This window comes from Podarcis bocagei, assembly GCF_964188305.1.
Source record: "Podarcis bocagei genome assembly, chromosome: 2".
NCBI lineage: Eukaryota > Metazoa > Chordata > Lepidosauria > Squamata > Lacertidae > Podarcis > Podarcis bocagei.
Window position 1 is genome coordinate 89,852,054 of NC_138126.1, and position 60,948 is coordinate 89,913,001.

Below are 60,948 nucleotides of genomic sequence, written 5' to 3' on the forward strand. Positions count from 1 at the left end.
AATCACCCCATCTATTCAGACCTCTTGACGGTACAGGGAAGAATCACAGCACCTTCCCTTCTGGTAGGTTCAATCATAACCCTGCATCCCTTCACATCAATGCTAACCTCTAGCTCTACATCTTTTAGGAACAAGTTAAAAAGCACAGGTCCCAAACTAATCCTTGGGGGACTTCACTATTGACATCTCTCCCTTCGGAGAACTATCCATTTATTACTGCTCTCTGCTTGCTGCTACAGTAGTACCTCGGGTTACAGACGCTTCAAGTTACAGACTCCACTAACCCAGAAATACTGTAGTGCTTCAGGTTAAGAACTTTGCTTCAGGATGAGAACAGAAATCGTGCTGTGGTGGCGCAGCGGCAGCGGGAGGCCCCATTAGCTAAAGTGGTACCTCAGGTTAAGAACAGTTTCAGGTTGAGAACGGACCTCCGGAACAAGTTAAGTTCTTAACCCGAGGTACCACTGTACTTAAGCAATTTCTGATCCACAGGAGGATCCTTATGATTTCTTTTAGCCAATTCGGGCCCTGTTGAAAACATGGAAATGTTAATATGACATCGTACTCATCAGGGTCTCCTTTCATACTAGCAAGAGGCACAGAGATTATAAACCCTGGTCCAAATAATCTGTAGCGAAGGCTTCTTGGCTTACTGATTATGGTTCAAACAAACCGTGGTTCCCAGTTTGAATGCTAATATTAAGTCAGGGAGCATGGCTTCTTTCTTCCATATGCTAGCAGAGAGCAGCAAAGTAGGTGCCATCAACACATTCATAGTAGGTTAGTAACAATGGCTTATATTGAGATCCAAATGTACCAATATGGGAAGGAGTCCTTAAGGAGGCTCATTGGGGCAGAGGCTAATAACCCCTGGAAAACAGCCAAGGAGATTGTTCCAGCTTCTCTTTGTGTGGTAGCACCCCTTAATGGCCACATCCTACTGCTATGGTCTTGAAAAGTGGTGTGAGCATTTCCCAAGTCAATTTCTTCTGTTACAATATGAAATTTTTAAAAATAATAATAGTTAGGATGGATTAGATTCAAGTAGTCCTCAACTTCTTCACAACTTCAGCTACCAGAAATTGGAATTTATCCCTCGGAAACACTGATTTCAGATTGTTAGCAAGTCTTGTACTCATGTACTGCCTCCTCCCTTTGACTGCTCCATTTCAATTAGTTACTACCTTTTCAGTTCAAACCTCAGTTTGTCATTACGCTTGAAGCTGAAAACTGGCTTGCACTTGCCTTCCAAGCTAATACTACCATGGTTTAGTGCTGAAATCCTATTGGGGGGTCTAAGCTCAAACTACAGCTCGCCAGTTCTAGCCCCAAAGTACCGGTAACTATACCCTAAGGTTATAGGCTCACGACAGCTAAACCTCAAGAACTGCTCTTCCCCATATGAACTGACCTGAATCCTGCAATCATCAACAGAGGCTCTTCTTTGTGTGCCTCTTCTGCAAGAAGTCCAGAGGGCAGTAGCATGAGAACAGGCCTTTTCTGTGGTGGCTCCCTGTTTGTGGAATGCTCTCCCCAAGGGAGGCTCGCTTGGCACCTTCATTACATATCTTTAGGCACCAATCAAAAACATTCCTCTTCTCCCAAGCCGATGGCTAATTAAACAAACCTATGGCCTTTTAAATTGGGGAGGGGTGTTGTTTGTTTCTGTGCTATATTTTTGTAAACTGCCCTGTGATCCTCAGAAGGGCAGCACAGAAATTTAATAAATAAATAAATAAATAAATAAATAAATAAATAAATAAATAATAACAATAATAATAATTCCTAGCAACCAGGATGCATCTTTCCTAAGATAAGTTGATCCGCTATCAAGTTCTCCCTAGAAGTTAATTTCTGCAAATACTACTACACAATAAACGTGACTTACTTCCAGCTAAGTGGATATAGGATTATTCTATAACTTATTAAAAGGCTGTTGGTTATCTTAGTAGTTTTGTCACTGGGGCAGAACATTGGAAAGGGAGAGCAGTTTTTATTTTTTTCACTGCTCAGTTAGGGAAAATAATGATGGTATGCTTTTCCTTACTATTTTACCTATTAAATGGGGTGTTTTTTTAAAGTCACTTGTAAAATGAAATATTACTTTGTTATCTTAGGCTACAGGCCTAAGATAACTCCTCTTAGGAATCAATCACTTATGCACACTAACCTGGGAGTAGACTCAGTGGAACTTAAGTGGAATTTATGCATCTAAAACACGCAATAATCAGGTCAAATGAAGATTGGTGGAAGCCTTGGAGCTGTGCTAATTTGCTGGGGAAATGCAGAAAAACATGGTCCTTTATACTACAAAGATGCTTTATTCTGGTTAAAGGAACCACGCTTTTATGCCTATGATACAAGCACTTAATCCCCTTTGGCAGCTATTGTATACTGCCTCCTATAGCCTCTGAACAGCCATGTGAGCTAGTTTAGGCTGAGAGTTGGTGACTGGAACAAAGTAGAAACTGAGCAAAAGCAAGGATGAATTAAGCAAGTTTATAATATGAAACTCCACATGCTCAGAGCATATTTATTTATTATTTATCAAAGCTGGCAAAATATATATATTTTTTGCAAACAAAAAAGTTATAAAACTACACATGCTCAAAACCTTTCTTGTGCCATAACAGATTGCTTTATTTAGTGGTATCTTATTTGATCCTTTTGAGGGGAAGGTGGTTCCAATTTTGGGAACTGCACCAGGGGTCCTCAACCACCTTAATCTGGCCTTGAGTACTGGGTGGAAAGAAAACCCATCTAGGCTGTTGATATCAGCTGACAAACAAGTATATGGCATCTTATGTAGCTGCACTGTCAAAAAGGGCATGCTATATACTGTGCTTTCTGCAACCCTGCCTGGTACCACAGCATTTCCTAGTTTCAGCAGCTACCATGTGCTCTGCTTCACACATTAAAAGTGACCAATGTCCTGGCCAATCATGGCTCTCTCGCAGCCATGGTACATGTATTTTACAACACTGTATAATTATAAAACAACTCATGTTTGTAACGTGCACAGACAAAACACTTAGTACAAGCAGCAGCCCCGTGTTAGAATAGTACTCACAGAAGATTTCAATAGCAAGTGTCACTTTGTATGAGCACTTGCAATCCTGAAATCTGTGCTGATGCTGGCAAGATAGATGGTATTATCCCCAGTTTGCCAGTGAATAGTACTGCAATAGACCATAAGAGGTAGCAAAGTCATTTCCCCCGAACTGGCACATTTTATAAACATTTCAGATGGCATATTACTTCCTGAAGTCACACCGTTCCAAGGCAGCGAGTTCCCAGTTCACCTGTGCCGATTTTCATCCTGGGCTTCTGCAGCTTGTTTCTGCGAGCCACAAGGATCTTCAGCAGCCCTTGCTGGCTTGGCTGCCTCCTTGGCTCCTTGGCTGCAGCTTCTTTTGTGGGATTCCATCTGGCTGTGCTCAGTGCCAAGTGCCCAGATGCATTCCCCTGCCTCCTCCCCAATGCAGGCATCCTGGGCATATGGCAGAAAGTAAGCAGAAGGAATCAGTTATCAAACCACAAGATGATAACATAATGTCAGCAAACCTTTGGCTGGCCCCACAGGAGAAAAGGGAGGGAGGGTAGGTGGGAGAGAAAAGATCATTACTGAACCACAAAAAAGGCTACTATTAAAAACATCACTGGAAACTAAGCAGAATGAATGAACAGAAATCCTGGCATCAGAACTGGCAATACAGTATTGGGAAAACCAGCAAGAGCACATTTCAGTCTCCCGGGACACTCCATAATTGACCTTAAGGTGGCTATACAGTGGTACCTCAGGTTAAGTACTTAATTCGTTCCGGAGGTCTGTTCTTAACCTGAAACTGTTCTTAACCTGAAGCACCACTTTAGCTAATGGGGCCTCCTGCTGCTGCCGCACCGCCAGAGCATGATTTCTGTTCTCATCCTGAAGCAAAGTTCTTAACCCGAGGTACTATTTCTGGGTTAGCAGAGTCTGTAACCTGAAGCGTATGTAACCTGAAGCATATGTAACCTGAGGAACCACTGTACTGTATTGGAACTTCAAAGGGAGAATGCTACATGAAACAGATAAATTATGCCTCATCAGTAAGTTCGGTGCTATCACTTGTGGATAGAATAGACACAATGGATTTTTATCACACAATACAGTGGTACCTCGGGTTACATACGCTTCAGGTTACATATGTTTCAGGTTACAGACTCCGCTAACCCATATATAGTGTTTCAGGTTAAGAACTTTGCTTCAGGATGAGAACAGAAATCATGCTCCGGTGGCCCGGCAGCAGCAGGAGGCCCCATTAGCTAAAGTGGTGCTTCAGGTTAAGAACAGTTTCAGGTTAAGTACGGACCTCCGGAACGAATTAAGTACTTAACCTGAGGTACCACTGTATATGCTAATTGATTTACCAACGCCAGAGCTTCTGTTAGCAACACAACTGTTAATAAGGTAATTATCACCATCTCTACTTTTCACATTTTATTTCCTTCTGACCTCACTGTTTACAACCCACACCAACTGTCTCTGCAACTAAGAGCAACACTGAGTACACCTGATTATGTGAACTGTAATCTACGAAAAGTTATGCCACAATAAATCTGTTAGTTTTCAAGGTGCCACAACAATTTGTTGTTTTTAGTAGAGATAGTAACCCAACAGAATCGGAGTTGATCCCATGAAGCATGAAGATTCTATGGCACAGGACAGGAGGGTTCTATGTGATTTCTGCTTCATGGTTTCTGAAACCTATTCACAAACAAGACATAAAAGGGGTCTTATTTCTGAATAATTCATAACCATAACATTAGCTCGTGTGGCTGACTGGTAGCTCTGGAACTCCTTCCACCTGGATGCTCAAAGTCCAAACCGGAAGCATTAAAAAACTTTACATGGGCTGGAAGTTCTGTTGACCAAGACTGAGCCAATAGAGACGAAGCTTTCTTTCTTTTTACCTATATATTATGGGTCGAATTTGCACAGCAAACTGTGAAAATACACTCATACACGGAGGTTTTCACAGTATATGCTGCCAAGAGCCATGGGCGTAGCCAGGATTTTTGTTAGGGGGGCAGGACCGACTGTCAGTTAAGTATTTCTATTGTTTTACTTGATCTGGGGAAGGCAGCTGCCCCTCTGCCCCCGCTAGGCCATCGCCCGTGCTAAGAGCCAGAGCAAAATAGGTATCCCAAACTCCTGCTATCTCACAGTTTGTTATTACGGGATATAGGCTTTCATCCGACACGCTTATTAAATTCTAGAGAAAGAGAGGTCCAAGATTAAAGCGAAGAAACACACACCTCGCAAATATAAGGGAAGCATAATCGAAGGCCACCAAAGCGCAAGCCTTCGGGGCGGAGCAAGACAAGCAGCCGCGTTTATACAGAGCATAGCGCCACCTGCAGGGTTCGTAAAGAGTGGGCGCAAAACAAGGCTCCGTTCTAACGACAACATGATCGAATTACGCTAAACTGCTGCTGGGAATGGAAAGGAAGGTGGCCTCTCTTCCTGTGCTGCATCATGCACGAACATCTCGCCTGTCAAAAAATTCATAGTGGTCAAGTCAAAAGCAGCCCTGGTGAGGGAACAGAGAAAACGGCAAATGCAGAAGGACTGGGGGTTTATCCGGCATTACTTGCAAGTTTATCACCGTCCCTAAAATCCATTGGTCTCTCTCTCTCTCTGTGCAGACAACCGGTTGAGAGATGCGTGTCCGGAATCAACTCTCACCCTTTCTTCTGTTCATAGCAGCCAACTCCTAGGGGCTGAGGTCCCTTCGCCCCCCCTAAAATATTTGAGCCCCCCCCCCCCAAGTTAATAGGCAATGCCATTCAAATAGAGTGCGTGTGGTCGATTACGCAGGGCGGGGCTTACCTGCCCCCCAAAAATAATTATTCCAATTGGCACCCCTGCTTCTGTTATCCATTAAGCAAGAACGAGCGAGCCGGAGACACGAGTGTGTGAACGAGGGAGGGGACCCCTCCACTAACGACTCCGGTTGTGTGGAGCCACACGAGCGTGTCAGCTGCCCTCGTTCGCCAAAACAACAACAACAACAACAACGCCTGGCTGTTTATCTCCGCGGAGGCCCCGGCGGGGAGGCGGGCAGCAGCCTCCTTCGCTTGGGAAACTCCTGGCAGGGCCGTGCGGGGAGAGAGGGCGGGCCAGGCAGGCGGGCAGGCAGGCAGGCAGCAAGCGGGGCGGGGGGCAGAGCTGGGCGGCTTTCCAAGTGTCGCGAGCGAGGCAGGCGAGGAGCGAAGCAGGGCACTCGGGCAGTGGCCGCGGCGGAGCCGGGGGACGCGGAGCAGCCGAGGCCTTGCAGCGGAGGACGCGAGCGGCACGCCAGGCCAGGGGAAGCCCCACGAAGGGCCTGCAGAGCAGCCAGCATGCCCGCCTCCGGAGGGGAGTAAGTTCGCCTCGCGCGGCAGGACCCAACTTCGCCTCCGCCGAGAGGACGGCGCGCGGCGAAGGGGCGGCTCGGGCTCGGCACTCCTCCCAACTCGCCGCAGCCGGGGGGGGGAGGCTCCCACCTCTGGCCCGAGCGGGGCAGGGCTCGGGGGGAGGCAGGCGGGAGAAGCCTCTCCTTGGGCCTCGCACTTGGAGGAAACTTCCCCCCAAGTTCGGCGCTCGCTCCCTCGCTTGAGCAGGTGCTGAAGGCCTTGGGCGCGTTTGTTTTGGTGTTGCTAATGCCTGTCTCTGGCTACTCTCGTGTCGTGTGAATAGCGGCCCCCCCCCCCGTCCCCGAAGCCTGGCAGGAGGGGCCCTTCGCTCTTCTCGTATTTCCCAAGTTGGTTGTTTGGGAAGCCGGACTAGGGGGCAGCTGATGTTTATATCCGACAATGATCGCACCACATGGGCATGGCTGGACGGGGAGGGGAGCGTTGCTAGGGTATTTATAGGTTGTGGAATCCGACCGCGACGCGAGGCTGGAGGGGAAAACATGACCCCCCCTCCCCTCTCCTCCCCTCCCCTCTCCCTTCCTGGCCCTGCCTAGGTATTTGCGTTTCTGCTCTGTCGCTCAGCATCAGCTGTGCCAACAGAATGCAACAAAGAGTCTGGTGGCACCTTAGAGGCCTAGGGTTGCCATAGTTCAAAAAGTACAATTCCTGACACCAGCAGATTTGTTGTTGAGCTTTAGTTAGGAAGACCCCAAAATTGTTGAGCTTTTTGGGGGGAACCTCCCCTCAAAATAGTGATTTTTTAAAAAAGCTTTTGGAGCAGTTTCTGCCGCTTTTTCCGTTGCGTTGCCATACAACCGGGTTTTCCCAGACATTTTGCCAAAATTCCCCCTCACACCATTTTTACACCCGAAAACCAGGACAAGTCAGGAATTTTCTTGTCATATGGCAAACCTATAGAGGCCACAGTGTTTATTGTGGCATGAGTTTTTTGGGGGCGAGAGAGCTCACTTTGTCAGATTCATCGCTGAGAGGATTTTTGTCTGGATTCTCGTGATACAATAAATACAGGACACAAGATTTGGGTTGGTTTTGTTGCATCAGACTCAGTAACTGCTGTACCACCCCCACTACCCTGCATTTGCCACGGAAATGTTGTGTCTACTAGAGGACAATGGTGTAAGTTGACGAAGGCTGTTGTCCTGTACATGCTTATCTGGGAGTAAGTTCCACTGAAGTTGATAGGGCATGTTTCTGAGTAGGCAACTTGCAGGAATTGCAGTGTGTATGAAGGAAGTTGCTCCCCCTAAAAACAAAAGAAACATCCAACAAAAATGTGCAAAAAAAGTATTACTGTACTCATTTGTTGCAAAGGATTCAGATGTCTTTCCTCCAGATAGCTAATTTCTCCAGCCTTCAGGCCACCTATCCAAATACAGCTTCCAGTGCAATAAATAAGTGTTTCGTCTTGTGTCATGCCTACAATATCAGCAACAAGGATGTCATTTAGAGAGGGAAGCTCAGTTTTCTTCCTCAACAATTTCAGGGTGCCTTCATTGATGTAAAATAATTGCCAATTGTTATTCTTCAGGAAAAACTATATATTTATTATTATGAGATATAAAAAGTATCCACAATAAATGCTCTTAAAATAATATTGTTTTGATGTTTTTTGTATTTATTTTAATAATTCCATCTGGAATGTATCCAAGACCAGGCCTTTGAAGTTTGCTGTGACTCGTGACTTGAAAGAGCACACCTTCTTCCACCAGTTCCCATTTCATTTTAAACGAGGGATGGGGAATGTCTTCAGCTGTTGTGCAACTGCATCTCCCACCATCCCTGATTATTGGCCATACTGCTTGGGGTTGATGGCAGTCAAAGTCCCAACAACTTCTAGATCCATTTGAGTCTGACTGAAGGCCTGGTTTTCAGGGTGAAAACAACCTTGGTCACCCTGACTGATGACTTAACAGGAGAGAGGGAGAACTGCAACCCTGTTGCTAGAAAAAAAGCTAGTAGCACACAGCCTGGGTTTCTGGTAGAAATGGAAACCTGCAAATGGCCATGATTCTCAGTGGATGTGGAGCTGCATTCCTGAACCTGGTGCCCTGCACATGTTTTGGACTACAACTCCTATCAACCCAACAGGGCCTGATGGGAGCTGCATCCCAAAACATGGATTGCACCAAAGGCTGGTGTAAAGTGACATTACTGTATCTTCCTGCAATATCTACAATGAAACTCCTATACATTGTAGTCCTCCTCTCTTCTCTGACACTTACAGTGGTGCCTCGCAAGACGAAAATAATCCGTTCTGCGAGTCTCTTCGTCTAGCGGTTTTTTCGTCTTGCGAAGCAACCCTATTAGCGGATTAGCGGTTTAGCGGCTTAGAAAAAGGGGGGGAAAGCGAAAAAAATTGCAAGACTCGCAAGACGTTTTCGTTTTGCGAAGCAAGCCCATAGGGAAATTCGTCTTGCGAAGTGCATCGAAAAACTGGAAAACCCTTTCGTCTAGCGGGTTTTTCGTCTTGCGAGGCATTCGTCTTGCGGGGCACCACTGTATCTCTATGTGAGCATCCACGCACCTGAGAGACCTCTTTGATGTTCTGTCCTGTAGCCCCAAGGGAGAGGATTATTCCACAGCCATCCTGCGCCAGAAACATCGTCCCAACCGCCTCATTGTAGATGAAGCGGCCAATGAAGACAACAGCATTGTGAGCCTGTCTCAGGTAACTATAAATCTACTGCTCACCTTTCCTGCCCATAGTGTCCTTTGCCCCACATTCCACAGTCAATTTAGCCGTTGTCACTGCTGCTTCATTCTAGACCGTTGCCCTCTGCTCCTTAGCTAGTCTGGCCAGGCCAAATCAAATCCTGCATCCAGTGAATATAATGGCCCCATCTCACTGAAGGCCAAGAACCAGTGCAGTACAGCATGGGGAGGAAGATAGTTCTACCATATAGTGGTGGGGAGGGGAAGTGGAATCAAGGGGAGGAGGTTGGGGTCAAGGGGTGCCTGTCTCGTGGTGCACATCCCCTGGTCATAATCCTTTATTGAACATAATCTTAGCTGTTAGGGGCTCGAGCAGGTCAATCCCCCAGACCCTGCCACATTCCCCCTCCCCCCCTCGTGTCCCATGGCTCTTGGAAGGCAGTGAGCGCACTCAGTCTATGTTGGGCCATCCTTCCCCTTTCTTTTTAGCTTACAAACTAAATTTATGGGGAAACTTCTAAATATGTCAAGCCACTCTGTGTGTGTCTTAACTTTTTGGGAAGAAGGGCAAGATATAAAATTCCAAATAACCAGTGGTAGTTTGGGGTTGGGTCATGTGTGTGTATTTATTTTTTTGTTATAACTGTTAATTATTTGGTTGGGTTAACTGATTTTAACCTATAAGATAAAGAAATATTGCTTATGTCCATTAGACTCAAAAATGATTGCTCGTCTGCCTTTCCTAATCTATAGCTGAGAACTGCACGCATATATTTTGTGTCACAAACATGATGTGATGATGTGTTGAGAAATATACATAAGCAACCCATGTGTGCAGAATTTTGCCAAGGCTGATGTGAGCACATGATTTGAATTCAAACATATCTTAGATTTGCCAATATGCAACAGAGGTACCTAAACGATGTTTTATTCTGTTTGATGTTTTATTCTATTTTTTAATCTGTTGGGAGCTGCCCAGAGTGGCTGGGGAAACCCAGCCGGAAGGGCAGGGTATGTATGTATGTATAAATAAATAAATAAATAAATAAATAAATACTAAAAAAAAACACCCCATAGATTTGATTTTCTCCAGAAAGACAGGCAATAACACACACAATGGATATGCAAAAGTATACAATTTCCGTTCTCACAATGCCTTACAAAACACACATTGCAAATACATCACAGGCATCCCACCTGCACAAACAGATGCGCCACATTTGACCCCGCAAGAACCACATCATGAAAACACACAGACAGCTGCATGTCATCTCTTGGGAAGTGACCTTGCCTCAGTCCCATTCTTGGTCCATCGCAGGCCAAGATGGAAGAGCTGCACTTGTTCCGGGGGGACACGGTGCTGCTGAAGGGGAAGAAGCGCCGGGAGACAGTCTGCATCGTCCTCACGGATGACTCCTGCCAGAACGAGAAGATCCGCATGAACCGCGTTACCCGCAACAACCTCCGTGTGCGCCTCGGAGACGTGGTCAGGTGAGGCCTGTCCGAATGGAACTAGGGGCAGGAAGAAAGCATAGGAAAGGGAGTTGTGCTGTGAGTGTGCTAGGGTGAGTGTGCGCTGCTACAGGGAGCACCAGAGGGCAAACTGTGCCACACAGTCAGCAAAGGCTCATTGTGGAGCTATTTTAAGCTTTTGGAGGGAATCAGCCCTTGTTATTGGTACAGTGGTACCCCACAAGACGAATGCCTCGCAAGACGGAAAACCCGCAAGACGAAAGGGTTTTCTGTTTTGGAGGCGCTTCGCAAGACGAATTTCCCTATGGGCTTGCATCGCAAGACGAAAGCCCATAGGGAAATGCTGGCGGTCGGGAGCAAAGACTTTCGCCCACAGCCGGCCTTCAGAAGAGGACCTCTTCTGAAGGCCGGCAGGGGGCAAAAGTCTTTGCTCCCCCCCCCGCCTGCCTCCCCCCCGCCTGCCCCGGGTGATCTTAAAATGCTGGCGGGCGGGAGCGAAGCGTTCGCTGCCGACCCCCAGCATTTTAAAATCTCCCCGTGTCCTGGGAAGATTTTAAAATGCTGGGGGTCGGGAGCGAAGCGCTGCAGACCACCAGCATTTTAAAATCTCCCCGTGTCCTGGGAAGATTTTAAAATGCTGGGGGTCGGGAGCGAAGCGCTGCAGACCCCCAGCATTTTAAAATCTCCCCGTGTCCTGGGAAGATTTTAAAATGCTGGGGGTCGGGAGCGAAGCGCTGCAGACCCCCAGCATTTTAAAATCTCCCCGTGTCCTGGCCCCGCCGCCCCATTTCGGAAAGCTCTTCCGAAGTGGGGAGGGGGGGGCGGGAACACCTGGCCCCGCCGCCCCACTTCGGAAAGCTCTTCCGAAGTGGGGAGGGGGGGCGGGAACACCTGGCCCCGCTGCCCCACTTCGGAAAGCTCTTCCGAAGTGGGGCGGGGGGCGGGGACACCTGCCCCATCCGCCCCACTTCGGAAAGCTGTTCCGAAGTGGGGCGGGGGGCGGGAACACCTTCTGAAGGCGGGCAGGGGGCGAAAGTCTTTGTCCCCCCTGCCTGCCTTCCCAGGGGCTTTTAAATCGGCCCGGACAGCGGAGAAGTCCTCCGCTGTCCCAGGGTTTTTTAAAATGCTGGGGGTGGGAAGAAAAGCCCTTGTCCCCCCCCCCCAGCCTTCAGAAGAGGTCCGGGGACAGACTGTCCCCGGACCTGGTCTGAAGTCGGTTTCCCTAGGAACGCATTAATTGATTTTCAATGCATTCCTATGGGAAACCGTGCATCGCAAGACGAAAAAACCGCAAGACGAAGAGAATTGCGGAACGAATTAATTTCGTCTTGCGAGGCACCACTGTAATTTGCATGTGCACATCCATCTATATGTATACTTATTTGAAGTTGTCCAGCATGGAATCTGTTAAATTGGAATCTATTAAAATTGGGGACAATGCTAGAGCTTGGGAACGGCTGCTGTGTTGCACACCCAGTATGTTGCATACCCAGTAGATCCAGCTTGTTCCTGAAGAGTGTGTTTGTGCATGTGTGCTTGCACTCTGCTACATTACGGAAGCTAGCTGAGCCTTCCCTTGTCTAGTGTGCAGGCTTGTCCGGATGTGAAGTACGGAAAGCGGATCCACGTCCTGCCCATTGACGACACCATTGCAGGCTTGACTGGGAACCTCTTTGAAGTTTACCTCAAACCCTATTTCCTCGAGGCCTATCGACCTGTGCACAAAGGTGAGGAGGGGCAACACTAGGCCTGTCATAAGGAAAAAGGCTAAATGGGAGGGAGGCAGTGCTGGAAAGAGGGGCCTTCGACCTGGAGGTGAAGGGGGCTGCAGTGAAGACAGCATCAGCACCCAGCATGGTGGGGTAAATGCCAGGTTCCATGGGCCCCAGAGACCCCACCACAGCTGATGCCAACCTCTCTTTGTGCTCTTGCTCTCTCCCACAATTTCATTACAGTGGTACCTCGGGTTATATACGCTTCAGGTTACATACGCTTCAGGTTACAGACTCTGCTAACCCAGAAATATTACCTCAGGTTAAGAACTTTGCTTCAGGATGAGAACAGAAATCGTTCAGTGGCTGCACAGCGGCAGCAGGAGGCCCCATTACCTAAAGTGGTGCTTCAGATTAAGAACAGTTTCAGGTTAAGAACAGACCTCAGGAACGAATTAAGTTCTTAACCTGAGGTACCACTGTATTGCTGTAAGATAAAGCGCTGGGCTAAGTAGCCGAGGGGACGCGGGTGGCGCTGTGGGTTAAACCACAGAGCCTAGGATTTGCTGATCAGAAGGTCGGCGGTTCGAATCCCCATGACGGGGTGAGCTCCCGTTGCTCGGTCCCTGCTCCTGCCAACCTAGCAGTTCGAAAGCTCGTCATGTGCAAGTAGATAAATAGGGACCGCTCCGGCGGGAAGGTAAACGGCGTTTCCGTGTGCTGCTCTGGTTTGCTAGAAGCGGCTTAGTCATGTTGGCCACATGACCCGGAAGCTGTCTGCGGACAAACGCCGGCTCCCTCGGCCTATAGAGCGAGATGAGCGCGCAACCCCAGAGTCAGTCATGACTAGACCTAATGGTCAGGGTTCCCTTTACCTTTACCTTTAAGTAGCCGAAGCCACTGCTACCTTGGTGATTTGTGTTTTATTTATTACTATCCTTACATCCCACTTTTCCTCCATGCAGCTCTAGGTGGCACCCATGGTTTTCTCCCTCCTCATTTTATCCTCAAAACAACCCTATAGGCTGAGAGTGAGTGAGTAGCCCAGCGTCTCCCAGTAAGCTTTGTGGCTGAGTGGGAATCTGAACCCGTCTCCCAGGTCCTGGTCTAGGAGTTTAGCTGTTGCACCACACTCACCTCCTCCACACTTCTGGGCCCCACCTTTGGCATGTGCCACTATAGGAGTGGAGCCTAGAGGCATTAGAGATAATAAAGTTGGTGGCTGCTGCAGCTGCCTCACCCAAAGCTTATCTTTACAGCACCGAGCTGAGGGAGACCTGGCCAGCTGGACTAGTGCCACTGCCCATCCCTTCTGCCCCCGGAAAACTTTGGGGAGGGCTGACAGGAAGGTGCTGGGGAGAGGAGCTTCTGGAGGGCACCATGCCAAGGGACTAACTTGGCACTGGTTCTACTTCTAAGCACCGGGGAGATTGTTTTCTCAGTCTGAGCACAGTTTGGGGCTGGGTTTGGCAACCCCACTGGGATTTATATTCCCAGTTCTCTTGTTTACTTGCAGGTGTTGCCTTTTCCTATTTTGCCCCAGAACTGTCACTTTCCAGCCTTTGTTGTGGGTCCTCAGGTTAGCATACCAAATTCGAAACCTTTGGAGCTAGCAAGGTGCTTCCTCTTGTCTTCCCAGGTGACATTTTCCTTGTGCGAGGCGGGATGAGGGCTGTGGAGTTCAAGGTGGTTGAGGTTGACCCCAGCCCCCACTGCATCGTTGCTCCTGACACCATCATCCACTGCGAGGGGGAGCCCATCAAGCGAGAGGTATGTATGGTCTGAAGAGATGCACCTCAGGGATGGGAGAGCAGGCAGCTGGATTATGGTTGGGCGATTATTACTAGAAGCCATTCAAGCCGTTTGGATAGTGTAGAGGCACAGGATTTTGAGGGTGGGATATGCTGTACAAGATCAGCACTGTCCAGTTTGTTTGGTACATGCAAATAACTGTGGTCCTCAGTAAAATTTTATTTTTTAGAAAATAATTCTGTGGAAGATGCACCTCAACAAAATTGAAGAGAGGCGTAAGGGGAGCCTTCTGAGCTCTCAATGTTGTTGGACTGCTACCTCCTATCACCTCTAACCAGCATGGCCAGTGGTTGAGGTTGACAAGAGTTTGTAGTCCAGCAACATCTGGCAGGGCCCACAGAAGAGTTAAGACACGAATCCTGCCTCCTCAGTTTACTCAGCATGCTAACTATGTCATATAAGCTTTGTGGGACAGGGTGCTCTGTTGTTGAGATACTTTCCTGCTCACCCCTCCGCTCTGTCAGGATGAAGAGGAAAGCCTCAATGATGTCGGCTACGATGACATTGGGGGCTGCCGTAAACAGCTGGCTCAGATCAAGGAGATGGTGGAGCTGCCCCTGAGACACCCAGCGCTCTTCAAAGCTATTGGTGTGAAGGTACGGCAGGGGAAGTGGGAAGGCCAGGGCGTAATAGCTTCCAGAGGACCATTCTTCACTGTTGTTCATGAAACGTATTACAACAGGGGAAGCCGATGTTGTGCCCTCTAGGAACTGGAGACTTCAACTCCCTGAGCATTGCCCATGCTGGCTGGGACTGGTGGGAGTTGTAGTTCACAACACCATACTAGCTAACCCTGTGTTGCAACATTCTTCCATAGGTTGCGATACGATAATCGATAAAATACCGTATTTTTCGCCCCATAAGACGCACTGGCCCATAAGACGCACCTAGTTTTTTGGGGGGGAAATAAAGGGGAAAAAAATTTATTTCCCCCCCAGGTGCGCTGCGCTAATCCCGAAGCTTGGGGCGTGCGGAGCTCAGCACGCCCCAAGCTTCTGGGTGCCGGCAAGGTCTCCGCTAGCCGTGGGAGAGCCGGGCGCCTCTCCCAGGGCTAGCGGACAGCTGCGCTAATCCCGAAGCTTGGGGCGTGCGGAGCTCAGCGCGCCCCAAGCTTCTGGGTGCCGGCAAGCAGTCCACTAGCCCTGGGAGAGCCGCACGGCTCTCCCAGGGCTAGCGGACCGCTGCGCTAATACAGAAACTTGGGGCGTGCTGAGGTCAGCGCGCCCCAAGCTTCTGGGTGCCGGCAAGCAGTCCGCTAGCCCTGGGAGAGCTGGGTCTCCCACAGCTAGCGGATAGCTTCCTGAAGCCTGGAGAGCGAGAGGGGTCGGTGCGTACCGACCCCCCTCGCTCTCCAGGCTTCAGCGAAAGCCTGCATTCGCCCCATAAGACGCACACACATTTCCCCTTCATTTTTGGAGGGGAAAAAGTGCGTCTTATAGGGCGAAAAATACGGTAATCTTTATTGCCATTGTCCCATAGAGAACAACAAAATTGAAAAAACCTACATCAGACATTCAAAAACGTGGATGAGTATTCCTTCTGCTTTGTTCCCACCACCTTTCTCTCTAAGCAGAATTTTCTGTGTCATTCATACTTCCACTCCTAAAATAAGCAAGAACCCTTTTACTGTTTCCCACATCGTAGGCTCTCTTGGCTTCATTGACCAAAGCATCTTTTCTGGCCCATTGACCAGGGATGGCCCGAGACATTTTGGCACCATTGGGGTGGCTCATGAGGCTCTGCAAGGGCTCCCCTTCAAGGAATAGCCCTTGTGAAGCCTCACCACTGGGGGGGGGGCAGCGTGTAAACTCTGCAAGGGCTTAGCTGGGGTGCAACACTGTGCACTGGAATGCCTCCCTCTCGACAAGACTCTTGGCAAGTGAGGACTTCCACAAGGCTTTGCTGCTGGTCTGTTTCCACCCCTAGGGGCAGGGGAGACCAGCAAGCAACACACTGCCGCTCCCCTGCCGCAGAAGCCTCCTTTACATGGTTTGTTGTAGGAGCAGTGTGGCAAGGTACCACCCTCACCTCTTCCGTTGCCTGAGGCGACTGCTTCACCCCGCCTCATGGGTGGGCCAGCTCTGCCTCTGTCACTGTTGGAGGACCTAATTATTTTGCACGGACTCTCCTTATAGGACTCCTCTGCCTTCCCTCCTTTCTTTCCCTAGCCTCCACGAGGGATTCTTCTTTATGGTCCCCCTGGCACTGGGAAAACACTTGTTGCCCGTGCTGTTGCAAATGAAACCGGAGCCTTCTTCTTCCTTATCAATGGTGAGAAATACTGTGTGAAATGGAGGGAGGGAAGTTGTGTGGGTGATCTTAGCAAAACCTATCCATCCATTCTTCATCCATTGAGGACAACCACTCTAATCCTTCTTGCCACCCAGAAATAGATGGAGGTTAAGATTAAAGTGAAGCCGGTGTACAGGAGACGTATAAACTCCGGGCTGTGACCAAAGCAGGCACAGCAGGACTGGCAATAGTATTTTTGATGCCATGCCGTTTCATTCTCCAACCGTCCTCTAGAGCTTACTCTAAAGTACAGAAGAGGCTGTTTCATAATCTAAGACTTAAGTATTGTCTTCTGTTCTTCTACAGGCCCAGAGATCATGAGCAAACTGGCTGGGGAATCGGAGAGCAACTTGCGCAAAGCCTTTGAAGAGGCAGAGAAGAATGCTCCAGCCATTATCTTTATTGATGAGCTGGATGCCATTGCCCCTAAGAGGGAGAAGGTGAGAGATGGCATTACTGGGAGCAGATAGTAAAGTTATCCTACTTTGCCCAAAGACAGCTGCCTGTTCAAACTGGGATCCTTCTATGATGGGCTGCTCCCATCTCAGATGTGTTGGGAAGGTATCCTCAATGCAATAAATGCAATAAACTGCCTCCAGAAATGTCAAAAGCAACGATATCTCACCATTAGGTGAAATATTAGTTTAAACGAAGCCTGTGTGTTTTCCCTCAACACACACACATATGCACAGAGAGAGAGAGAGAGAGAGAGGCTGAATTTAGCCAGAGGTATGCTGGTCTTTCCCCAGTTGTATTCCTTGGGAAATGCTGGTGTGTGATATTCTTTGGGGCTGTTGATAGCACTGGCACATTCTGTAAAGCTGTTCAGCATGAAATGAGAGAGGAGATGGCAGAATGGAATAAACCCAGTCCTGGATGTGCTTAATGCTGTGATGGAACAGGAATCATTAGGTTTTGTACCAGGAACAGTGATTCTCTCCCAGCCTGACACTAGCAGGAGCCATGCTGAGAGAGCCTAGTTCCATTCCCATCACAGTTACCTTCAGCTTGGCGGTAAGTCTGTGTAATGTAGAATACAGTAATCCTTTCTTGGCATTATACTGCTGGTGCTTCTCAGAATGCTGCAAAATCCTGTCCTATGGATCCAAGTGCAAGAGAGGCGATGCTGCAAGGGATGCACCCCAATCTTTTGCCCTGTTATGGTGCTCACCTTGGGCTCCTCCTCCAGATGTTTGCTTATGGGGTGTTTACATGTCTTCCCTTTAATCATTCATCCCATACTTTTCAATGCATGTTACTTTTCAAACTGCAGAAAGCCTTTTTAAAAAATAAAGTGGATTTTGTTGGGCTAGGGCAATAAACTGCTCTAATCCACTCTTAACTGCACAAACTTGAAATTCCTGTGAGGTCTTGAATCTTTCCACAAAATCCTGACCATCTGGAGGCAGCCATACATTGCTGTACAGTGGAACCTCTACTTATGGACATAATCCGTTCCAGAGGTCCATCCACTGGTCGAAATGGTACGCTAGAAGAGGTTTCTTGAGCGCGTGCACATTCGGAGGTAGTGCACTTCTGCGCTTTCGCAGATGGCAGAAGCCACTTCCGCGCATGCACGAATTACAGCAAACCCAGTGTTTACTTCCGGGTATGCCACGGACGCAACTTGGAACGTCCACAAGATGAGGTGTATGTAAGTCAAGGTTCCACTGTATCTCCCAAGTTTGCTCTTTGTGCACATCTACCACCACTAGGGGTAGCCGTGTCCAAAGTTTTATGCCTAGGATGGATTAGTTTGACTCCTAAACTAAGGTATGAGAGCCAGTTGTTGTTCCAGCATTTCTTTCAACTTTGGGCTCCTGTTTCAGACACATGGAGAAGTGGAACGCCGCATTGTGTCCCAGCTGCTCACACTCATGGATGGCCTGAAGCAGCGCTCACATGTGATAGTCATGGCGGCTACGAATCGGCCCAACAGCATCGATCCTGCACTGCGCCGGTTTGGTAGGAGACTGTCCTGCATTCTCATCCATCTGCCCTAGGAACTCTCCTCCTTCTCCTCCCTTGGCTGTGAGCCTTAAATCCATTGAGGAAAATGCCAGAGTCCCATTGTCACAAGTTGCTCCTAAAGATGCTGGCTGTAACAAGAGACAAGTTTCTAGCTCTCTTGTTTAATCCATGGGGGCCTTAACCTTCCCAGATGCTAACCCATCTCCAGGGACACATCCTAACTACTTAGTCCCACTTCCCATTCATTGTTCCCTCATCTGCAAGATATGATAGTTATGAGGATGAAGGAGTGTCGTTTTTGGTAGTTCTGGGCTCAGTGCTCCTTTACCCTCTGCAGGGCGCTTTGACCGAGAAATTGACATTGGGATCCCAGATTCTGTGGGAAGGCTGGAAATCCTGCAGATACACACCAAGAACATGAAACTGGCTGACGACGTGGACCTGGAGAGGGTGAGGAGCAGGCAGTGGAGGCCCATGGGGAGGCAGGGTGGATCCAAGGGACACTTGGAGATGCATGGGCTCTTTAGAGCTTGGTAAGGGCTGCATTAGGCAGGAACACTTATCTCTTGATTTCTGCAACATGTCTTAATGAGCTGTCACAGGTCACACACAATAGGTGGAACACTCCATCTCACACTCCTCAAGCCATGCCTTTCAAGGATGCCACTTCCCACACTGACCAAGAGGTTCAACATCAAGTGACGCACCTCATATGTGACCCAGGTTGGGTGGGAGGATGGAGGTTAAGAGCCATGGCCCTAGGTGCAAAGATGTGGTGCACATGAATTATAGTAGCTCTCAGGCTACTAGTGGATAGCAGGGTATGCAGGAAACCTAAGGAGACAGCAGCATGCTTTGGGGATTCCCTGTGTGTGCTTGTCAGGGCGTGCTTATCCTTGCTCAGAGACTGGGTGACCTCAGGGTGTGACAGTTCCAGAAAGTACCCTGTATAGAATGCAGGGTGCTCTACATTTGCCTGAGGTCAACTGAGGACTCATCCACATTTCCATTTGCCCCACTGCTTTCCCCTTGGGGAAACCTGCAGTTTAGCGCTGAAATGGAGCAGACGGCAAACGTGTTTTCTGCAGATTGGCATTTGTTCAGTGCTAAAAGAGCAAGTTTGCCAGCAGTCTTATTGTTTGCTGATTACACCTCTAGCTACAAGGGAAGGCTCTTTGCATCATTAGGAGAGGCTCACTTTCCTTAGAAGCTGCTTCAGGAACCCTTAAGGAACTGTCCTAGGGAATGACACCCCATGGAATGCCCCCTCCAACACACAGTTTGTGATTACAGGTGGCCAACGAAACGCACGGGCACGTGGGTGCTGACCTGGCAGCTCTGTGTTCTGAGGCAGCGCTCCAAGCCATCCGCAAGAAGATGAGCGTCATTGACCTGGAGGACGACACGATTGATGCTGACATCCTCAATTCCATGGCTGTCACTATGGATGACTTCCAGGTGGGCCAGCTCTTGGCAATCCAATAGCAAGAGCTCTTAAGCTGAATATGTATAATATAGCTGTTACCCCTGCTCACTTTGTTCGCCAACCCCAGTGGCCCTACCAAACCCACTTCCCCCTTGCTAACCCCCCTCCCATTACACCCCCAGTCTCCCTGTTGATCCCACTGTTGCTGCTGCTGCTTGAGACAGGAGGAAAAAGCCAGCATTGAAAATGTGGGCTTCTTTCTTGTGCTTTCTTCAGCTGCAGCAGGTTTTGTGTATGTTTGTGTGTGAGAAAGTGAGTGTCAGAGCAAAGCTTCTTTCATCACTTTGTCCTCTCCCCCTCTTCCCTCCATCACTGCTGGTGTGCTGGGAAGCCAGAAAAGAAAGACAGCACTTCAAAATGCAGGCTTTTTTCCTCCTGTCTTCCACAATGCAGAGTGACTTAGACCTTCCCTTTTCCACTGTGCCTTCCTGCCTTCATGCACCTCTGGTTCCCTCCTCCTCACTGACTTTGGTCGCCCACATACTTGCTCACTTGGCCAAAGTGCCCTGGTGTTCCTGGGTTGCTCTTGGGGGATTCTATGGGAAGCAAGGAAGGAAGCTGCTGCCTCTGTCCAGGGAGGCGCAGAACTTCAATGCTTCATGCTCTCTTCTGCTTTGTAGTGGGCCCTTGGACAGAGCAACCCGTCAGCACTTCGCGAGACTGTAGTGGAGGTTCCACAGGTCTGCTGGGAAGATATTGGAGGCCTGCAGGAAGTCAAGCGTGAACTACAAGAGTTGGTGCAGGTCAGTAGCAGCATGGTGTGGTTCAGCCCCCAGATAGGAAAGAGAAGCATTAATGTGCTGCTTCAAAACTGGTACAGCAGAAGAGTGTCCTGACTACATGGTCAGTAGGGGGGAACAGTCCCAGTTCCCTAACACACCCTAACACACACCCCATTCCCTCTCACCCTCAACAGTTTCCAGTGGAGTATCCCGACAAGTTCCTGAAATTTGGAATGACGCCATCACGAGGTGTGCTTTTCTATGGACCTCCTGGCTGTGGCAAGACCCTCCTGGCCAAGGCCATTGCGAATGAGTGCCAGGCCAATTTTGTCTCCATCAAGGGGCCTGAGCTGCTCACCATGTGGTTTGGAGAAAGTGAGGCCAACGTCCGTGACGTTTTTGACAAGGTACAAAGTGGATGCAGGGTGGGGCAGATGAACACTCACTTGGGCTCTGGATAGCTTTCAGCTTCAGATAAAAGCATTTCTCTCTTACCAGGCCTTTGAGAAACAGCAGCAAGCCATTTTTTAGTGTTGTCAAATGAATGGGGATGTATACTGAATTCTAAATGTGGTATTCTATAACTCTGTAAGTAGTTTTTGGATTGTTTTATGTATCTTAGTTGCAACTGGGCCTGAGGCCATGTAACAAAGCACAGGATATATGGTATATTTTATGGCTGAGTGAAGAAGCAAATAAGTAATGAGAGGGCAGGAACTGGAGGTTCCAACTACTTTCCAGTAGCCCATATGAAGAACCAAAAGCAAAGGAGATTGTAGCAAACCTCCAGACTTTATTATCATTTTAAAAAATGGCAGAGGAAATTAGGGCACTGATTCCAGAGACTTGGTTGTTGTTAAGGGAGGCCTCTGGTGGTATGTTCAATAAAGATTTGCCTATCAGTCTTCCACAGGGAGCAGATATCTATATAGTTTCTATATAGTCTTTGTGGAATACTGTTTCTCTGCTGCATTCTTATTGGCAGCCTGAAGATCTGCCCACTAAGCACTCAGCGTTAACTAGGTCCTTCCTAACATATTACTTGGGAACCACTGAGCTACGAGCCTCCAGCTCTTCATTGCCATTAGGTGTGGGTGGCTACCATCCAGCCCTCAGTTCACCACCTTCACCCTATAAATAGGGACAGGCAGCTGGTGTAGCCACTGCTGGGGATGCACTACACAGGGTAGACGTGGAGCCTCTGAGCTCTAGATGCAACCCTGGTCAGCCCCATCTCTTCTCCATCATCCAGCTCACACTGGTACCTTGCATCCCCCAGGCCAGGCAGGCTGCTCCCTGCATCCTCTTCTTCGATGAGCTGGATTCCATCGCCAAGTCCCGTGGTGGCAGTGCAGGAGACGGCGGAGGTGCAGCTGACCGTGTCATCAACCAGATCCTCACAGAGATGGATGGCATGACCAACAAGAAGACAGTTTTCATCATAGGTGCCACCAACAGGTAAAGAGGGTGGGGAAGGGAGGGTACAGTTGGGTGGCCAAGTCATGCATAAGAACTGTGCTGGGGTCTCCTCTCAAAGAAAGCTGCTCTGTTGACATATGATCAACACCAGACTGTTTGTCCCAGTGCAAACTCAGCCACTTGGCCCCCAAATTCTATTCCATTTTACCCTCATTGGGGTGGAATGCAAGAAGGCCTTTTTTTGGAAAAGAGTTAAATCAGAACCAGGTCATTAGAGGTGAGTCCTTAGGGCAGTGGGGAGGGACCTCTTGACTGGATCTCAATCTCAAGGCTTCCAAATGCGGACTGCAGTTATATCTCCAGGCACACAGTCTTCCTCAGACCATGTCACTACCTGATGACACTCCAAGTAGTGTCTCTGTCTCTCACTAAGGAACGAGAGAGAGGCTTCATTTCCCTGCTTCATGCTGAGAAAGGGAACCCTCTTTTCAGGTTGGCATGGGAGGTATTCACTTAAACTGTTGTTTCTTGATTCGCTGATGGCAGGGACATGTGGCTTGAAGTTTTGTATAGCCTCTGCTCACTCAAGCTTCATTTTAGTTTTCACCCAAGTCAGACATTTTTTCCTTATCGCTTCCTCTTATCGTTTTCCTTATCTCTTCCGCTTTTCTGCCTTTGTGATCAGGTTTATTTTTAGTATTTTGCCTGCCCTTATGTCAATTCACCCTTCCACACAGGCTGCATGAGTTAATCCTACACTCCCTTTAACCTCACCCTCAACACCCCAGAGAGTGTACCTGGCATAAACTGGATGCTAGAAAGGCATGGAAAACTTAAATTCAGAGGATGGACACCTGTAGAAACCCCAACAGTCTTTTGTCTTGTTCCATCCAACTTCACTAGGTGAGAATGGGTCCAACCAATGCCCAGTAGATCAAAGCCTACATAGTCCTAGCTTATGAATCCCAACATTTCCCCACTCATTTACAGATCATGGCACATTCCAGTAGGCCAGCAGCAGCCCTTTTCACTAACGCTAGCAATGCTGCATTCTTTATGTGGCGATGTGCTCACCAGTGTGTACATTTGCCAGGCACTGAAAGTTAGAGCTCCACACATCCATAGAAGCAGCCTTTGGAAGGAGGGTTCTTTGGAAGGAGAATGTTCTGTATCACAGCTTCCCTTCATGCAAAGTTACACCTCCTTCCTTGCTAATTCTTATCCGTCACGACTATAGAATCTGCTCTTTGCTTTAAGCTTGGTTACCGATGAAACTAAGAGCTTGAGTGAGGAGAGCCATGTGTCGCTGCCTTGGGGGAATCAAGAAACACAGTTCTCTAAGGGGATGGCTATTCCCGTTGACCATAGTGAATCCATATTCCTTTTTCAGCCCACAGCAGGGAAGCTAAGCGAGGAAACCTTTAAGAAGAGTGATTGCTGGTATGCAGACCCTGACTGCTTTGCTCCAAAGGAATGTGTATTTCTGGGTGAAAAATATTCCCTTTCCCTGCCTTGACACCTGTGAATGGATACCCCCGTCTGTGCTGTTGCTGAGCTGAGCTGAGATTATCTAGTGCCTTATCTAGGGTGAAGCAGCCAATATACCTTGAATATATTCTCTGTCTCTTTGGCCTCCAGACCAGACATCATTGACCCAGCCATCCTTCGTCCAGGACGCCTGGATCAGCTCATCTACATCCCCTTGCCCGATGACAAGTCTCGCATAGCTATTCTCCAAGCCAACTTGCGAAAGTCACCTATCGCCAAGGTCAGTGAAAGCCAGGACTGAACACAGGGGAGGGGAGGTGAAACAGCATGGGAAGTAGATAGTAGAAATGGGGATAGGATTCTGAGACCACATCCTGGCCTCCACCACCACAGTCTTCCAACAGAGGAGGATGTATTGCACAAAAGGTATGTTTATCTTCTTCAAACAGGGAATGTTTTTTCTGTGTTGGCAGGACCTTTCCAGCAAACTCATGTTATCTTTCTCCAACAGGATGTGGATTTAAATTACTTGGCCAAGATCACACATGGCTTCTCAGGTGCTGACCTCACTGAAATATGCCAGCGTGCCTGCAAACTGGCCATCCGTGAGGCCATCGAGATGGAGATCAAGGCAGAACGGGAGCGTCAGCGTCATAAATGTGCCGCCATGGTATGGTAGCGAGACTTCCCCACATCCCAACAGGGCCAGGCAGGATTCCTTCCATTGCCTCATGCCCTGCTCTTCCCCTCAGTAATATATTCTGCATAGTATTCTGGGAACTTTATGGCCACCCCCCATCATGGGGCCACAGTGTCCTCGATTGCATTGATCTCACAGGGCTTTGGAGCTTGTAAGGATGCAGCTCAACAACATCCCCCCCCCCCGCCCTTTTGTGATAGGATGACGATTATGACCCCGTGCCAGAGATCCGACGCGATCACTTTGAGGAAGCAATGCGCTTTGCACGCCGCTCTGTCAGTGATAATGACATACGCAAGTATGAGATGTTTGCCCAAACATTACAGCAAAGCCGTGGCTTTGGCAACTTCAGGTAATGTTGGAGAACTTTTTGCTTCCTCTGCCCCAAGCTAGAGTTTCACTTCAGTGCAGTGGACAGGGCCTGGGTGAGGAACTTGGCCCCACAGATGTTGTTTGACCAGAACTCCCATGGCTGGGATTAGTGAAGGCTGAAGTTCAACAACATTCCTAGGTTCCCCTTTCCTAGGATAGGGGGAAATTTGTTCTTTGAAACAAGATACAGGAACCTCAGCTTGACTCTACTATGTAGCTTGACTCTCTACTATCTACCTTGTCACTCTGCTAACTTTTGTAAGTTGCTTTGGGTTGCCTTGGGCATGATAAAGGGACTAACAAATTAAATAAATTAAATAATAACAGTACTATCAAGATTTCCGAGGGTTGCATTCCATCATCCCAACCAACTGAAAATAATACTTTTTATTATTAAGTGTATGACCCAGTGAGGGCTCTCAAGTTAGTTTAAGATGTTAAATTCCATATACAAAGTAAAGGGTACCATTCAAAATAAGTGCAATAGAATTAAACACACACACACAAGCTAAAATAAACAAAAGACCATTCAAAAACAGCATTGCCCTGACCCAGCTATGGAGATCCACAGGCGGTACCTGCAGACTCTGAATTGCAGGTATAAATTAGATGTGCATTCAGATGCACATTAGAATTAGCACCTGAGTGAGGATACAGTCCCTCCATATTGCATTACTTTAAACGGGATGGGTTTTTATGTGCATTGGGATGTGCATCACATCCACATTATTTTAACACCTTGTTTATGTAGAGTACAACCAGATCAGTGCCCACATTCATAAAACAGAATAACCCAACTTTCTCTTGCATGAAACCAAGGCCATTCTTTATCTCCACAGGTTTCCATCTGGAAAGCAGAGCACCAGTGGAGAGGGAAACAGTGGAAGCAGCAGTGGCCAAGGAAGCCTCTTCCAAGAGGAGGGCGATGATGATCTTTACAACTGATTGTGCAGGAAATGCCTCCTTTTTGCTGGCATCATTTACCCTGTATTCTCATAGTTATTGTGCTCTTTAATGTCAGGGCTGGTGCTTGAGCCCCAACTCCTACCCTCATCCTTGTATGTGGAATCTGAGCTACCAGAGGCAAACTCCTCGTCCCTGATTTGGGGGCCAGATGCCTCTTTCAGTGTTTGTGCCTGTCTCGGCCACTACCAGGAACCTCATGGCACCGACAGCCCTTGCATTTGTTGGGTGTCCAAGGCAATACCCATGGAAGTCACCAGGGGGCAGCAAAAGCCTAAGCAGCTGCTGGATCAGAGGCAAAGGTCCATCTAGTCTGGCATTCTGTTTCCGCCAACCAGCCAGATGCCTCACAGGGTGCAAAGCTGCCCACTTATCCCTTGATCTCATCTCAAACTGTCCCAAGCTGGTGCCTGCATCTTGTAGCATATGTATTGATGGCTCCCACTTTTTTAGAAACCAGGGAACAGGAGGATCCTTTTGCAAGCCGACCCAGCCTGCTCCCATTAGTCCTTTCTTATTCCACAGCAAAGACAGTTTTTGAAGTCTGCAGTTATGCATGAAGCCAATGAACTCCAGTTTGTGATACCAGTTGACAGAGATTTCTGGATGTCTTAATAAACTGAAAGTGCATGCCCCTTATACTGGGAGGAATTTTATAAAAGCCTGAAGTGTAATGTCTTGTGTGTGCAGACTTCACATCTGCAGGGGCTGGAATGGCTTGGGGCAGCAAGCTCCAGAATTGAACAGGCAGGGCATGTTGGCAGACAGAGAGAGACCTATGATTCTGCTACTAATTCCCATCTATGCTGGGAAAACGTTAAACTTTCCCTTCTCCTGTTGTGCACATTTGCCATATTTCAGCCAGGTTTCCAGAGGCCCAATCACACATGCCCCATAGTCATCAAGTAGTTCTAGGAAGAGGCAAGGACAGGCAGAGCAGAGAAATCACAGAGTGGGAAAAGAGTAAACACACTATGAGATAAATTGAGAACTCTGCCTACCAGATTAGTAGGGCTGACAGAGCCAGCTGACAGCAGGAATGCTGGGATTTAGTCAGTGGCATGAAGACAATAAAGTGCAATAGGACAGAATGCTCCACAAAAATACTTTATTGTAGAATGGTCAGCGCCAATCAACAGCTCTCCCAGGCCAGAGCACCAGCAAGCAGTAGCCTAGATCCCCTGCCTGCATGATCCCTGCAGAACAAGCTTCTCAGGATTTTCCCACTGTCCCCTGAAAGTCCCCGGAGGACCATTATCCTAAGTCCAGAGCATAACAGCAGCTGGAGGCACCCCACTTATGGTCTGTTGGCTAGTCCCACCTACCTCTCCAGTACAGTAGACTACACTGCAGGGCCTTTGGCAGCCTCCCATCTAATTGGAATTCATGGTAAGCCAGATAGGCTTCCATCTGCCTGGTGCTCCTCCAACTCTTTCCTGTCTATGGAAGTAGCTCACTTATAAGTGCTCAGTTCCAGGAGGAGCTTCCTTGTTTCCCATTGAGGGTGGGAAGCTGTGTGGAAGAGCTTTTGGTTATCACATTTCCAACCCTCTCACCCCATTGAGCATCCCCATTTGCATGCAGGGGTTCCCTGGAATGACCAAGTTTATATCTAAATTAAATGCTGTCCTGAGTCATCATTACCCTGTGCCCTAGTTCTGCTCTCCTGTTTTAGGAAAGGACATTATGCAGTGATTATTTTTTTCTTGGACAGATATGCTGCTGCCTCTGAGGAAGGGTGCCGATTTATGTATGTGTTCCTTTGCACGGCACTGAACTGCAGCAGCCTCTAGAGTGGGATGTGGAAAGAACATTGTGGGCCCAGAGTGTCCAGGTCACCGTGGATTAAACATAATGCTGTATATCAACTGCAGCTGGATAATAAAATGCCTAAACCAAATTATCCAAGAAAGGATGCCAAAGGTCTCCCCCTCTATTTTTATCATCGCAGAAGTTGTCTCCTTGCCTAGTAATGAATCCATAAGCAAGCTTTATGCCCCTGAGAGGTTATCATTGAAATATGGAATGGGGGGGGCATTCATGGATGCCATTGTGCTCTGAAGCACTGACAACTCACCACTTTGGACTAGAACACTAATAACAAGTCAAGGTTTCCATTCATACCACATAGCTTGTACCAAGAAAGTGTTGGGTACACTCAGAACGCACTTAATCATGGCTTTCCTCCCTGTCATCAACAAAATTACCAGAACATATGAAGCTGTTTTATACTGAGTCAGACCATTGGTTCATCTAGCCTTGAGTACTGGAAACTCCTGGATCTGAGCCACAGTTCTTCAGCCCTGCAGAACGGGTGGTGCCAGGAACTGAACCCAAGACACTTTTGTAAACACTGCTGTGGGGCACACACACAAACACATACCCCACCAAGAAAAGATGATCACAATTCCTTCACAAATCTCCAAAAAAAGACCCAGTGCCCCTTGTCCACCGTAAAGTCCCAATTGGGTAGGGAACTGGGCCCAGCAGCATGCTCTTCTCCACAATCTTGAATCCCATTGCTCTTTTGGCCGAGAGGGTAAACTGAGAATGCCATATCCGCTCCTTGCATACAGCACTACCATCCAAGGGCCCTGGATGCTGGCTGAATCCCAGGGGAGATAATTCTGCAAACAACAGAGAATGTGCAAAACGTGCTCCTTAGGGGGTCTTCAGAGTAGAGGTTCTCCTGCTTGCTCCCGCCAGCCCTATACTGCGCTCAGAGCTTTGGAAGGAGCTGGCTTCCCAGCGGTCAAAGCGGACTCCCTTGAAATAAGGGCGCCGAATAACTAGAGCAAGGAGCTTGCGTAGCACAGCACGCCGAAGCAGGATATATACCCAGGGGTCTAGGATCTGGTTCCAGGAGGCTAGTCGCACACCCAGGAATAGCAGTTCCTTATAATTAAGGTCTCCATGGGAGTTGGTCACTGACAAGATGACAAAGACCTGGGAACAGAAAGAGGCAAGAATAGCAGTTAAGAGGACAGTAATTCTGATGCGGCCTTTTATCTTACTCTCTCAGCGATCCTAATGAAAATTGGAAACAGAGAAATAGGAACTATGCACACACCAAATTGTCAGTATAGTCATTGCACCATCCTCACTCAACCTGCCTACATTTGTTCCCTGATAAGAGCTTCCCAGTCTCCATAGCCTCATTAAGGGGACAGCTGCTTAGTTTGCTGCCTGGACTTTAAGAGAAGAAAGGACCTACCAAATCTGCTTCATGGAGGCCCATGCACCATAATAGTTTGATTAGCTGATGCTTTGGCCTCCTGGTGGTATTGACCTCCAGAAATCTTCCAGTTATAATTTTCCCCAGGAAGGCACCTCTGTGGATCAGAGTCACATTACTTCAGTGCCATTAGAACTTTGGTGAAGGGCCATAGCTTTAGATGTGAAAGGTTCCAAGCTCAATCTCTGCTATCTTCAAATAGGGATGGAAAAGTCCCCTGTCCAACACGCCACTGCCGTGCAGTTTGGGCGAACTGAATCCCATTCCTCATCAAGGCGCTGCACACCCCCTGCAAGATTCTATCCACCCATGCTGGAGACTTCACTGATGCTCACCAGCACACGAAAGTCCTACTTTCATTCTATTGCTGCTACTCCTCCCTCCCCACTGCCTCTTAGACATTCCAGCATTTAAGATGGTCCCAATGGTCCACCTAGACCAGGATCCTGTTCTCACAACGACAAGTCGGATGCAAAAGCAGGACTATGATTTCCACTAATCTCCCCTCCCACCCCACCCCACCCCACTCACCAGTAAGGGGCTCCAGCAGATGCAGGAAACCACCATGATCCCCACCAGCTGCACAACCATCTCAATGTCATGGGCTTTGGCCCGCCGGTGCCCACACTTGCGCTGACTGCGGAGCCGAGCCCGCACCAGGTTGAGTCCACTGAAGGTGTTGCAGAAGAGGGAGGCCACCAGCGAGGCCAAGCCCAGTGTGGAGAAGAGCAGGGCAAAGCCCACGTCAGGCCAAGCTTCTGCCTCTCGCACCTTAATGAAGCACCAGGTGCCTGGGGCCTGGACGACATAGCTCCCGAAGCTGCAGAGAGGCAGCAGGGCAATGGCGAGGGCAGTGCCCCACAGTCCCAGCAAGGAAAGTTTAGTCCGGCCCGGCGTCACCAAGGAAGCATGCAACAAAGGACGAGTGATGCCCACACAGCGCTCCACTGCCATGATGCAGCCCAGGAAGAGCGGGCACAGTCCGAAGAATACCATTGAGGCTCCAAAGAACTGGCAGAGGGATTTGGAAGGGTCCATCTTTTCCCAATTGCTCTGTGTGGCATAAAGGCGCAGCACGAAGGAGCCTGGAATGACGTGGCCTGCAAGGTCGGTGATAACCAGGCTGCTAGCATACAGCAGAAAGGTGGCCTTGGAGCGGCGCCGGAAGCGGGTGTAAGACTGCACCAGGATAGCCAAAGCCACCACATTGGAGACAGCACCCAAAGTCATAGAGAAAATGGGGGCGGCAGGTGAAGATGCCCTTGCAGAGCTCTGGATCTTTGTGGGCTCTGTGCAGCATGAGGAGTGGTTCACAGGTGATGCCTGTGAAGCATTGGGAGACTGGATGCCGGACATCATGTCAATGGCTACCTCCGGGTGCAGGCATCTGCAAGGGGAAAAGAGGTATCAGAAACTAACCTGAGGAGGTCCTTAAAAGGTAAGAAGTCTCTCTAAAAACATTTGTTTAGGGAACCCAGCACATTTCCCTAAAAAATTATCCTTTGCCCTGGTTTCTGCTCTGGAGCAGAGGGAAGAAGCATGCCTGAGGAGGTTGAAAGTGCACTTCCTGCCCACCAGAATCTTCCGTTGGGAGCTACAAATCCAGCAGATGAGAATTGCTGCTCCTTCCCAGCTCCTGCAGAATCCAAAGCAAGAAAAGCCGGTTTTTATCCTGTCCCCTCAGTAATTACTTTTCTGACTATCAAACTGATACTCCTTAAATCCTCTTTCGTCTTGCCATATAATCTGATGGATTTTCCCTGACTTTCCACCTTCCCATTCCTTGTGTTTCATGTCCTCAAATTTGCAAGGAAATGCTGGACAGAACTATGTGCATTTTAGATACTTTAATTAAATGGTGATGGTGGTGATAAGGAAGGAGCCTGGGGGAGGGAGGGAGAGACCTTGAAAGACTTTAGCAACTGAAAGTCAAGGTGCTGCTCCTACACTGCTGAGGAACTAGAGCACTCTTGGCCTTTTTGTAAAGAAATACACTAGGCTGGCCCTTCCCCTAGCAGTTTTGGATCAGGGATTGTACAGAATGGAGACCCACACATGAGAGAAAATTGGGGAATACTAATTGGGAGAATTATAATACTGTGTCTCATTTTAACTAACATTTTTTGAATTGTCATTTAAAGTTACTGTTTCTCCCACCACATTTTTGCCAGCTAAGAAATATAAATGGAATGCTGGTTAGTTTGTTATATTATCATTTTACATGTAAACATGTTTAGCTTAATATAACAAACACAAAGCCTGCAACACATTCTTTATCAAGTTTTTGGATTGTACGTCATCACAAAATTAAACAAAAAAGCAAAACATGATGTGGACAAGTTGGGTCTGTTCCTGGGAACTGGCATCTACTCTCTCAACGGTCATCAGATCTCAAACTTTCTGAAAACAAAACAGAAAAGCCTGTAATTTGTAATAAGGAATCCGGGGTGGAAACCTGGGGACTGCAGGCCAGTTAATTTAATGTCCGCCCTGGGAAAACTGGTAGAAAGTATTATTAAAGCACATAGAAGAACAAGCCTTTGTTGAAGCAGAGCCAGCATGGCTTCTGCAAAGGCAAGTCCTATCTCATAAACCTATTAGAATTCTTTGAGAGTTTCAGCAAGCATATAAATAAAGGTGATCTGGATGACATAGTGTGTTTGGACTTTCAAAAAGCTATCATGAAAGACTCCTGAGTAAGTTTAGCAGTCATGGCATCAGAAGAGAGTTCCACTTCTTGAACAGGAATTAGTTAAGTAGCATAAAGCAGAGAGTAGGAATAAACAGACAGTTCTTCCACTGGAGGGATGTAGAAAGTGGAGTCCCCCAAGGACCTGTGATTTTTAACCTGGTCATGAACGATCTAGAGGTAGGGGTGAACAGTGAGGTGGCTGATTATATTAAATTGTCCAGAGTAATTAAAAACAAAAAGAGATCATGAAGACCTCCCAAAAGACCTATACAAATGCAGTGAATGGGTGGTAAAATAGCAGATGCAATTCAGTGGAAACAAGCATAAAGTATGAATGGTGGGACAAAAAAAAACTTCATTTCTTGTATACGTTCATGGGGTTTGCAGCATTAGTGACTGTCCATGAATGACACCTTGGTCTCATAAGTATATAGCTCAATTAAGATGTCAACCCAGTGTGTAGCAGCAGTGAAAATGGCATATTCCATGTTAGGAATCAATAGGAAAGTAAAGGGAAAATGTCAGGGATCAATAGAAAAGGAAAATAAAACTGCTAACATCATAACATCGTTATACAAATCTATGGAGCGGCAGCATTTGGAATGCTGTGTATAGTTCTGATCACTTCACCTCAAAAAGGATATTGTAGAGTTGGAAAAGGTTCACAGAAAGGCAACCAGAGTAATCAAACTCCCCTATGAGGAAAGGTTGTGGTATTTGCGATTTCTTAGTTTAGGGGGAAAGCAAGTAAGAGGTGACATGATAGACATTTTATAACATTACAGTATGCATGGCACGGATGCATAATTTATCCTTGTCTCATAACAGAAGAACTCGTGGACATTCAATAAAGCTGAACATTGGAAGATTCAGGACAGGTAAAAGAAAGTGCTGATTCCTGCAGGAGGCAGTGATGGTCACCAACTTGGAGCATTAAACTATTTAATGGGGGATAAGTCTATAAATGGCTACTAGCCACAATGGAGGACATGCTCTGCCTTCATGTACCATGGATACAGAGGACGGTCAGAGGCATTATGCATCTGAATACTAGTTGCTGGAAACCACAGGAGGGGAGAGTGTTTTGTGCTCAGATGCTGTCTGCTGATTTCTCACAGGCATCTGATTGGTCATTGTGAGAACAGGATGATGAATAAGGTGGGCCAGATTGGCCTGATACAGCAGGGCTCTTCTGATGTTATATAACAGTCTTAAAATGGGGTGTGTCTCTGTGTGTGTATGTAACTGAAAATGAGTTTATCACCTAGCACAGCATTGAGTTGAACATACTCATAAGTAAGTATGTGTAGGACTGCACATCAACTGCAGACTTCAAGTCTTCAACAGAAGAGCTTTCTCTTTGACTCCCCTCTCACCATTTACATCTAGCCTGAGAAAAAATTACTGGGAACTAGGAAGCTTGCTCACTTTTTGCGATACTTTAGTTGGTTCTAATAAAAGTATTGTGCAGCTGTGGATTTTAGATATTTACTAATAGTTCAACACATGTACCTAACATTTGCATACAGTCTGAAAGAGAAACATGCTTTTCTTATGATGGATGGGGCGTAGCGGTATAAAATAACATACTAGTACCAGAAGCAAGTTTTATTATTAAGCTATAGCCATCATTGCCACTTACAGCAGAGGGGTGTGTGTGTGTTTAAATCAAGAGCTCTCTGTAGTAATCATATGTAGCATAACTGAATCACTCTGCTTTATTTTTGTTTTATTCCTATTGTCTGGCTCAACTAACCTAGGGCTATATTCAGAACCAGATGATTGAGTGAGTCATAACTTCTAATATACTATAGCTCCCATTTGTCTCTGTGAATGAGAAACAGCATCCAGAGAGGTACACTTAATGAGCAATTGTTTTGCTTACCCCTCCCTTAACATCCTTTAACTGCCCAGTAGTATTAACAGGAGGGTAATGTTAGTAAAAGGGAGGTAATATATTAATTCTTTCAATAAACATTTGAGGGGCACAATCACTATCAGGGGGAAAATGAGTTCTATTTATTTACTACATTAGAAATAGTTAATTAATGTGGGGCATAAAATATTAGGGCTGTAAAGTTTGATTAATTGGTTAATCCGTTAGAAGACTATTTCATTGACTAAAAAGCTGTCCTGGATTAATCAAATAGTGGATGTTGATGGGTCCATATTTAGTCATGCTTAGAGCAGACCCCTTGGAATCAAGGGTACTCATATTAGCCACAACTAAAAAGTTCCACTGTTTTCAATAGGTCGATTCTGAACATGACTGAGTTTGACTCCATCCCCCGATATCTAATATAAGTTGATAAGTGTCTCTGTAAAAGAGGCATTCAACCTTTTCTTTCAGAAGGCTGGTAGAGAAAGGAGTGCCCCTTCTAAATTGATGACTGTCATCCAAAGTGTGCACATTATCTGAAAACTGAGGATGCATCTTGCTTCAGAAATATTGCTTTTAGCTGTATGCAACTTATGCAAATTTAATCAATCAACTAAGACTCATATAAATAATCATCTATGATCGTGTACAGTAGTCAATATGTGGTACCAGGATCCTGGTACCCTTTATCTAATGCAAACACTCCGCTTTGGAACACAGAAGAGAATCCAATAGTCCATTCATTTTCATCCCTTCCATGGTGGATGAAGACCTCTTCCACATTTAGACAGGCCCTCTTCAGAGCCAGCTGCCTCCCAAGGCGCTATTGTCAGACGCAGGAGAGTAAGACCACCACCACACCCTTTTGCTCCGAAATCAATTAATTATTGAATACTAACTACCAGCATTCACAACTGTCTACAAGGGTTAGGATCCCCACTCCAAGCCCCCATCAGCAAGCATGCCAAACAGGGGTGAAAAACCCATCCTAAGTGTGACTATAACAGAGCAGTTTAAGCTGTGTTTACCGGGAAATAACAGGCGCTCAGTTACTTTATGTAGGCGAGCCAAGCTGTATTTGCCTCTGGTGCAAGATCCTTATTCACGATCACGCTATTTTTCTTACCTCAAATAATTTGCCAGCTACTGCTTGTTACTCCCATATTCTTGTTACTCCCTACTCCTTACGTCTAAATTTACACACAGAAGAAATAATACCCCCACACACCCTGGTGCTGTCTGCAGCCGTTCTGGCTGTCAGTGCACCAGAGTGGTTGCATAGCGCAGCAAATCTGTGTTTAGAGATGTTGGGAGTGCTACCCCTTAAGAGAGCCCCTTCTCAACACATCGGAGTCCTCCCGAGATTCGCTTATCTCAAGTCGGGAGGGGACACGTGCAGTCCCAGATTTCTCCCCAGCAGCCCCTGATGGTCTTCAGCCTGCACACCTTCCCCTTGCCCCGACTCGTGCTGCTCCCTTCCCTCTCCAGCTCCCTCTTCCCGTCCCGTCGAAGCTGGAGGGATTAAGAGCTTGGAGCTGCGCAGGAGACTCACCTTCTTCAGGGCTGCGCGCTTCCGACGCGTCCGAGTCTCACCTTCGTTTGCGTCCGGCGACAAGGAAGAGCCCGGCGCCGATGCTGCCCTGACTTCAGTCCGAAGTACACTTCATTCGCCTCGCTTTTGCCTCGCCCTTCCCCGCTCCTGTGCGAGTTTATAGGACGGGCATCGCTCTCTTCTGCCACTAGGGGACGCTATGAACTACTTCTGCTGCTCCTCCTCCTCCTCGGTCGCCTTCCAAAGAAGGATTTGTTCCGCACGAGCCGCCGCAGCAAAACTCTCCTGCATGAAAAAAAAAGTTATATTTTGTAGCTCTAGACACAAGTTCACGATCATAAGAAACTCACAAATCCTCTGTTGCTGATGCAGTATGAGACTCTCAACGTGCATGGAAAAGTTCGGAAGAGAGGAGGGACTCTTTGTGAATAGAACAGGGAGTCATGATTCCTCTTAAGTATTCTTACATGCACACATCACCCTTCCAGCACCTGTGGGGTGGGGTACCAAAAACTTTCTGCCATGTTTACCCTGGTGCCGACCACACACACCTGGGACAGTCATCCTGATTTGTGGTCATGATGTTATTGGGCCGGTTAGATGTGGTTGCAATTTCAATACCACTTGCACCTATGAAAGTTTCAAGGCAGACATACGGCTTCATTTCTAATGGGTGCCTGTACCGTAACTTTCTGCTGAAATTCTGCAACTTTTTGAGGTGAGTGAGACGGGGTTTGTGCTGCTTGTCCTCCCAGATGGCAATAATGTGGTAACACTGAGGAAGCATCTCAGAACTAATAAAGCAGAATTGATGTGTTGGCAGTCCAGTATAAATCCACCACTATTACTATAGTGGTGACATGCTGCTGAATATGCTCACAAAAAGCACCACCAGTATGGAAGGGCCCCAAGATGGGACCATTGTGAAGAAACTCAACACCCCTTCCCCTCCTCTCCGACTCTTCCATAGCTGACTCTTCCAATCAATTAGCCTTGTAGGCCATCAGCCAAAGCACAGCAACACCCATAGTGACTCTACGATGGCCAGCTTCAAATCAGGCAGTCAGAGCACTTCCTTAGATTCAGATGGAAGGTGGTTGTGTGGGCAATGACAGAACAAAGCTACCTGCCTGGGAACCCTGTCCTGGCACCTGAAGACAGCAGTGGCTGAAGCACTATCTTGCCTTGACCTAGCAAAGTGTCACATTGTTTGGAGCCTAGGGGCTGCATTACACAAAATGATGTTTTCTAAAGAGAAGTTATGGATGTCTCCTGTGATATACATCTTACACGCAGCAAACATTCACAGACATATATGTGTTTGTCCCTGAGCGAACTAGATGCTGGATTCCTGCAAGGTCTGACTTCTATGTAGGGAATCTAGTTCATGCACAGAAGCCATAAGAGGGCCCACAGCTGGCCCAAGACAATTTGGCACCTGAGGCAAGCCACCAAAGGGTGCTCCTCCCCACCAGGGAAGAAGGGGTGAGTGAAGATCTACACCAGGAACAAAAGAATAATGACTATCCACATCAGGATCTGCTGCCCCCATGGAGCCTGCCACCTGAGAGGGCCCCTGCTGAGGCTTCATTGCCACTTTTTCTTCACCAAGAAATTATGAAACCCTCAGAGTGTTGAAAGGGGACGTTGTGTTCCACGCAGCACTTCTGAGAAGGTTACCCAATGGCTCAGCAGCCTCTAACATGCTGTATGGGAAGAGGGTTGAAAAAGGGTGAGTGGGTTATAAAAGCACACACCAACAAGTTTAGCCTTTGCTTTCTGAGGGGGGCGGGGTACTACTAGGACCTCCAAGAAAGCAAGAATCACAGAAGAGCCTGTTATCTCATTTCAGCTTGTGCACAGAAAGCTGGACTCAGGCTGTGAGATCATGTAAGTGCATTAGAATGGGCAGAGGGAATCTCTTCGTTCCATCCAGCATATTGTGTGTGGCAGGGTCACAGTTAATCTGCGCCACCCAGCAAAAACAACAGATTTAACATCCAGAGTTCCTTGTAGGAATTGAGATGCAGACAGGAATTAGCTGAATATCACAGCCAGGAATAGACTCTACCCAGCTCTTTGCCCACCAGTGGGAAGTGGTACAGCAAGACAATAGGCAGATGCCACACCCTCGTAAGGAAGAAAGGCAGGTGGTGATGGGGACCTTCTTTTTCCATGTGACATCGCCTGGCTAGCTGCCCAACTATGAGTTGCATGTGGAGCAGGAGAGGAAGTCTCTAGCAGCCACGATACCCCAGTGTTTTCTGTTTTGTCTTGTTCCTATTGAGTAGTTAAGAGGATTGCGAGAGCAGGGAGAGAGATCTGATAAGGAGGCAAGGTTAGGGTAAATAAAAACATGAGCATGAGCAGGACAGGAAGGGCCTAGAACAAGTTTCCTGCTCTGGCAATGCTCAGTGCTCACCGGAGGAACTTGGCGACCGCTAACCTGGCATTCTCCAAGACGGCGTTGGTGTTGGCATATGGCTCTCTCATCTACTGGCTGAAACGCCATGACCTTTCTTTGAAGTGCAGCTTCAAGTGTTTACATATCCCAGAATTTCATATCCCAGAAAAGCAGCAGGACTGTTAGGGAGGGTGAAGAGATACGACAGGGAACGGAAGAGAAAACATTTCCTCCCATCTGCACAGCGTAGCTACTAGACAAATTCACGAAGAGTAAAGTTATTAATGGCTACTAGTTGCTACGGCTCTGTACTCCCTCCTCCAGTATCAGAGGTTGCATGTCTCCGGATTCCAGCTTCTGGGAAGCAACAGCAGGAGAGGGTGATGGGCACTTCCATCCAAATTAGGGGCTTCCCAGAGGCATCTGGCTGTCTGCTGTGGGAAAGGGGATGTTGGACTAGAGGGGCCTTTGGCCTGATCCAGCAGGGCAATTTTTATGTTCTTACAGTCATGCTCTTAGAACAAAATCCACCTTGTGGGCCTCCCTTCCAAGCTCAAAGCAAAGTTGGTGACAAGGTTTTAGGGACGGGCAGGAGATTCAGTTGGAATCCAGAGGAGAAAGGCAATGGGAACACATTGTCAGGGTGGTCAGGACAAGATGGCTCCTTGCTGCCTTCCTCTACTTAGGAGCATTCAGCACAAACAAAACAAGCCATGAAACACGTATGTTCAAACCACATTATAGATGGAACACAATGCTCCAGCTAGCTCCAAGCCACACTCCTGGTGGAGGGTGTAACTAATGCGGGATAGCCTTCCTGCTTGGGCGTGGGTAGAGATAGCTATGCTGCTGATCACAGTTTTAAATAAATAATTGAGTTTTGTCAGTTCTAGCTTTGTGCAGGGTTGGGGACCTTGCAGCCATAAATGAAATAAAAACTTGTAATAAAAAATCTAAGTAGAGTGACACCCTGATTCAAATCTCACCTCTGCCATTAAGTCACGGCATAGCCTTTGGAAAATCTCTCTCAGTCTCATGACTTATCCTACAGGGTTGCTGTAAGGATTAAAACAACACGTGAATTTATATCACTGTATATGTTTGTGCTATATCTTCCTTTGCCTACATTTCTTCTTTGATGCACTTCTCGCATCAAAGCATTTGTTTCCTTGTGGGGCCTAGTTTAAGCTACTATAGTTTTTGTTTACAAATCTCTTTGTCCTTCCCTTTATCTACATCTTCTTCTCTTTCTGTCTATTTACTCTCTCCATCACCTCTGCCCCAGTTTGCTTCCTCTATGTCACACTCTTCTTGTTCTTTCTCTCTGGCTGCCCCTTTTCTCTGACACTCACTGCCTCTCTCACATCTGCAATTTTCCTTTCTTGTCCTTGTTTACACTACATATGAAAATGCACCTCTTCCCTTGAGCCTTTGTCCTTCAGTCTCTGCCTCTCCTTTCCTTTCCCCCGCCATTCCTTTTCTGTTCTTTCACCTGTCCTCAAGGTGTTGACATGTAGATAATAAGCTTGATAGCAGGCAGAGCCCATTTCTTTCATACTGGGCAGGACCTAGCTTATTGAAGGACTTTATATACAATAAACATTATTAGTATTACATGAAAGGTGTGCCAACTCGGAAGCAGAACCTTTTTTTGAAGACAGAAAAAGAATACAGCTAATGGACCTCCTGCCCTTTCCCACCACCTGTCCATGGCCATAAAACAATAGAAATACTTAACTAACTGACCAATCACATTGGTTCTGCCCCCCCACAAAAGTCCTGCCCCTCCCCAACAAAAATCCTGGCTACGCCCATGCACCTGTCTTTTAATCTTTGCCCATATCCTCACTGGTCCTCTGTCACCCTGGTGTGGTGTTGTGGTCCAATTACTTAGCCATGAAGTTTGCTAAGTGATCTTGGGCCACCCATAGGCTGTGTACACACCAGTGGCGCAGCGTGGGTTGTCAGCACCCGGGGCAAGGCAAGCAATTTGCGCCCCCTAACCCGTGGATTTGCACCCCCTAACCCGTGGATTTGCACCCCCTAACCCTAACCCCCAGATGTTGCGCCCGGTGCAGCCGGGCCCCCCTGCACCCCCCACGCTACGCCACTGGTACACACCACTGTTTACTCTGCATCCAGTGTGCCCCCCACCAGGAAGCATGGTACACATTAGCCATAATCCATATCTATCCCGAAATTACTTAGTAAATACTTTGATGCATTTCCCTCAATCTAGCTTCGATCTGAATTGAGCTAAAGAATGACCTAGCTGAGTTTTAAGCCCGTAAGGTGTACACAGCCATTGTCTCTCAGCCTAACCTACCTCACAGGTTTTTGCAAGGATAAAACGGACAGGGGTGAGAACTACGCATCCCACCTTGAGCTCCTTGGAGAAACAGTGGGGTATGAATGTCGTTATTACTGGGAAGAGAGGGGGTGGGGGAATTGATTAGTGGAGCAATGGAACAGATGGCATAGTGGCAGCACCCTCTCTTGCCCAGACAGACAGTCCTTGTTATAGAGCCACAGGCTCCAGGTAGCATGGGATTCTTGCCTAAGAATCACAATGGAGGAAGATGAGCTTCCATGCAGCAGCACATTAGAAACGCACTCCTAGCTCAGCAATGCTGATACATATCTACCTTGCCAAAGGTCATTGCGGGAAGGGAAACTCAACTACTCTCTGGTGAAGGAACTTTTGGCTGCTTGAACTGCTCAGCATATGCAACTATCTCTCCTGTTCAGTTGAGAATTGACTCCAACTCTTCCCACCCCCACTTTACCACCAGAACCCAGTCCTTTGTGGCACCATTAGCGTTAATGGCTCCATAGCTGCTGAGTGCTTTAATAATGGGATTGTGGTTGACTGTGGAAGGCCTCTAGGGTGTGTTCCCAGCACCCACTCCTCTGCTCTCTGAAGAGGAAGCAGAACAAGGATAAAATTTGCCAGCTCTTCCAGTGCCCCTCAGCCCTGCCTCTAATTCCACATATATTGCAGCCTGAGCCATACAAAAAAATCTTAAAGTGACTTATAGATCAATAAAAAATTCCATGTACAAATATTTAAAAATAAATACATACATAAAGAAAATACATAAATAACATACAATTTAAGAAGTTGTATTACACTTGTGGTTTAATATACTTGTGGTTGTGTTATTTTTTGTGACGATAGACTGCTCTGCCTCCTTTCTTTTAGCAAATGTTTTTTGCCACTGGGGAAGTGGTAATTCTGTATTGATTTGTTTGGATGTTGTATGTGATGCCAATAAAAGGTTTCATGATGATGATGTGTTATTTTTGTACTTTGGCAATGAAGTCTCTCCATCAACAGTTCTCCATCAAGAACATGACAGCGTTTTGGGGAGTGCAGCTCTCTGGCCTCCTTCCCCCTAGCAGCAGGAGAGCAATGGCGAGCTTCCCAGGAGTTGTTAAAGGCTTTCCTGGAACTCAGAGTGACAGAAATTGGGCAAGCCCTTTCTCTCAATGACTCCTGCCTTCCTTCTAGAGGCACAGGGATTCCCTATGGCCATTGAGGAAGGGAAACAGGATAAGGCAAAAGGACATGTCTCCCACTTTCTCTACTCGTAGCACAAGTCCTAGTCTATAGATGGAGATTGTAGACTGAATTTAGTCTTCTAGGTGCTTGTAGGTATTAGGTTACTTCTAGGATTCTGGGATGAAGAAGCAATAAAAAGTTACTGTAAAAACAAAAAGTGCCTCATTCTGAATTTGAATTAAAAAAAAATTTAAATAGAGCATTTTTCCTCTCCAGATGAAGCAGTTTGGATTCAAAGTACAGCATCCCATGAAAAATGAAGCATTTCCCCTTCTGCAGATGCTTCCAAGGGGTTCTCTGTAGCCAGGATCAGTTACAGCAAGCCTCTTAAAGACGAATGCCTCCAGTCAGCTGACTAATGCTGAAAGTGCATCTTCAAAGGAGGTTGTTGTAACCTGCAGTTAGCTGCTCAGCAGTTACAGTTACCTCCTTTGAACTTCGACAGGTGTCACTAACCTGATCTCTGGTGATTAACAAGTGGGTGGTCCTGACCATCTGTCAAAGCTGGCCCATGTGGGTGAGGGATTTTTGAATTCACCCTGCGAACAGGATCCCGTTCATTCCTGCCTTAAAGCAAGATAGAAAAAGGTGCCATTTTATTTGGGAGCTTTTTCTCTTTACATCCATTTTAAGAAGATGAAATATGACACAGACTTCAAACCATATAAATCCTTTGCAATGGTATAGGTGTTTATAAATGCCGCACATTTTTGTATTTTTTGCATTGTCACTGTATTTCACAATCTGTAACTATTAAAAATAATTAGTTTTACCAGCAAAATAGAAACAAAATGAAAGACTAGTCATGTCTAGTTGGACAAGCGCTTGCCTTCATTCTAAACTTACAGATTTAATACAAAAGCAGCATAATACTCCAGTGCTTTCTTCTAACAAGGAATTGTCCCTCATAGGAGTGCCTATGGAGCTTCTCACTGCAGGAGTGGGGAACCAGTGGCCTTCTTGGTGCCATTGGATTCCAACTTCCATCAGCCCCTGTCAGCATGGCCAATGGTCGGAGGTGATGGGTTTTATAATCTGGCAACATCGGGTTGGGGGGGTGGCAAATTCCCTACTCCTGGCCTATCTCTTGGGGAAGGGGGGAGCAGTGAGGAGTTGCTGCCTCCAGTCTAGTGCTACTGAGTACCATTTCTTCATGACCCAAAGAGAGCACCATTTGCCTGGTCCCGAACACTAGTTTGAGAATGGTTCCTTTTTCTGAGGCCTTGGCCTCCAGCTAAGTACACTAGCTAAGCACTCCTTAAGGCCCACTCTCCTCTTGGCCTTCACCCTCTTGTTTTTTCCCTTTGCCTTTTATTCATCTCCAGACAAAACACTCCTCCGCTTAGCAACTAAGGTTGCAGCCAGAATTGGTTTGTTTATATTATTAATAATAAACTGCCTCAGACACAAACCAAACACCATAATATGGTATTGGGTTCCAGGCCAGACCTCTATCACTAAAGAATCAAAGTGCAAAGCAAATGCATTGGGGCGGGCAGGCAGTGATACTTTGCTTCATGAATCATTACATCTTTACATTCCTGATGTTTAACCATTTCTCTCAAAACTGCTTGTGCTAAAGACTTGCCATGTAAGAGATTATTTACAACCCCCACCAACCCCCACAAATTCTTGGCCTACAGGTATTCCAAGAGGTAAGAACAAAACACAGACCCAGTTTACAGAACTTCCCCACTAGGTTGCAAGACTGGCCCTATTGTTAGGCAGAGTGAGGTCAGGCAGCAGATGCTGAGAGGCAGGCAGCAGCAGTGAGATGTGGGGAGGTAGATCGGTGTGTGCCACCCCCTAAGCCAGCCCATCAGATGCTGTGGAAGATGCTGTTCCATTACCAGTGTTGAATTAAGATCCAAATGCTAGTCCAGTTTAATTCCATTCATGGATTGTAGGGTGCCCTCCTTTACTACCGGCTAGGTACCCTTGAAGAAATTCCTGCTAACCACAGGTGACTTCTATTACCATGCCTTTCTTACGACGTCCAGAGGCATATATCCAGAGAGAGAGAGAGAGCACTCACTGGTATGGAGTACCAGCACATCCATAAGCACTGCTTACACGTATTTAACTTAATTACTCAAGCTTAGCTAACACAGCTGCTTGTATGAAGCTACTCTGCTGAAAGGCAAAGTGTGATATAAGGTGAAAATAAAGTTCTAGCTGTGGTATTATGCAAGTCACCACTTGATGCTGCAATCCTCCAGGGGTGACCATGCATGCAGAAACCAGCTAGTTTCCAAAGTGGTCAATACTGACCCATTGGGATTGATGGGACTGTGCAGGGAGTGAATAAAGGCCTAGGAATCAAAGCAGGCCTTGGGTGGAAAATAAATTTACAAGATATAGTGCAAAAACACACACCAACAACTAGGTACTAGGAACCTTAGAAATATAAGGCATGGACATGTACAGATGCATATGGTATCATTATTATTTTCTCTTGGTTCTCTTCCTTGTTTTTTACATGTTATAGTTCCTAGGAATGGTGGTTGCTAATTAATAAATGTAGATTATATATTCCTGTTTCTTGACTTTATTTCATTTACATTCCTAAGAATTTGGGTTGGGGTCAATTACGACTTTAAATAAACTCAGAAGTTTGGGAAACTTGAGCACACACACACAAATTTTGTCCCTATATTCCCAGTTCTATAGTAATAAGACAAACTAATTATAACAAATTTGCATGTTTATAGTAAGACGAGTCCATTGTTAGTAGCAGTCAGCCCACAGTTTATAGATTCAAAATTTGCACAAACTAGGGTTGCCATATATCTGGAATTTCCCAGACATAGCTGGTATTCAGCCCTCGTAAACAGTATCAGGGCAGAAGAGTTTTTTTGAGATTTTGCAAAAAAAAGTTCAACAACTTTGGGAATCCCCACCCCCTTTTTAGGAATATGGCAACCTTAGCGTGTGCACACACATACACACAGAGCACTTTTATCCTCAGTTGACATCCAGTGCTGACAGGAGGAAAGTGGCAAGTGGGGGGGAGAGTTCTGCACTCCTCACCCATGGATCCCTTCAGCAGTTTAGAGTTGACTCCCTGCCCCTGTTTCTACAAGATTAGGAACAACCTGCCAATTTCCTTACGGGGTACAGACTAGAAAGTGAGAGAGAGGGTAAGATGCTGCAATATATTTTGCGTGTTTCAGCTAAAGGTATCAGTATATGCAAACATTTGCAGTTATATTCAACACAAGTCCTAAGAACTGAAATTCAGGACCAGATTTAAACAACAGTGGATTAACAAGAGATTCTTAGCTTCATGAATCATTAAAACAATGGCAAGCACCCGATGTTTAACTTTTTCCGAACTGTTTGCTCTAAGGATGTACTTATGTGTGGAAATATTTGCATATATTTTGTATCTTCCCTAGTAATCAAGCACTGTGGTTTTGTACATAGACTGCAGTGATTTTTTGCTAAATGTGTGGATGCACGGATGATTAAACGTGTATGGTTACATAGCTGAAGCACAGTGTAATTATTTACTGTGACACCTGAAAAATGAAGGGTTTGATGTAACTTGAAACCTCATATTGTTGTATTCCAACAGCAGTAGGTCGAGATTTGAAAGAAACCAGAGCAGCTCATTCCTTTATACCCTTTATATTTTGGCGCCTATTCAGGGATAATCTTGTCATGCCAATAAAATATTTTGTGTGTTTTTGTTCAGTAATGTGAAGGAGAATCAGGGGAAAGAGGTGGGTTATAGATTGGGAGCACTCAGTTTTGCCTGTTCTGCTTCTCACAACATGAATAAAATAATATTAACCTAACCCTCTTTTCACTACATGCAGATAAAACAAGCTCTCTATTGCACAATTTCATTGTTTGCTAGCAGAGAAGACCTAATGCTTCCTTCTAGTACAGGGTTTGCCAACTGTTTGGGGCCAGTGGGTACTTTTGGAATGGCTGCCATGACATAACACAAAATGGCTGCCACTTATAAAAGAACAGAAAAAGAGGCAGGAACAGGAACACTAACTAGTGAATGTAGGGCTGCCATACATCAGACACAGCTGGGATTTGGCCATCAGAAACAGGGCAGAATTGCTTTTAAAATGTGTGGGTGAATCCAGATGTATGGCAGCCCATGTTGGAAGTGTAGATTTTGGTGAATCTCCTAAAAAAATAGCTTACAAACTAAATCCCCCCCTCAAGATTTTGCAAAGAAAAGCTCAACTTTTGTGCCCAGATTTTCACTTCTTGAAATATGGCAACCCTAAGTGCAGACATCAGTGGGGGAAGGCACCTACACCAGCCATGTTCACTCACAGAGAGAAGCTCTTTTCACCTCTTGGTTCAGAACTGATGCATGGGTGGGTATTCAGTCCTGGCATCCCGTCAAATGTGGGCATGCTGAAGAGGGCATGTTAAATGTAGGAGAAACGGAGCCAGTGCAAACAGGAGCTGAGTAGGAAAACAGTTTCTCATACACTGTGGATTTTTCATGGAATGTTTACTAAGACTTTCACGGGCACCATAGCAGGTACCGTTGGACACACGTACACCTGCATGTGCCACATTGCTGACCCCTGCTTTATTGGATTAGCAATAATACTGATCTTCAGCACTTTTCAAATGCCCCCCTCCCCAGCCATCCCAGGGACCTCAATGTGGAACTGGTTTCTCTCTGAAAAGACTCAAGAAACTTTGCTGCCTGAGGTAGATTAACAAATGGGGCTTCCCTCCCTAAGGCAAAGAGCATAGTATACAAGGCTGGCCAAGTTATTTTGGCACCTGAAGTAGAAAAGCTCACAAGCACTTCTCCCTGGGAGTAAAAATACAATAATCATTCAAACACCTCACATTTTGCTGCCCTTTCATGACAACCAAAATAGCTGCCTGAGGCAGCCACCTCACTCTTCCTATTGGTAGTGAAGGGAGAGGGAAGGGTTGCTTTCTATATTTTATACCTAAGAAGGATCTTCATATATACCTAAGAAGGATCTTCATATATACCTAAGAAGGATCTTCATATTCTCTGTAAGTTAATTTCTGAGCTAAGGGCCCCTCAAGGAATGCAAGATAAGACAGAGACTGTAAGCTAGAAATAGCCTCGCCTTAGGAATGCAAGATAAAAAAAGACACAGACGGGAGGAGACGGGGGGATGCAGGACGCTTAGAAAGAACAATAGGGAGGGCTGTTTTAGAAGGCTATAGACATGCTAAAAATAAGTTGAAAACTTCTTCGGGAGGGCGTGGGGAGGAGGGAGAGAGCCCACTCAAGGTATAAGAAAATCTGCAGAGGGGTATTTTCTGGGCAGTCAGTTTTTCCAGAATTTATTCTGCTGGCTGTCTCCTGTGCACAGAGAATAAAACTGCTTTCCTCCAAAGAAGGATCTTTCCTGGTGTTTACTTTTACTCTCTCTCTGGATCTGAGGACGCGGGCCAACGATTCCCTGGCATGGACTAGGCTCAGCCTACATCTTGGTTCCCTGACCGGGAATCTGCCCCACCTCAGAGGGCTGGAGAGAGCCAGGCTCAACCTGGTGGACAGCTCGGATCGGTGATTGCAGGCTCCACGCGCGCACCCTACCAATTTGTGGGGGGAACCAGCCACACCGCTCCAGAGCAAGGACCCAGGTCGAGGGAGGAAAGAGGACTGGCCAGGGAAGGGACTCTGCAGCAGAAACACGGTAAGCCCAAGGGAAAGGGCTGGGCATGGGGCCCAAGGGAAAAAAAGGGAGGCCTGATCAGCCTCACCTGGTTATGCAGTAGTGTGCAGCCAGGAAGGGAAAAAAGGGCGTGGCAGTGGTGTGCCACCAGGTGGGCATGGGGCCCAAGGGAAAAAAGGGAGGCCTGATCAGCCTCACCTGGTTATGCAGTAGTGTGCAGCCAGGAAGGGAAAAAAAAGGGCGTGGCAGTGGTGTGCCACCAACAAGGTTTTTTTGTTTTTTTGTTTTTTTTTTTTTGTTTTTTGTTTTTTGGTAAAAAGAAAAAGCAGCAAAGGGTGCTGCTAGGGCCCCGGTCGAAGTCTAAGCGCTGCCGGTTATGGTTGGTTGTTGGTTTTGTGCCCAGAAAAAGCAGCAAAGGGTGCTGCTAGGGCCCCGGTCGAAGTCTAAGCGCTGCCGGTTATGGTTGGTTGTTGGTTTTGTGCCCAGAAAAAGCAGCAAAGGGTGCTGCTAGGGCCCCGGTCGAAGTCTAAGCGCTGCCGGTTATGGTTGGTTGTTGGTTTTGTGCCCAGAAGAAGCAGTAAAAAAGGTGCTCTTGGGCCCCGGTCGAAGTTGTGAAGCACTGCCGGTTGTGATTTTGGTTTTTTGGGGGAAAAAAGGGGTTGGGGGAGGTGCATGGGTTTTTCTGAATGTGCGTGTGGGGACACTCCAGTGAATGTTTTGAGTGTGTGAGACGTTGAAAGCAACGTCTGGCCTGTGACTGAGTGAAAAAATAACGTTAGGAGGAGGGAGTGTCCCAGTATCCCAAGTGTCCAAGTGTTCCAGGGTCATGGAGAAAAAGCAGTAAAACAACTCCCATGACCCCCCTGCAATGCTTTCCTGAACAAATTGAAAAGATGCCATGAAGGGAGAAGATTGGGGATTTTAAAAACCTGATGAAAAAAATAGACTCCAACACTTATGTGGAGTTCCTAACCGTCTCCCATGGCTCAAGAAAAGTAGAACTGTGATTACCTGTGCCATGCCAAACTGTGCCCAGTATGGCAGCAAGTACAAGTTAAAAAGCCAGCAGTTTTGCCAGTCCCAGAAGAGAAGTCCCAGAAGAAAAGGAGGAAGGAATAATTAGCCCCCCTCCACCCTATGCAGCAACTGCACCAGGGCTAAATGAGGTTTCCCCTACCCAACCCCCAAGAAAAGAGACTGAGGGAGAAAAGAAAGAGAAGAGGAAAGTGAAGAAGAAGGTGGTATAGAGAATGAAGAATTCAGAAGGTGAAGTGGACAAGCAGTCCAAAAGAGTGTTTCAGTATGTAGAACCATGTGGCTTCTTGAGTTCTAGAAGCAGCACAATGCAAGGATGTGAACTGGCAGAAAGAAACAGAAGGGAAGGCTTTGAGAGCCGCATAGGACAGAACTGTTAAAAAAAAAAAGGGGGGGACAATTAAACCCGAGGGATCAAAGAACCCTGGGATTACAATACTGACCATTGAGGAAATCTGCAAGATAAATGCCCTCAGGGCAGCGGACAATACTAATAGTTGCAATTGAGGCAGCTAAAACTCCACTTTGATGGCCCCACTCCACCGAGTGTATGACCCCCTGGAGTCATCCGATGCCCAGGACCACAGACCTCCAAGCACCTTAAATCAGAATCCTTCTTTCGAAGAGGACCTAGCCAAAATAATTAGGGGTTTGTCTTCAAACAGCCAGAAAGCCAAAAATGCAATCTCAGAGTGAGCGAGGGTGTCCACGGGAGGGGCAGAGAACGCCTAGGGAAAAAGCCAGTGCGCCATCTGCAGGCAAGAGGGTCACTGGAAAATGGAATGCCCAAAGGCCCCACGCCCGACACACCCCACTCCCCACAGGGTGGGAACAGTAACCAAAGTTCCGATGCCTATGTACCCAGCCATGAGCCTCAGCGCTACAGCCACAAGCCCAGCTCTGAACTCCAGAAAAATCAAGGCAGAGGGCAAGAACAGGGATCTGTGCAGGGATACCCCATGGCCTGAACCCCACCTCTCCAGTCCTGAGAGACGAAAAAAAAAACTTACTAGGATAAACCAGGCCCAACAAACGCAGGTTCCCAGAAGCTGCCTGGCCCTGGTCCAACAATGGTTGCTCGGCACACAGAATGAGGTTTCTGAAAATGATTTGCTCAAAGACTGTTGCAGAAGCAAGTGCTCATTCATGCAAGTAACAGGACATCAGCTTTTTTTTTTTTCTTTTCTTTCTCCTTGTGCCAGGCGCTTGGAGGCAGCTTCAGAGCGTTATCTCTTGGCAGCTATTCCAAGAAGGACACTGCTGCATTCAGCCAGCTACCCTGAACCTCACACTTTCTGGATTTACACTTCAGCCACATAAACCCAGAAGGCCAAGAGTTACCCACCCCCCTGCCCAAAAGTACTAACCTGAAGAAGTGACTTTCTTAAAAGCAAGTGAATGCTTTCTGTGAACTTTGTCAAGTTTTTTTTCTTTTTAAGGTGCAATTTTACTCTGAAAAAGGAGCCGCAGCATAGCATAGGAATTGATACTTTGAGGAACTTGAAACTTTGCCAGAAGCAAGGAGTGCATTGTTCTTTCTACAGACACTGGCAAATGAACTGAAATTTGCAACATGGCTTAGAGTTCTGAAGCCCGAGCACATGAGGCTGCCAATGCCCCTATCATAAAAAACTGCCTTTGTAGCCCAAGCGGCGCCCGATATCCACCAAAAAAAAATGAAGGTTTCTTTTTTTAAGGGCCACACCCTTGAATGGATGCTGGAATTAGCCCAGACCATTTATAATTAGAGGGAAAAAGAGACCCAGAAGAAAAAGGAGAAGTACCAGGCAGAGAAGTTGATGGCCCTGAAGACGGTAGGTCCACCGTTAGGAGAAGAAGAGGAGGGCGAGGCCGCTTAGGAAAGAGCAACAGCATGCCTTCAAGGATTTGAAAAAGGCATTGCAACACTGTTTGTGTGACCCCGCATGCAGTCCCAGCACTGCTTGACATGAAGGGTACCTATTTCCTCTCCCAAGCAAAAATGAGAAAGTGCCAGATGCTATTGTTGCACCCGCGTTTGAAGTTCCAGGTCACCACCGCCCTCAACCCAGCTACCCTATTACCGGTAGGAGAAGGTGAGGAGCCCACGCATGACTGCATTGAAGTAATGGACGAAGTATATTCCAGCAGGCCTGATCTCAAAGACAAGGCAAACGAGGCTGGGCAGCGGAAGGCAGGCTATGCAGTGGTAGCCCTGGAAGACCAGGTGATCGAAGCAAAGTCACTCCCACCTGGAACATCGGCCCAGCTGGCAGAACTAACTGCGCTTACCAGAGCCCTGAGCCTGGCAAAGGGACAGAAGATAAACATTTATACAGATTCTAAATATGCATTCCTGACTTTACATGCCCATGGAGCCTTATGGAAAGAAAGAGGTTTGCTTACCTCCAGAGGAAGCCAGGTGGCCCACCCACAAGCCTTATTGAACCTTCTGGATGCTGTATGGGAACCCGAGGCAGTGGCAGTTATCCATTGTTATGGACACAAAACTGGACCAGGGAAAGTGGCCAGAGGAAACCGATTGGCAGACAGAGTAGCCAAGGAAGCAGCCCGAGAACTGGCCCCCACCTCGGTTATTGGAGCACTGGTCCCAGAAGAGATTTTAAGCACTACTGACAAGCCGGCCTACACAAAGCAGGAAAGGGACACTGCAGATGCCCAGGAGTTGACATTGTCCAAAGAAGGATGGTACCTTACCCCTGATGACAGGATATGGATTCCGGAGTCCCTTTCTCGGCAGGTTACTCAGAGATACCATGATTCAACCCACATAGGACCAGATGCTACAACCAAGCAGCTGGAAAAATGCTTCTATATAGCCCACCTTTACCAACTGGCAGCCCAGATCTCCAGGAAATGCCTGCTATGTCAAAAGAATAATCCCAGAGCCGGACCACTGGCTCCCCCAGGGATTCAGCACAGTGGAACTGCACCTATGGAAGATTTTGTCGTGGACTTTACTGAATTACCCCGTTGTGGACTGCACCGCTACCTGCTGGTAGCAGTGTGCACCTACACCGGATGGGTCAAAACATGGCCCACAAAGACTGAAAAGGCATTTGAAGTAACCAGGTGCCTGCTTAGGGAAATCATCCCTCGCTATGGATTGCCAAGGTCCGTAGGATCTGATAATGGACCAGCATTTGTTCATGCAGTCCTACGGGGGCTGGCGAAAGCGCTCCAAAGAATCAGCTGTCCAAGCTGACACAGGAGACCGGGTCTAATTGGGTGACCATGTTGCCCTTGGCGTTACTCAGGGTCCGCAGTCTCCCGTCAAAACGGACCCATCTGTCACCCTTTGAAATTATATTTAGGAGACCGGTCCCATATGTCAAAATGTTGTCCCCACATGCTGGTCAGGATATGCAATTGAATAATTAAGTCCAGATATTCTTCCGAGTTTTCTTTTGTCTCGACAGGTGGACCCAGGCTCGCAGCTCGCAACCCCTGTGTGTTGGCTGCATCAGTTCGAGCCAGGTGACGAAGTGTGGGTGAAAGACTGGCAGCGAGCCCCCCCCCTACAGCCTTGCTGGAGGGGACCATACACTGTGCTATTTGTGGGTCCACCCTACTCAGTAAAGAAAACCATTTCAAACTGGACAGTTACACCAGATCCAGAGAACTCCCTTCAGCTGATTATCTCCAGATGCCTGGCAGACGACCGCTCTGCTGATATCACACCGGAAGCTGATATCTCAACGCACAGCTGAAGAATTGGATGGGAGGGGCGCCCGCGGGCAGCGTCCCCAACGTGAAAATCCGTGCCGGGACTAATCCAGGAAGTCCACCAGGACATTTAATATTTCCATAAGGACTTTCTCTTTTCTTTTTTTTCTGTTATCTGCTCTATGTCCCACAGCCCTGACCCCACTGAGCCATACCGCCCTTATTGGCCTGATGGCCTCTGCTACGACTGGTTCGTCTTGCCGGTGGTAAGAGATGGCGTGCTCTTTGGCTATTGGAAACTGGGGTTTGATGAGATTGCCGTATTGAGACACCCCACTGCCCCGTTGTGGCTCCTCTCCCACACCACTGTCCAGCACGCGTGGATAGTGCTCATACGGGAAGTTGCAGAGACGATCGAAATCTATCGAGTTCTGGACCACTCTTGTTGTTGTGGGAGGGTAGTCAACTGTTATCTGGGAGGTAGAGCACTGTACCAACCTCATTTGATAGACCAGGTCCTATTCTTAATCCAGGTGATAGATGGGACGGAACCTGTCTTGATGCAAGTATTGCAGGGGTGGGAGCCTTAACCAGGTGTGCATTGAAATTGCTAAACAAGTGCCAGTAAGAATTGCCACCTCTGGTCACTAGGGAGGTAGCACGTGAGTTCAATCCACCCGACAGGGTTAATAGGAAAATTGACCCACATAGTGGGAGCATCAGCTCACTGGTGGGCTCTCATCCTTGAGGCTCAACAGGTAGTCGGGCACAAATATCAGTGGGCTCTTCAACGATGAGCACACCCCCTGAATGTTGGTGGGAGGAACCATGGAGATATTGGGTTTGGTGGGTAGGAGTGATATATACCGCCCTTGTCATATGGATGCTCTCGTATTTCTGTTGGCATGAACGGTATCGTATTTGTGGGAAGAGACGTAATCCATCTATACCTTTGATGATTCTCCTTTTCTTTTTAGTTGAAGAGCCCACATGTGTATTGACGCAGGCAAGAAAAAGTTCCCCGACCTCCCTTGCCGACATTTCCCATTTGATGACTAAGTGGGGTGCCCATAACTCCTACAATAGGTGGTTACAAATGGCTGAAATGGAGCATGTTGCTTCAACATTTCAGACCATGGCGAGGCTATCCGTGATCTGGCAGCAAGAATTGAAAAGGTAGCACATGTCCCTGTACAAACCTGGGAGGGCTGGGATATGTCTTGGTTGGACGGCATCTTCCCAGGTGGATGGATGGGGAGAATATTTACTATGGTGATAGGTCCAATTATGCTTCTATTGCTTTTCTGCTTCTGTATGCCCTGCTTGATGCAATGTATGCAAAATATGATGGAGAAGATGATGTCTCGCATGATGGGACCTCACGTGCTTGCTTTCATGAGAGATTATAGACCCCTACCCCAGAACGAACCTAAGTATTAGGTTGTTCATAAGAAGAGGAGGGAGTGAAGGGAGAGGGAAGGGTTGCTTTCTATATTTTATACCTAAGAAGGATCTTCATATATACCTAAGAAGGATCTTCATATATACCTAAGAAGGATCTTCATATTCTCTGTAAGTTAATTTCTGAGCTAAGGGCCCCTCAAGGAATGCAAGATAAGACAGAGACTGTAAGCTAGAAATAGCCTCGCCTTAGGAATGCAAGATAAAAAAAGACACAGACGGGAGGAGACGGGGGGATGCAGGACGCTTAGAAAGAACAATAGGGAGGGCTGTTTTAGAAGGCTATAGACATGCTAAAAATAAGTTGAAAACTTCTTCGGGAGGGCGTGGGGAGGAGGGAGAGAGCCCACTCAAGGTATAAGAAAATCTGCAGAGGGGTATTTTCTGGGCAGTCAGTTTTTCCAGAATTTATTCTGCTGGCTGTCTCCTGTGCACAGAGAATAAAACTGCTTTCCTCCAAAGAAGGATCTTTCCTGGTGTTTACTTTTACTCTCTCTCTGGATCTGAGGACGCGGGCCAACGATTCCCTGGCATGGACTAGGCTCAGCCTACAGTAGGACTGGGCCTGACACCTCTTGGGGCCCTTTGTGTTTGATATTCTTCATTACTGCTTTGTCCCAGAGGATCCTTGTTTGTTTGTTTGTTTTTAAAGGTCTAGGTATTTATGTAGCCCAGAGCTGTTAAGTTCTACCAGTTCACTTGCCTATATTGAAACCCAAAGCGCTACTACCTGTGTACCAAGATATTGCCAGGCCAATATCATGCACAGCCACAAAAACGTTCCCCCCACCTTCAACGTCCATTCTGCGGAGGACTGGTTAATGCTAGTTAATATTTGGTTTGGTCTTCTAATATTATAGTAAAGTGATAGCCTGGGCACCACCAACTCAAAAATCTGCTGTATTTCAATCCTTCCCTTCCTTCAACGTCCACTCAGTGGAGCTAACCAAAGGATTGTTTTGTTTCTGTTGGGTCTGTGAGGCAATTTGCAACGAAAGAGGCTTATACATTGCTTAACAAGAGGCTTGTGCAAACACTTTCTCTTGTGCCCCTGTTGTGTTGACAGGACAGTGAGAAAGCATCATGCTTCTCCCAAGGGAACGAAGCAGCTAAAATCCTGCTAGAGACAGCATACCTCTTCCTGGGCCTGAGGAATCGTGTTGGCATGTGGAACAAACACAGGGAACAGAGAGCATGTAAAAGCAGGGGGAAACATGAGGCCCTTTCCTGATTTCACACAGCCTTTGCTACCACCAGCCAGCTATTCTGAAGAGGGTTGTTTCTGTGTTCTTACAGCAGCAGGCCAGACAGTGCGGTGGGAAGGTTTCAAAAGGATTAGATAAAGGGAATATTCACAAATTCATCATGGCCTTCCAATACTGTGAGAATAACTCAGGGCAGGAACAGGAACAGCACATTCCATTTTGCTGCTCCTGCTCCCCCGCCGCTGGCGCCACAGCTCTCTTACCTGCATGACGCAGCAGTGCCCACAAAGCACCAGCAGTGGTGCCAGCTTCTGGCAAGATCTCATCAGAAGCCAGTGCCACTTTTCCACTGGCAGCAGATGCAGCAGGGAGCGGGAAGGTGCAGCAGAGGCAATGTGGGTGCTGCTTCTTGGGCTTCTGCTGCTTGAGGCAGCACCTTGCCTCTTCAAAGGGCCAGGCCTAGGCAGGAATTCCATTTCTCTCAGGACCCAGCATAGGGCAAAATTTGCTTTTCTGCTTCTGCATCTTGGCAGTGATTTGTATTGTGTTTCATTCCAACAAAACTCCTTGGTCCCTCTGGCAATTGAGGACAGTGATTATTTGGGAGGTTGGGGAAGCAGGATAGGATTCCCAGCACAACGGAATAAAAACCCTCCTTCTACATTATAGGTTTTCCTGAGCAGGCTTCATGCTGTTTTCTCTTCCGTGCAGTACTTGAATCCCATCCAGGAATGAGGCAAAATTATTCTGTAATTTACTTTTGTGCCAAGAGTGCCAGCTCTGAACGTATTCCAGGGGTCCATTAATGCAAGCTTTATTTGCTTCTGTCAAGGGCACTTCAGAGCTGATGCCACATAAACATTGTGCTGCGGGCGATCCCCGGTCCCATCATGAAATCTGGCTCGGAACAGAGGAAGGAATTAGAGTAAAGCCTAGGCACCTTTCTTTCTTTCTTTTCTTTTCTTTTTTGTACAGGAATCCTTTGTTAAGAGAAGTTTTTACCACTGATGCAGCAATCCTTCATTCAGCCCCCAACTAAATAACATAAGGACACAAAAAAGAGCCTTCTGGATCAGGCCAATGGCCCATCTAAGTCCAACATCCTGTTCTCACAGTGGCTAACCAGATGTCTCTGGGAATCCTCTAGACTAGAGACTTTTAACCTCTTGATCTCTATGGATGTTTGCTTTGATTTCTTGATTGCTATTAGTATCTACTCACTATAGCACTACTATAGCCTAGGGTGGCCATGTGTCCTCTTTTACAAAGGACAGTCCACTATTTGAAGGACAGAGGGCAGTCCTCTGTGAAATAGTGTCCTCTATTTGAAGTGCTCTCCAGTCCAAGAACCCTAGGAAGGGGGAGCACCAGGGGACTTGAAATTGCCCATCAAGCCCCTCAGACAGCAGATTAATCAGGCACACGGGTCTTCCTCACAGCCTTCCCCACTATGGTCAGATATATTGTGTTATATTTTATTTATAGCAATTATTTCTAAATTTGCATCTATACAAATTTTATGCAAATCGCCACCTCTTTTCTCTTGTTTTCTGGTGATTTCTAAATGGCCACCCCTCATGCAGCACCCGAAAGCAGGAATGAGTAGGGTTGCTGCAGCAAGGCTTGATGAAGTTATAGGGTAGTCAATTACAACTTTTTTAAAAAAGAATGGGTATGTCAAGATTAATCAATACCTTAAAAACAGAGAGAAAGTGAAAACAGCAAAAGGCGGAAGGATGGGCAACTAATGGTGAAATGGAACTGGAGGCAGCAGGGAATCACAGCCACTCGCATTATAAGATATTGATCTTCATGGAAACTCGGACAAATGGTGGTTAGGAAAGATTGTTCCATCCATTACATTCCAGAGTAAAGTTCTGTTTGTAGCAGCAGCACTCCCTGTTACAATCTTTAACTATCTGTTTCTTTGCACATTGTTGACCTGTGGTGGAACATGCTTTCAGAGATTTGCTTACGTAGGTACTTCCTCCTCTCAAGGTTATTGGGTTGTTCCTTGAGTTTCTGAGTAGAGCTATATTTGATTGCACACAATCAGCCGCTGAAGGGTGCACATTAAAAAAAAGAGAGAGAGGAAGAAACTGAACTTTCTTTATGCTGTTGCAAAGTAGCCAATTGCCTTAAAGGAGAATATCCGTAGCCAGGGAGGCTTGCGGCCTTCTTGGCATGACAGTTTAAGTCCAGCAGGCCCCTGGCAAGGCCCCTTAGCCAGCTTAGCCCTCCAAGGCCCATGGCAAGTGTACCTAGCTGCCTCCCACCTCGGCATGGGCCTGTCCATGGCCTTTCTTTAAGGAAAGGAGAACTTCTGGCCTTCCACATATTGCTGGACTGGCTATAACTCCCGTAATCCCTGATCATTGGCTAGGTCTGTCCTCCAAGACTAGCTCTCCAAATAATAGTCAGGGCAAATGCATAGCTCCATCCTGAGGCAGATGTGAATACACAGAGCTTTTTCGCACACAGGATTTTTGGACTGAGCTATACATAGTTACTGAGGATCCAGAGCTTTATCAAACATACCACTGTTGAATTGTTTTTTGTTCTATCTGCATAACATATATACAGTTTTATACCAGGAGTAGAACCTGTGGCCTTCCAGATATTGCTGGACCCCAACTGCCATCAGCTCCAGCTGAGAAGACCATCAGCTCCTTATTCTTAATTTATACATTAGTTCTGAAAACTAATACTACTGAACAGACGTCATGCTCAACAGTGCAAATCTTTGCTCAAACTTTCATTTCCCCATAAACAGTCCTTCCTTTGTTTCCTTCCCAACTCCACAGCTTAATCCTCGCAGCTTCATTTAGTACATACTAGAAATGTTGATGTTTCCCTGTGGATTTCAAGAATTAATACATAGTTAATGTCTTTTCTGGCTGTGTTAGCAGCTTGATAGACAGCAGGTGAATTATGTACTGTTTGGAAGAGTGAAAATCACAGAAGGGTTTGAGACACCCCAGACAGGCTTCCTTATCACATTTGTGAAAGCAATGCCTAGCATGAAAGAGAATGTAAACATGTCAAGACACTCTTGGTAAGTCATGTGGTTCCATGTAATCTTTCTTAAATGTCTTATAAAGGGCTGCACTGGCTGCAGTTTGTCTTCATTCAGTGCGTCACTGCCAGATCTACCTGATTCCCTGTGCTGCTCTGTCCTAAGTGGCTCATCTAAGATATTTTAAAGACAGATTTGTCAGTTGCAGCAAGGGCAGGAGCTGTAGCTCAGCAACAGAGCCCATGTGTTGCATGTAGAAGACCTCTGGATCAAGCCCCAGCATTCCCGGGTAAACAGACAAGGAAAGAGCTCTGGCAAGATCCCGGCGAGCTAGCACTAGGAGTAATAGCAGGACTCTGTGTAAGGCAACAGCTTTATATATCCATGCTATAGCTAACCTTCTACATCAGGAATGAGGAGCTGCCCAGTGAATCATCACCAACTTCACCTGCTCGTCTTTCATTTCCCATTCTAATAACAATTTATACATTCTGGAACTTACTTTGTTGTTATTCCCTAGTAATTTTCAAATTGCGAGGTTTGATATGGAAAAACCGGTCCTTTTTATCTTCCTTAAAGACTGCATTGAGTTGAAAATATTGTAACCACTCTGTTATTTGTTGACCTAACTCTTCAAACCTCTTTAATATAAGTTCACAGTCTTTTTCTTTTAATAAATCCTTATATGTCACTCAGCCCCCTCTCATCTTCTTCCCCCCCACTGATATCGCTTCAAGTGGGGAAAGCCACCATGTTTTTGCCTAGCACCTAAATTTGGAACAAGGGGTTGCTAATATCTTCTATGGCGAACCTATTAAAAAAATAGTTGTGACTTGCTTGAGGACCTCAGTGTCAGGGCAAAGTCCTGGACAGTGGTATTTAGCAAATAAATGTGTTCATGGAACCATAGGATTGGAAGGAAACAAAAATATGACCACCCCCATGTAATCCACAATTCTGTGTACCAGAAGCAGAGAGCAGGTACATTGCAGAAAGATGCGTGTCAACCTTATAGTTTCAGATGAGGGTGGGGGAGAGTTTTAAGCAACGCAGGAATCTGCCTTACACTAAATCAAACTATTTATCCATCTATGTCACTATTGGTCATTTTGACTGGTAACAGCTCTGCAGGGACTCCAGCAAAGGGACTCCATATCACATGCTATCTGCTCCTTCTAGCTGAAGATGCCAGGGATTGAACCTGGAACCTTCTTCATGAAAACCATGTGTTCTGCCACTGAGCTTTGGTCACTCTACAGTTTTGGCTAAGTTCCAGGCCATTTTAATCATCAAAATTGCAATGTGGTGCATTGCATGGTGAAGAGGATTCCTGAGGTCTTATCAGGCTCAGTCACAGACCTCCGGTGTGAGTTTAGGTGAGTTTCTTTCAATGCATCTTTTTCTCTCTCAATCATTACAAGGAATAATGGAATAATCCACACCATGGGGCCAGTCTTAGGTCCTTGTCCTGCCAACAAATTTTGTCATTTTCTATAGGAGCTCAGGGTAAAGTGTCCGAAGCAGGGATACTCAGATATGTAGAGAAAGGGAAATAATACAGACTCCAAGAACAAGAAGCCAGTGTGGATTTCTGGAAACAGAGTGATAATCCTGGGAGTTGTGCAGCCACAGGATGAACCTCCTGTTCATTGCCTTTTTGCCAGGAAGAAGAAAGGAACACATTCAGAATTGTTATAACTCCATCACAAGAAGACCAATCTGGTGCAGTAGGCCCTGTTTCTTTCATATGAGTGAAGTAGCTTGCTTGCAGCCTGAATGACGGGGAAAGGAAGCAGTGTACAGGGTTTTTCCTTTGGAATGGATCCAAGGTTCTTCCTTCCTTCCCTCCCTCAAACATAACAGATGCCAGACGTGTCTGCCTGGGCAACAGCCAATCCCTGAGGCATGGGATCTATCAACAGGGTGGTGAAGGTTTATGGATCTCAACACAAAAGGCTGGCAGCCACCACAGTGTCCAAGCACTTTGCTCTTGAGCAGCCACTCTCTTGTCTAGTCCAGAGCTCCACAAGACCAGAAAAAGGTGGTCTCTCTTCAACAAAAAGAAAGGCACAGTATTTATAAACAATGGTTGAATACCTGAGCCCAGTGCTATTTTTCTAGAAAAAGAGGTGCCGGAATTCAGCATGAACACCTCCCTCGGTCTCTTAGAATGGCAATGGCCTCACCTGAGAGTCACAGAACTGAGTTGGGCAAGTTCTGGCTGAAAAAAAGCACAGGCTGGACCACACAAAATCCTCAGTCAGATATGGGACCAATGCGCACATTATTGGCAAGGGTTATGAGTCATCCTTGAAGCAGTAAGACTGGTACAAAAACCGGTGTCTGTAAATGACTGATGGGGTTGTGGTATGAATCTTCAGTAGTGATACCTCATAGGTGCATTTCATGGTATTTTGGCCAGAAATGTGTAGATTTCTGAAGGACCAGCATGATGGCTAAAATCCTAACCCAACATACCTGGGAGTAAGCCCTGTTGAATTCAATAGGACTGGCTTCTGAGAATACATGATGATGGTTGCTATCTAACCCCAGATACCATTTGTTTAAAACAAATGTGCTCCTTCACATTACTACTCTTTGTCTGTCCTTTTGATATTGTCAAAATTATGAGGACAATTGGGCCAGTCTGTTCCAATGGTCATGTTCACCACCTCACATGGTTCTCTTATGGATTGTATGAAATGTATGTCATGCTTTGGTTACTTACCACTCAGCAATACGTACCTAGCACCTCAGCTGGTTGTCAAAATAGGCTTGATTCTGATGAAGGGCAGAATAGAGGATACACTGGAATTTACCCAATGTTAATAATGCAATATCCAACAAAGTTGCCCCACAAGCACAAGGACATCTGCCTGCACAATGAGACTTCTTCTCCTCTTCCTGCATGCTCCCCCAACACCCCTCACATATGTTCTGGGGTTCCCCAACCCTCTGGAGCAGATTTAGGGGGGGGACAAGGAGAGAGGAAAGGGAGTCCTATCAAACAGATGGAGAGCCTTGCAATATCAGGATAACTGCTGGATAAAACTGAAAGTTTATTTGAGCCACAGTGAAAACAAATTTGCAATAAACTGAAATGAATGGGTGCCAAACTCATGCCTAATCTCCTAAATGCATTAGCCTGCATGCGCCAATTCCACTTCAGATCTTTCCATGCTAAGAAGGAAGTTCTGAAGGGGGGTTCTAAGCACATCAGGATGTGTATGTGCCTAGTTCCTTTTGCAATCAGGAACTCTTGATAAGACAGAGTTCCTGATAATAGAATCTGAAGCCAGCGTGTGTGGAGATGTTGGGGTGTGCCCCCTCCCCATTTTTACCTGCATGTATCCTGGCATGCTCTGGTCCATGGGGTCACGAAGAGTGGACATGACTCAACGACTAAACAACAACATCCTGACAAATACCGGCATCAGGCTTTTCCCGCTCAGCTAATCCTCAGTTGTCACCTTCAAAAAACACACACCCCAACGGTCATTCCACACCTGCTTCAACTTCCACTAACCTTAACATTCTATACTCCAAGCGATCCTCGCCCCTCCAAATACAAGAGCTAAGCCTGGGGGCAAATGGAGGCCTGTTTTTAATTTAACGTGATATTCTTGGGAAAAACACAGGCAGGATTTGTGCTAAAAATAAACCTAGGAAACGTGTACGATAAAGGGTTGATTTGAAGGAAATGCACCACAAACCTTGGAATCATGATTCCTTGGAAGTGTATGGAAACACCAGTAGGGAAGTCTGCTGGAAAAACTAGTAGGAAGAACTGTGGGTCACAAGAGCTGTGGTAAGGGAATGGGAAAATATGTTCATCTTTCACTTGGAGAGGCTTTGGCATGGAATACTGCCACCCTCGTGAACCCTCACAAGTCAGGCTTTGTACTGGCTTAAACAAAACTGGCTTTATTGCAGTAGTTGTATATATAGTACATCAAAGGAAAATAAACAGAAATGCATTCTCTCAACCTAAGGTTTATGCTGTGTGGTGTCCTCTGGAGATTAGAGAACCAGGCTATATTGCTTATGAACAGAGGCACTTGCTCTCAGTGAACCAAGA

The 60,948-nt window shown here is 46.8% G+C and overlaps 2 protein-coding genes and 1 long non-coding RNA gene across 9 annotated transcripts; 1 reads left to right on the plus strand and 2 right to left on the minus strand.

The window, feature by feature from the left end:
• Positions 1 to 2,498: 2,498 nt before the first annotated feature.
• On the minus strand, positions 2,499 to 5,426 carry LOC308579974. The gene is made up of 2 exons (XR_014004661.1): positions 5,299 to 5,426; positions 2,499 to 3,490 (listed from the first exon to the last, which is right to left on the minus strand). It is a non-coding gene; the product is annotated as an uncharacterized lncRNA (long non-coding RNA).
• Positions 5,427 to 5,557: 131 nt separating this feature from the next.
• Positions 5,558 to 26,182, plus strand: LOC308579972 (transitional endoplasmic reticulum ATPase-like). Of its 2 annotated transcripts, none has more exons than XM_081181065.1 (18): positions 5,558 to 5,576; positions 9,016 to 9,127; positions 10,430 to 10,602; positions 12,169 to 12,311; positions 13,936 to 14,066; positions 14,573 to 14,704; positions 16,277 to 16,379; positions 16,707 to 16,840; positions 18,230 to 18,365; positions 18,709 to 18,821; positions 19,665 to 19,829; positions 20,478 to 20,600; positions 20,774 to 20,986; positions 21,859 to 22,037; positions 23,637 to 23,766; positions 23,998 to 24,156; positions 24,387 to 24,538; positions 25,398 to 26,182. In XM_081181065.1, the coding sequence occupies exons 3-18, from the start codon at positions 10,436 to 10,438 to the stop codon at positions 25,501 to 25,503; spliced, it is 2,286 nt and encodes a 761-aa protein (XP_081037191.1). In that variant the 5' UTR covers positions 5,558 to 5,576; positions 9,016 to 9,127; positions 10,430 to 10,435; the 3' UTR covers positions 25,504 to 26,182. The 2 variants fall into 2 exon arrangements, with proteins under 2 accessions (XP_081037191.1, XP_081037190.1); XM_081181064.1 differs by lacking the exon at positions 5,558 to 5,576 and adding an exon at positions 6,226 to 6,404.
• Positions 26,183 to 26,615: 433 nt separating this feature from the next.
• On the minus strand, positions 26,616 to 53,856 carry PTGER1 (prostaglandin E receptor 1). Of its 6 annotated transcripts, XM_081181067.1 has the most exons (8): positions 53,785 to 53,856; positions 45,164 to 45,279; positions 41,302 to 41,412; positions 38,270 to 38,339; positions 37,302 to 37,462; positions 34,880 to 35,164; positions 29,288 to 30,143; positions 26,616 to 28,467 (listed from the first exon to the last, which is right to left on the minus strand). In XM_081181067.1, the coding sequence occupies exons 7-8, from the start codon at positions 30,113 to 30,115 to the stop codon at positions 28,183 to 28,185; spliced, it is 1,113 nt and encodes a 370-aa protein (XP_081037193.1). In that variant the 5' UTR covers positions 30,116 to 30,143; positions 34,880 to 35,164; positions 37,302 to 37,462; positions 38,270 to 38,339; positions 41,302 to 41,412; positions 45,164 to 45,279; positions 53,785 to 53,856; the 3' UTR covers positions 26,616 to 28,182. The 6 variants fall into 6 exon arrangements, with proteins under 6 accessions (XP_081037193.1, XP_081037194.1, XP_081037195.1 ...); XM_081181068.1 differs by lacking the exon at positions 37,302 to 37,462; XM_081181069.1 differs by lacking the exons at positions 37,302 to 37,462; positions 38,270 to 38,339.
• Between the last annotated feature and the right edge of the window lie 7,092 nt (positions 53,857 to 60,948).

Bases quoted from the DNA above. Each gene is read 5' to 3' on its own strand.
- PTGER1 (XM_081181069.1), bottom strand. From the start codon at position 30,115: ATGATGTCCGGCATCCAGTCTCCCAATGCTTCACAGGCATCACCTGTG. The intron at 28,468-29,287 runs GTGAGTGGGGTG...TTCTGTTCCCAG, and splicing joins TCTGCTGGAGCCCCTTACTG to GTCTTTGTCATCTTGTCAGT.
- LOC308579972 (XM_081181064.1), top strand. From the start codon at position 6,385: ATGCCCGCCTCCGGAGGGGA. The intron at 23,767-23,997 runs GTCAGTGAAAGC...TTTCTCCAACAG, and splicing joins GAAAGTCACCTATCGCCAAG to GATGTGGATTTAAATTACTT. The intron at 24,539-25,397 runs GTAATGTTGGAG...TTATCTCCACAG, and splicing joins CGTGGCTTTGGCAACTTCAG to GTTTCCATCTGGAAAGCAGA.